At 44.3% G+C, this 72,089-nt stretch overlaps 1 pseudogene across 1 annotated transcript; it reads right to left on the reverse strand.

Annotated features, from left to right (window-relative positions):
* Nucleotides 1-29,254: 29,254 nt before the first annotated feature.
* On the reverse strand, nucleotides 29,255-29,942 carry LOC311104622 (mitochondrial dynamics protein MIEF1-like; annotated as a pseudogene). The gene has a single exon. The product of its transcript is annotated as a mitochondrial dynamics protein MIEF1-like (transcript).
* Between the last annotated feature and the right edge of the window lie 42,147 nt (nucleotides 29,943-72,089).

Raw genomic sequence — 72,089 nt, forward strand, 5'->3', positions numbered from 1 at the left:
ACACCAATTCAGTCTATAACATGCAGGCTCAGTCAGAGGCTCCTCTCAGTTCACACAGACACAGATGAGAGTGTTCTAAAAATCCTATTATATTGCATAAAACATCCATTCGATGCATAAACAGTATTAAACATAATCTTGTAATTTTTCTACTATAACAGCCTGAATTTAAAATGGATTAAATTGAGATTTGTTGTCACTGGCCTACAAACAATACCCCATTATGTCAAAGTGGAATGATGTTTTCTTTTAGAAGATTTTACAAATTAATTAAAAATGATGAGCTGAAATGTCTTGAGTCAATAGGTATTCAACCCATTTGCTATGGCAAGCCTAAATAAGTAAACATGTGCTTAACAAGTCACAATAAGTTGCATGGACTCACTCTGTGTGCAATAATAGTGTTTAACATAATTTTTGAACGACAGTTATCTGTAAGGTCCCTCAGTCGAGCAGTGAATTTCAAACCCAGATTCAACCACAAAGAGCAGGGAGGTTTTCCAATGCTGTACAAAGGGCACCTATTGGTAGATGGGTTAAAAAAAAGCAGACATTGAATATCCCTTTGAGCACGGTGAAGTTATTGATTACACTTTGGCTAGTGTATCAATACACCCAGTCACTACAAAGATACAGGCCTCCTTCCTAACTCAGTTGCCGGAGAGGAAGGAAACTGCTCAGTGATTTCACCATGAGGCCAATGGTGACTTGAAAACAGTTAGAGTTTAATTGCTGTGATAGGAGAAAACTGGATGGATCAACATTATAGTTACTCCACAATACTAACCTAATTGACAGAGTGAAAGAAGGAAGGTTGTACATAATTTTTATTTTTTTTAAACATGCATCCTGTTTGCAACAATGCACTAAAGTAATACTGCAAAGAATGTGGCAAAGCAATTCACTTTTTGTCCAGAATACAAACTGTTATGTTTGGGGCAAACCCAATACAACACATTACTGAGTACCACTCTCCATATTTTCAAGCATAGAGGTGGCTGCATCATGTTATGGGTATGCTTGTAATTGTTAAGGAATGGGGAGTTTTTCAGGATAAAAATGGAATGGAGCTAAGCACAGGCACAATCCTAGAGTCGTTCAATCTGCTTTCCACCAGACACTGGGAAATGAATTCACCTTTCAGCTGGACATTAACCTAAAACACATGGCCGAATCTACACTGGAGTTGCTTACCAAGAAGACAGTGAATGTTCCTGAGTGGTCGAGTTACAGTTTTTACTTAAATATGCTATGGCAAGACCTGAAAATGGTTGTCTAGCAATGATCGGCAACCAATTTGACAGAGCTTCAAGAAAGTAATAATGGGCAAATGTTGAACAATCCAGGTGTGGAAAGCTCTTAGAGACTTACCCAGAAAGACTCACAGCTGTAATCGCTTCCAAAGGTGATTATATTTCTTCCACTTTGACATTGCAGAGTATTTTGTGTAGATCATTGAAAAGAAAAGACAATTAAATCAATTTTAATCCTACTTTGTAACAACAAAATGTGGAAAAAGTCAAGTGGTGTGAATACATTCTGAAGGCGCTGTATGATGGTAGGGAGATTTTAATTTAATACAGGACTATAATACAGCACTCTTTTCTTTGAGTGACAGAAAGGCTGTGTTTAGACAGGTAGCCCAATTCTGCTATTTCTTTCACTATTTGGTCTTTTGACCAGTCAGATGAGCGTCCTTTTTATCCACGCCAAACTTGATGCAAAACCACGCCCATGGGTAACCTAGCAACATTCAAAGCCGCGCTGATTGGTCAGAGTTCAGACGTTCCCTGTGATGCAGTAAATGAGCATGAGAGAGGACAAACGCTAGAAAGGGAATTCCCGTGAACGTGGAGTTGAGTTCTCCATGCCACGAACTGCGGGAGATAAGCAGTTTCGCGGCCTCGTTTGAAAAGAGCTAAACGAAAGGCAAGCAACAAGTTACTCTGTAGATAGCTAACATTACATGATTTTCAGTAATAGTGAATCAATGGAGCTTGCTTTGCCCATTCAGCTAGAGCTAGATATGCAGCATCTATTTTAGTTGCCAACTAGTGCAAATGTTTTTTATTTTTTATTTGATTTATTTCACCTTTATTTAACCAGGTAAACCATTTGAGAACAAGTTCTCATTTACAACTGCAACCTGGCCAAGATAAAGCAAAGCAGTGCGATAAAAACTGTCACGATTCTCTAAAGCAGAACCCAGAAGCAGACCAGGACAAGGTGAGTAGAACGAAGGTGAGTGTTTATTTACAGATTCAAATGTGGAAGCAGAATAATCCAGGAGACGGAGCGGGCAGCAGAGGTGAGTTGGTGGGAGTGAATAGGCAGATCCAATGGTGTCACAGAAGCCACCGACGACCAGGCAGGGGTGGGGTGAATGTTCCGGGAGAATGACTAGACAGAGTAAACAGAGGTGAGTACACGGCAAGCAAAAAGTACAGAACAACAAAACTAACTCTAGTAAACTTGAGGCTGATACGCTGACACAACATACTGTTCATGGCTAACGATCCGGCAGGGAATGGATGTCAGGTCAGAGCTTATGTAGTGGAGAGGTGATGATCAGGACCAGGTGTGCAGATAGCTGATGAGATGCAGGTGTGGGTAATCGAGAGATCTCCCGCCTAGCCTCGTCGCCCGGCAACCAGACAGGGAGCGTTCAGGAACCTCAGGAAACAGACTCCAAGACAGAAAACAGGCAACTCAGGCAGAAACAGACTCAGGAAGCGGGATTCATGACAAAAACCAACAACAACACAGAGTTACATATGGGATAAACAAAATGTATAGTCCAAAACACAATAGAACATCTATATACAGTGTGTGCAAATGTAGTAAGTTATGGAGGTAAGGCAATAAATAGGCCATAGTGCAAAATAATTACAATTTAGTATTAACACTGGAGTGATAGATGTGCAAAAGATGATGTGCAAATAAAGATAGTGGGGTGCAAATGAGCAAAATAAATAACAATATGGGGATGAGGTAGTTGGGTGGCCTAATTACAGATGGGCTGTGTACAGGTGCAGTGATCGGTGCGCTGCTCTGACAACTGATGCTTCAAGTTAGTGAGGGAGATAAGAGTCTCCAGTTTCAGAGATTTTTGCAGTTCGTTCCAGTCATTGGCAGCAGAGAACTGGAAGGAATTGCGGCCAAAGGAGGTGTTGGCTTTGGGGATGACCAGTGAGATATACCTGCTGGAGCGCATACTACGGGTGGGTGTTGCTACGGTGACCAATGTGCTAAGATAAGGCAAGGATTTGCCTAGCAGTGATTTATAGATGACCTGGAGCCAGTGGGTTTGGCGACGAATATGTAGTGAGTGCCAGCCAACGAGAGCATACAGGTCACAATGGAGGGTAGTATATGGGGCTTTGGTGACAAAACGGATGGCACTGTGATAGACTACATCCAATTTGAGTGTTGGAGGCTTTTTTGTACATGACATCGCTGAGGTCAAGGATCGGTATGATAGTCAGTTTTACGAGGGCATGTTTGGCAGCATGAGTGAAGGAGGCTTTGTTGCGAAATAGGAAGCCGATTCTAGATTTAACTTTGGATTGGAGATGCTTAATGTGAGTCTGGAAGGAGAGTTTACGGTCTAACCAGACACCTAGGTATTTGTAGTTGTCCACATATTCTAAGTCAGACCCGCCGAGAGTAGTGATTCTAGTCGGGCGGGCTGGGTGCAAGCAGGGTTCAATTGAAGAGCATACATTTAGTTTTACTAGCGTTTAAGAGCAGTTGGAGGCTACAGAAGGAGTGTTGTATGGCATTGAAGCTCGTTTGGAGGTTTGTTAACACAGTGTCCAATGAAGAGCCAGATGTATACAAAATGGTGTCGTCTGCGTAGAGGTGGATCTGAGAGTCACCAGCAGCTGATATACACAGAGAATAGAGTCGGCCCGAGAATTGAACCCTGTGGCACCCCCATAGAGACTGCCAGAAGTCCAGACAACAGGCCCTCCGATTTGACACATTGAACTCTATCTGAGAAGTAGTTGGTGAATCAGGCGAGGCAGTCATTTGTGAAACCAAGGCTTTTTAGTCTGCCAATAAGAACTAAGAATAAGAATAAGAAGGACCCATGCCAAATCTTTTCAGTCTCCTGAGGGGGAATAGGCTTTGTCGTGCCCTCTTCACGACTGTCTTGGTGTGTTTGGACCATGATAGTTTGTTGGTGACGTGGACACCAAGGAACTTGAAGCTCTCAACCTGCTCCACTACAGTCCCATCGATGAGAATGGGGGCGTGCTCGGCCCTTCTTTTCCTTTAGTCCACAATCATCTCCTTTGTCTTGATCACATTGAGGGAGAGGTTGTTATCCTGGCACCACTCAGCAAGGTCTCTGACCTCTTCCTTATAGGCTGTCTCATCATTGTCGGTGATCAGGCCTACGACTGTTGTTTCATTGGCAAACTTAATGATGGTCTTGGAGTCATGCCTGGCCATGCAGTCATGGGTGAATAGGGAGGACAGGAGGGGACTAAGCATGCACCCCTGAGGGGCCCCTGTGTTGAGGATCAGCGTGGCAGATGTGTTGTTACCTACCCTTACTACCTGGGGGTGCCCCGTCAGGAAGTCCAGGATCCAGTTGCAGAGGGAGGTGTTTAGTCCCAGGTTCCTTAGCTTAGTGATGAGCTTTGTGGGCACTATGGTGTTGAACGCTGAGCTGTAGTCAATTAATAGCACTCTCACGTAGGTGTTTCTTTTGTCCAGGTGGGAAAGGGCTGTGTGGAGTTCAATAGAGATTGCATCATCTGTGGATCTGTTGAGCGGTATGCAAATTGGAGTGGGTCTAGGGTTTCTGGGATAATGGTGTTGATGTGAGCCATGACCAGCCTTTCAAAGCACTTCATGGTTACAGACGTGAGTGCTACGGGTCTGTAGTTATTTAGACAGGTTACCTTAGTGTTCTTGGGCACAGTGACTATGGTATTCTGCTTGAAACATGTTGGTATTACAGACTCAGTCAGGGACAGGTTGAAAATGTCAGTGAATACACTTGCCAGTTGGTCAGCGCATGCTCGGAGTACATGTCCTGGTAATCCGTCTTCCCCTGCGGCCTTGTAAATGTAGATCTGTTTAAAGGTCTTACTCACATCGGCTATGGAGAGCGTGATCACACAGTCGTCCGGAACAGCTGATGCTCTCAATCATGCTTCAGTGTTGCTTGCCTCGAAGCGAGCATTGAAGTAATTTAGTTTGTTTGGTAGGTTTGTGTCACTGGACAGCACGCGGCTGTGCTTCCCTTTCCAGTCTGCAATAGTTTGCAAGCCCTGCCACATCCAACGAGCATCGGAGCCGGTGTATTACGATTAAATCTTAGTCCTGTATTGACGCTTTGCTTGTTTGATGGTTCGTCGGAGGGCATAGCGGGATTTCTTATAAGTGTCCGGGTTAGAGTCCTGCTCCTTGAAAGCGGCAGCTCTACCCTTTAGCTCAGTGCAGATGTTGCCTGTAATTAATAATAATATAATAATATGCCATTTAGCAGACGCTTTTATCCAAAGCGACTTACAGTCATGTGCGCATACATTTTTACGTATGGGTGGTCCCGGGGATCGAACCCACTACCCTGGCGTTACAAGCGCCACGCTCTACCAATTGAGCTACAGTTGGTTGGGGTATGTACGTACGGTCACTGTGGGGATGATGTCATCGATGCACTTATTGATGAAGCCAGTGACTGATGTGGTGTACACCTCAATGCCATCGGAAGAATCCCGGAACACTGTTTTTTCCCCCTCTGGTTGCACATTTAACATGGTGGTAGAAATGAGGTAAAATGGATTTAAGTTTCCCTGCATTAAAGTCCTCGGCCACTAGGAGCGCTGCCTCTGGATGAACGTTTTCCTGTTTGCTTATGGCCTTATACAGCTCATTGAGTGTGGTCTTAGTGCCAGCATTGGTTTGTGGTGGCAAATAGACAGCTACGAAAAATATAGATGCAAACTGTCTTGGTAAATAGTGTGGTCTACAGCTTATCATGAGATACTCTACCTCAGGCGAGCAAAACCTCGAGACTTCCTTAATATTAGATTTTGTGCACCAGCTGTTTTTAACAAATATACACAGACCGCCATGCCTTATATTGTAATTTGACTCACAGACAAATCTTTGTTTGATGTGATCTAATGATGATATTTTAAAGCAACAGTTCAGCTCTAAACATTTTTCTTAAACTGAGAGGTTATTAAATGCCTGTTGTATTAGATTACAGAATGGAAATAAACTGTTAGAACACGATTCTCAGAATTCTGTTGTACATTCACAATTACTCCTGTATTTGAATCACTTCCAAAAAAAGAGGGGCGGCAGGTAGCTTAGTGGGTAAGAGCGTTGTGCCAGTAACCGAAAGGTCGCTGGTTCTAATCCCCGAGCAGACTAGGTGAAAAATCTGTTGATGTGTCCTTAAGCAAGGCACTTAACCCTAATTGCTCCTGTAAGTCACTCTGGATAAGAGCGTCTGCTAAGTAAATAATAATTATTATCTTACCGGAGTCCGTTGTTCTATCTTGCCGATGCAGCGTAAACCCTGCTAGCTGTATGTTATCCATGTCGACGTTCAGCCACGACTCGGTGAAACATAAGATGATATTACAGTTTTTAATGTCCCGTTGGTAGGATATTCGTGATCATAGCTCGTCAATTTTGTTATCTAATGATTTTACTTTGGCTAATAGGACTGATGGAAGAGGCAGATTACCCACTCGCCATCGGATCCTTACAAGGCACCCCGACCTACGTCCCCGATATCTCCGTCTCTTTCTCCTGCGAATGGCAGGGATTTGGGCCTTGTCTGGTGAAGTAAATCCTTCGCGTCTGACTCGTTGAAGACAAAATCTTCGTCCAGTACGAGGTGAGTAATCACTGTCCTGATATCCAGAAGTTATTTTTGGTCATAAGAGACTGTGGCAGAAACATTATGTACAAAATAAGTTACAAATAAGGCGAAAAAACACACATAATAGCACAATTGGTTAGGAGCCCGTTAAATGGCAGCCATCTCCTCCAGTGCCATTATCCAACTACGTAGTTTAACGCATCTTCATATCCAAATTCTGGAAAATTCTGGAAAATGCAATGTTTTGTTTTGGTAGGGATTCCATCTCTAGCGTTCTACCTTCTCACGCACCTTTACCTTGTCACAGGGAACAACCAAACTCTGACCAATCAGCGCTGCTTTGAATGTTGCTAGGTTTCTCGTGGGCGGGGTTTTGCACCATGTTTGGCATAGATAAAAAAGGACGCATCAGATCAGTTCTGAAAATAATATCAGAATTGGGCTTTCTGTGTAAATGCAGCCATATTACAACAAAAAAAACTGAATCGTAAGGAACCCATTTTACCCTATACTAAAGCCTTAGGCTGTGTTTACACAGGCATCCCAATTTTGATATTTTGCCATATTATTTACAAAAGATCTGATCTGATTGGTCAAAAGACCAATTAGTGGCAGAGTATCAGAATAAGGCTGTCTGTGTAACTGCGGTCTTATTAGTAGTCTAGTTAAAAGTTTCAAAACACATCTCACCATTCACATCACTTCTTCTGCTGTACTGCACCGCGTTCGTAATTGACTCCAGGATCTCAAGATGGGCGGACCCGGTCTCTAGGTGCATACTAAAAATAGATCCTTCTTATTGGACTCTCTCCCAGGGATGCCGTTTTCTCCATGCATTATGCATGTATGCTAATGTTTGACATGGATTAGCTGAAATGCCACCCGTGGTTTGTCTTTCAATGAAGTATACGACCAGAAGAAGCAGCGATAATTTAGGAAACGTATTGGTTGATAGACCATTTTAGAATGCATGCAGAGTCAGTTATGCATTTTAGTGTATGTGATGACTGTTGCATGTAGAGAAAGTAATTGATTGAGTTGATATGGATTTATTGGGATAGCGCTTTAACTGAAATGTACGTTTTGAGAAAATATAAGGGCTGGTGGAAGATATCGCAGGTCCTTACAAGCTCTCTCCTCTTCTATCCTATCATCTCTCCCTTCTGATAAATCCTTCTCCCTCCTGTCTCCTGACTCTGCCTCCTCGACGCTACTCTCCCCCCTTTCCTTTGACTCTCACTGTCCCCTTTTCTCCCGGCTCGACCCTCCCCTCCCGCTTCGTGCCTGAGTGACTCACTGCAAGCTGAGCGAAAATGGAGGAAAATGAAACTTCTGGAGGACCTATCATCTTTCCACTCCCTCCACTCTACCTTCTCTTCATCTGTATCCACTGCTAAAGACGCATTCTATCACTCTAAATTTCAAGCTTCTGCCTCCAACCCTGGGAAACTCTTTTCCACCTTCTTCTCCCTCCTTAATCCTCCACCTCCCCCCCCTCCCTTCTCCCTCTCTGCCACTTTGAAAAAGGTTGACAACATCCGCTCTTCATTTAAAATCAAATCAAATTGTATTTGTCACATACACGTGTTTAGCAGATGTTATAGCAGGTGTAGCAAAATGCTTGTGCTTCTAGCTCCGACAGTGCAGTAATATCTAACAAGTAATATCCAACAATTTCACAACACATACCTAAAACACACAAAACTAGTAAGGAATGGAATTTAAGAAAATATACATATATGGACAAGCAATGACAGAGCGGCATGGACTAAGATACAGTAGAATATTATAGAATAGAATGCAGTATATACATGAGTAGTGCAAGATATGTAAACATTATTAAAGTGACTGTAAACATTATGAAAGTGACTAGTGTTCCATTTCTTAAAGTGGCCAGTGATTTCAATAGGCAGCAGCAGCCTCTAATGTGCTAGTGGTGGCTTTTTAACAGTCTGATGGCCTTGAGATAGAAGCTGTTTTTCATTCTCTCAGTCCCAGCATTGATGCACCTGTACTGACCTCGCCTTCTGGATGATAGCGGGGTGAACAGGCAGTGGCTCGGGTGGTTGATGTCCTTGATGATCTTTTTGGCCTTCCTGTGATATCGGGTGCTGTATGTGTCTTGGAGGGCGGGTAGTGTGCCCCCGATAATATGTTCGGCAGAACGCACCACCCTCTGGAGAGGCCTGCGGTTGAGGGCGGTGCAATCTTCTGAGTCCACTGGTCACCCTCACACAGAACTTCCCTACGCATTGATCTTTTTCTCCCCTCTCTCTCCAGATGAAATCCTGCAACTAGTGATATCCAGCTGCCTGACAACCTGCCAGCTTGACACCATCTTTTCCTCCCTTCTCCAGACTAGGATAACCTATACTCACTTCCCTCATCAACTCATCCCTGAACACTGGCCGTGTCCCCTCTGACTTCAAGATGGCCAGTCGCTCCCCTCTTCAAGAAACGAACACTCGACCACTCTGACGTAAAAAACAACAGACCTGTATCCCTTCTTCATTTTCTTTACAAAACACTTGAGCGTGCTGTCTAAGACCAACTCTCTCGTTATCTCTCTCAGAACGATCTTCTTGACCCTAACCAGTCAGGCCTCAAGACGGCTCACTCAATTGAGACTGCTCTGCTGTGTCACAGAGGCTCCCCTCTCTGCCAAAACTGACTCTCTCTCCTCTGTTGTCATCCTCCTAGATCTTTCCGCTGCCTTCTACACCGTGAACCATCAGATACTCCTCTCCACCCTCTTAGGGCAGGGCGTCTCAGGCTCTGCACACTCCTGGACTGCATCCTACCTGGCTGGTCGCTCATACCAGGTGATGTGGAGAGGATCTGTGTCTGCACCACATGCTCTCACTACTGGTGTCACCCAGTTCTCGGTTGTAGGCCTTCTCCTCTTTTCTCTACTAACCAAGTCACTCGGCTCTGTCATATCTTCACATAGTCTCTCCTATCATTCAACACATCAATACCACTCACAAAGACAATTAGTGATGCAGTCAATCTCTCATATACTTTGAGGCAGGAGAGATTGACATGCATGTTATTGATATTAGCCCTCCGTGTACATTTAAGTGCCAGCATGCTGCTCTGTTCTGGGCCAACTGTAATTTGCCTATGTCCTTCTTTGTGACACTTGACCATATAACTGGGCAATAGTCCAGGTGTGATAAAACTAGGCCCTGTAGGAATTGTTTTATGAATGTAAATGTAAAGGCCCATGATTTTCTGCCAATAAAAAGTAGTTAGCAACACTCTTGTCATTGCTCCTGTCAACCATATGACATGAACGTTAACTGGGTTATTGTGTAAAGTAAGACTTTGCAATGAAAGCTATTTGTAAAGACCGTTTTTAAAATACCTCCTGTTTTATCAATCGCTAATATCACAGGAACTGACTTACATGTACAGTGCATTCGGAAAGTATTCAGACACCTTCCTTTTTCCACATTTTGTTACGATACAGCCTTATTCTAAAATTGATTAAATTATTTTTTTCCCCTTATCAATCTACACACAATACCCCATAATGACATAGGTTTTTAGACATTTTTGCAAGTATTTACATAAGTATTCAGACCATTTGCTATGAGACTCAAAATTGAGCTCAGGTGCATCCTGTTTCCGTTGATCATCCTTGAAATGTTTGTACAACTTGATTGGAGTCCACCTGTGGTAAATTAAATTGATTGGACATGATTTGGAAAGGCACACACCTGTCTGTATAAGGTCCCACAGTTGACAGTGCATGTTAGAGCAAAAACCAAGCCATGAGGTCGAAGGAATTGTCCTTAGAGCTCCGAGACAGGATTGTGTTGAGGCACAGATCTGGGGAAGGGTATCAAAAAATGTATGCAGCATTGAAGGTCCCCAACAACACAGTGGCCTCCCTAATTCTTAAATGGAAGACGTTTGGAACCACCAAGACTCTTCCTAGAGCTGGCCACCCGGCCAAACTTTGCAATCAGGGAGAAGGGCCTTGGTCAGGGAGGTGACCAAGAACCCGATGGTCACTCTGACAGAGCTCCAGATTCCTCTGTGGGGATGGGAGAACCTTCCAGAAGGACAACCACTCCTCATTAAAAGGCACATGAACGCCCGCTTGGAGTTTGCCAAAAGGCACCTAAAGACTCTCAGACCAAGAGAAACAAGATTCTCTGGTCTGATGAAACCAAGATTGACCTCTTTGTCCTGAATGCCAAGCATCACGTCTGGAGGAAACCTGGCACCATCTCTACGGTGAAGCATGGTGGTGGCAGCAACATACTGTGGGGATGTTTTTCAACGGCAGGGACTGGGAGACTAGATCAAGGGAACGATGAATGGAGCAAAGTACAGAGAGATCCTTGATAAAAGCCTGCTCCAAAGTGCTCAGGAACTCAGACTGGGGTGAAGTTTCACCTTCCAATAGGACAACGACACTAAGCACACAGCCAAGACAACACAGGAGTGGCTTCGGTACAAATCTCTGAATGTCCTTGAGTGGCCCAGCCAGAGCCCGGACTTGAACCTGACTGAACATCTCTGGAGAAACCTAAAAATAACTGGCAAGCGACGCTCCCCATCCAACCTGACAGAGCTTGAGAGGATCTGCAGAGAAGAATGGGAGAAACTCCCCAAATTTCTCTGCACAGCTTTGCATTTTGCCGCCGACTCTAATCTATCTTCTACTGTAGAGCAAGAGTTTACATTTTATGTCTTCTGTCACATAACCAAATCACAACGCACTACACCCCACTGCAACCTCTATCTCATGGTAGATGACGTGCATCTCAATCCAGGGGCTTTCAGTGACGGGGCCAGGTTCAATGGGAAGCCATTCGTTATCTTAGCTTCCCATGACTTGGGGGTGACCATAATAGCATGATAGCAACCTGCAACTCAATAACCTTAGAGTGGAGTCAGTTGATAGTGCCTGAGGGAGACGGATGAACTAGACCCCCTGCTATGGAATAATCCCTCTCATGCCAGACTGTATTTCCCTCTACACAAAGCCATTCAGAAACACAGGATATTTTCGCATGGGCTTCTTGACTCCCACACTGCACAAGAACAGATAAGGTTTGCGTCCCAAATGGTAGGCTATTCCCTATGGGCCCTGGTTAAAAGTAGTACACTACATAGGGAGTGGTTGCTATGGTGACACCCTGACATCTGCCAATCATCGTATAGAGGCTGGTGAAAACTGGGGTCTCAATCTTTCCCCTGAAACAGACCCGAGGGGGCAGCGAGTAGAGGGTTTAGGAAGGTTGACTGACAGCTACATGGGATGTGAGTGAAAGACACTAACAGGGGTACAGGCAGAAGGAAAAACCTCTTACGAAGATGTCTTTCTGTCTGTTTCTTACTAACCCTAGGAAGTGTTTTGATTCTGTCTATCAGGTAACACAGTCATTGTTCTGTCCATTGTTTGGAAACTATTTTGAGCTGTATATGTGGCAAATGATGGAGCTTGTGTCCTTTTTGTCCTATAGGTAGTTCATTGATTATTTTCTACAGCATGTGTGTGCACGTGTGTGTGTCACAGCCTCACAGGTGTGACTAATTGCCTCATTGACTAAACAAAGCAATTTGATTGGATATTGGAATGATTGATTTTACACTTGGCATGTATTAATGCACGTTCACGTCGTGTTGGAAACTCTGACATTTCTGACTTGCTAACGTAGTCGGATCCCGTGTATCCCCACCAGAATCAACCAATAGGAAGCGCTACGCAAATGCATGCGTTCATTTAAACTCTGAGGTCCCGAGTTTCTGACATGACGTGAACACGGCGTTAAACCCAGTTTTTTCTGTTGAGGTGTGGCAACCCGCAGGAAGTGAATGCAGTCCCGAGACATGATGGATCTTTTGTGCAGCATTTTGGTGAGAGCACATGGCTACTGAGGATTGTGAGATTAAGAGCCAATTCATGCTTGATCCGAAAATGTGGTCGGAGACTCCGTAATTGAGCTCCATACCGCATCGCTGTGCGTCTCTGAAATTCTTTAACAATGTGGAGGGCTCCGTATAGCTCTGCATTGACATGATTCGTTGATGGTAGGTGAAGTTGGGAGGAGGTACTGTATAAACACCAACTCACTTCATTGACAACTTCCTTCACAACAGCTCTGCGCTGCTCCGCGAAGCGCAAAAAGTATGTTTGCTCTGACTTCTGCAGGGGCCGCATTGCAGTAAATGCTGTATGGCCAATGCAGAAGTTGGACTGACAATGCAGCGCCTTTAACTTAAAGAAAATGGACACCTGCCTCCTGGGCTGCACCACTTCCTGTGCTTTTCGTTTATTTTCTTCGTAATGGTATGTTTTGGTATGTTTTTAATCTTGCATGGTTTTTAAACAAACTTATTTGATACAACGTAAAATAATGGAGAATGGTCTGATTCTTGAGTGCAGTTATGGAAAAAACATGCCTTAACTCCCTAGAGCCGATGTCCGCTCCCCCAGCATAAATCTAATTAGCATAATTTTAAAAGCCCCATAAAAATAAGTCAGTTTAAACTACAGATATCTATTTTTTTCGGGGGCGGTGTGCGTCTCAATCCACCGCATCCGCCGATGTCGCACTTCCGCATCTGTTGTGAAAGGTGACAAAGCTAGAGCGGTGTTTGTCAGGCCATGAGACATCCCGAAAATAGGTGTTCTCACAAAATTGTCTGCAGCGTGCAAACGGTTTGCCCACTGGCCTCACAAGACTTGTCTGAAAGCTGAAAAATAAAATGGAAGCATAAATGGAGATTGTTTAGTGCCAGAAATAAGGGGTTAAATACATCTTTCTTATATCTCTCAGATCCTTGGTATGACCTTCTTAAAACAATTCCATGTAGCTTAGTAGAACCCTTCCCCCGGCTTAGACTGTAATGGGTTAAATAAATTTTTCAACTGGTCCACTGTTGTCTGCCTCTACTTCACGCTACCTGCTCAACCCAGATCCTAAGAACCTGTCATCAGCGAGGCCATTCATTTTGAATGTACTATATACACCCACACACATGTTTATGTCTGTGCATACCTTTTTGAGTATGAGCGTGTGTGTCTGACAGCCAGGTCATCCAGACTCCCAGCCAGCTGCTGCTATTAGCCTTTGGCTGGGTTTTTGTTGGGGGGGGGGAGCTGTGATCGAGTCTAGAGGATGTGTATGTGGGTGTGTGATGAAGTCCCCATTGTAAACGCAGTGGCCAGCGAGAGGTGCAGTATTAGAGCTGGCTAGAGTGGCCTAGACATAAACACAAGGGTAATTGCTGCTCCCCCATTGCCCCAAATGACAGCTAATATCACAGCAGAAGGAGGCTGGTGAACCATTACCTGGCTGGAGCACAAGGGCATTTTTCAAGCCTTTTTCAATGGCCGATGAGCTCCAATTTGGCTGCAAAATGGTTCCTCATATACCCTGGCCACCCAATTTATTCGTCCCTGTTTGATCGAAAGGTGCAGTCTCTACATAACCGATTGTCCTTGAGAATTATATACATATTTTGGGATTTGCTGGACAATCGGCGAAGGGGTTGTTGGATTGACCTGGGGCTGTTGCATGTATGGATGTGCACGTAAGCTTGATAATTGAGAAGCTTTAATGACTCAACCTAACCTCAAGGTCATATGATATGCGTAATTTGCATTTATGGACAAAATTAGCCAAACCTATTAGTGGTTGTGTAATTTCAATCACTGTAATCAATTTATATAATAGCAGTAGGATGAATCACAGTTCACATTTCGCATAAGGGGCTAACCGTTCGTATAATCTACGGTTGTATATTTTGAACATTCATTCATGTACAGGGGTTGGAACCGGTTCACAGAACAGAACCTGAACATAACATTTTCAAGGAACAGAGCCAGAACCTGGAACGAAAGTGATCCATACTGTTCGGGAACAAAACCGTTCTTTTTAAAAGCATGGGAACCGGTTAATAATGTTATTTTATTCGTTCCAGGCATTTTTTTGGGTCCCACAACAAAACGTAACAAGGCGCCTACGCAAAGCCCTCACTCTGTCACTAATAAATATATTCCAGTGTCTGCCTGCAAGCTGAAAATCTTTGCCTGTTTGTGTTTAGGCTACCTGCCCATCCCCCCTCTGAAGCATAGGGTACTGTGCTGATGTTACAAGCTTGATTCAGAAGATAGGGAGAGATATTTTTTTATTAGCTAGAGAAGAATGGATTAACTTTTTCAATGATAGTTAAGGATACTATATGGCTAGTTATCACGTTTCATGTTGGATAAAAAAGTAACACGTGTTTTTAATTCTGGTGCCGCTCAGCACACAAGCTTGTTAGCTAGCTAGCTAGTTCAAGCTTGTTAGCTAGCTAGCTCTAAGGACATTCAAAGCTCCTCCATAGACTCTGCTCCTCCTAGGTATAATTCTGTGGACCAAATTCATATAATGCATGTCATAACAAGATGCCCAGGACTTCAAGCCTCCTCCTCTCTCGCTCTCTCCCCACTCGCAAAATTTCTGTTGCGTATTGCGCCATAGGCTACACTTTTCTGTCCATCACACATGTAAGCAACTAGCTTGCCTGCTCTAAACACACTGATTGGTGAAGTCATTTAATGAGCTTAATGTAAAAAGCTGTGGATCACACAGGTTAAAAAATGAACAATATAAACCAGTACTTATTTTTGGTTCGAACCAGTTCAGAACTTTATTTTGCTGGTCGGAACAGTGGAACGAAACCAAACAAATTTCTGTTCAGAATGAATTGATTTTAAAATAATTTTGGTTACAACCCCTTCTCATGCATGCTTTCTTGGATGAAAGCATACTTTCTGATATTTAGAAAAATGCTGTGGGTTTGAGATGGCTCTCGAAAACCCTTCTTCTCCCTATGCAGGGTTTTCAGCAGTTACAGTTTCTCACCATAGCCTCTGTGAACTACAATTCCGAGGCTTTGTTTTAATGTTTAGAAATGTCAATGATCTTTTTCAAACCGGTTTTCGGGTATCTATCATATCAGAGAGAAATTATCTTTAAAATAAAAAAGATACACTTACTGTACCGGTTTTACACAGATCCACAAGCTGTGTGTGCTTCCAGCTGATGAACTACACTTCCTTCCCAGTTATGCTTACACACCGGTCTTCGGAGAACGCTAGATAGCACAGATGGCCGTCAGTCTTTCCTAAACAAGCGATGTAATATGGAGATATGGTCGTGTGGGAGCACTAACCCTAACCCTATAAAGGTGTGTAGTCATTTACCCTTTGTTGGGATGAAAGATACTTTCCTTGTGTTTCCAAAAAAAGAAATGCCTGTTAATGTTTAGAATAAAGTCAGGGCTCTTAACAAAATGCCCTCCATCAGAAACGACTAAGGTCAATAGCAGTGGCGGTCAGTGCCGTTTAAGTTGAGGGAGGATGATTATTTCTGCCTTATTTCTATAACAGCATATTGGATGACTGTCATTCATATTCCATTTACCCAGTTCAATGTAACATCGATAGTTTTCGACTACTACATGATACTCACATGTTCCCTATTCCCTATTCCCTAGCCTATGAATGAATGTTTACAACATAGGTGCACACAGGTCGAAAGAAAGATATGTCGTGACAGACAGTGACACATTCAATACCGCCTTGCACACTCTTGCCTGCATCTAGCTGATCTATGGTGTAATCAATAGATAAACCGTTACAACAAGAGTTTCTATTGGACAAATTCAGGTATGATTATATGATTATTATGTTTGCTTCCGTTTTAAGAAATGTTTTTCAACAGAATTGGCGGAATGAATACACCCCTGATTACACGCAAACAGTTCACTTTCAGAGCCACATAGAAACAGTTCATTGTATTCCTTCTCGCATCTACGCGTTCTCCTCCTCTCACCTTTTCCCTTCGCTTGTGGACTTCAATGCACAACACATCAGCTGTCTGTGACCAGGCGAAAAAACCTTTCCAAGCCAAACCTTCATATCATAACTGCTACACACAGCTTACATCGTTGTCACCATATTAGCTAAACTAACATCATAGTCAACAGAGCTAATAGAACTAATTAGTAAACCCGCTACAGTCATGCAGTACAGTGTAGTAAGCAGTTTAGCAGTTACAGCGGCGGGCCCCGGTGGCAATAAATTAGTCAAACCAAAAGCTTACCTTGACTTGGAATTGTTGGATAGTCAGAGCCAGCTAGCTAACCTAGCATCCCTCTGTTTGAGCCATGTGTTTGAGTAGGCTAAACTAGTTGGCTGCATTTGCTAGCTTAGTAAGTGAAAGTGAAAAAAAGAAGAGGAAATATAGCTAACTCTCTCTCTCTCTCTTGCTCCTCCTTCATTGTTGAAGAAATTAATTTGTTCTAAATTGTTCAACTATTGTCTTTCTCTCTCTTTGAGTCAACTACTCACAACATTTTATGCACTGTGCTAGCTAGCTGTAGCTTATGCTTTCAGTTCTAGATTCATTCTCTAATCGTTTGATTGGGTGGACAATGTCTCAGTTCATGCTGCAAGAGCTCTGATAGGTTGGAGGATGTCCTCCGGAAGTTTTCATAATTACTGTGTAAGTCTATGGAAGGTGGTGAGAACCATGAGCCTCCTAGGTTTTGTATTGAAGTCAATGTACCCAGAGGAGGACGGAAGCTTGTTGTCCTCCAGCTACACCATGGTGCTACCCTACAGAGTGTTGTTGCGGCTACTGTAGACCTTCAATGCGTGTTTTAACCCTCCCGTTGTCCTAGGGTCAAAATGACCCGCCACTGTGTTGAACCAACTTTATTTAATTTTTGTATTTTTGGGATCATTTGTGAGAAGGAGGCAGTGAGACTTTAAAGAAAGTATCACTGCCTCCTTCTCACAAATGATCCAAAAAATATAAAAATTAAATAAAGTTGGTTCAACAGAGTGGCGGGTCATTTTGACCCTAGGACAACGGGAGGGTTAATCAATTATTTGGTGACGTGAATAGATTTTGTAGTTTTATCTAAAAAGGATAACTTTTAAATGTTTCAGTATTTTTATTTTTATGAAATCTACTGAACAGGATGGTCCTCCCCTTCCTCCTCTGAGGAGCCTCCACTGGTCAATAGGCACTAAAGCAGTTAGCGTCTATGAATGGGGTAGATTTGAGAGTGCAACCTATTGTTGATTTCTGACGATTCACATTCAAATGACATTGCAGATAATCCTTTACTAAAAATGTGTGAGGAGAAATGTATATTATGCACTGACATAGGGAAATCCAAGGATTATGGATCAGCGAAAGTGCACCTTCAAACTTAAAGGAAAGGGAACAATTATGTGAATTATGTGATTAAACACCTGTAGGTAGCATGACATATTAATTGACGACTATATGTGACAATTCCGTTGCTTATCAGTGTAATACTCATAAGAAATCCACTTTAAAATAAATTATGAATTTAGTTGATCCCTAAATTGGTAATATGAGTGGTCATGTACAGTGGGGAAAAAAAGTATTTAGTCAGCCACCAATTGTGCAAGTTCTCCCACTTAAAAAGATGAGAGAGGCCTGTAATTTTCATCATAGGTACACGTCAACAATGACAGACAAAATGAGAAGAAAAAAATCCAGAAAATCACATTGTATGATTTTTAATGAATTTATTTGCAAATTATGGTGGAAAATAAGTATTTGGTCACTTACAAACAAGCAAGATTTCTGGCTCTCACAGACCTGTAACTTCTTCTTTATGAGGCTCCTCTGTCCTCCACTCGTTACCTGTATTAATGGCACCTGTTTGAACTTGTTATCAGTATAAAAGACACCTGTCCACAACCTCAAACAGTCACACTCCAAACTCCACTATGGCCAAGACCAAAGAGCTGTCAAAGGACACCATAAACTAAATTGTAGACCTGCACCAGGCTGGGAAGACTGAATCTGCAATAGGTAAGCAGCTTGGTTTGAAGAAATCAACTGTGGAAGCAATTATTAGGAAATGGAAGACATACAAGACCACTGATAATCTCCCTCGATCTGGGGCTCCACGCAAGATCTCACCCCGTGGGGTCAAAATGATCACAAGAACGGTGAGCAAAAATCCCAGAACCACACGGGGGGACCTAGTGAATGGCCTGCAGAGAGCTGGGACCAAAGTAACAAAGCCTACCATCAGTAACACACTACGCAGCCAGGGACTCAAATCCTGCAGTGCCAGACGTGTCCCCCTGCTTAAGCCAGTACATGTCCAGGCCCGTCTGAAGTTTGCTAGAGTGGATTTGGATGATCCAGAAGAGGATTGGGAGAATGTCATATGGTCAGATGAAACCAAAATATAACTTTTTGGTAAAAACTCAACTCGTCGTGTTTGGAGGACAAAGAATGCTGAGTTGCATCCAAAGAACACCATACCTACTGTGAAGCATGGGGGTGGAAACATCATGCTTTGGGGCTGTTTTTCTGCAAAGGGACCAGGATGACTGATCCGTGTAAAGGAAAGAATGAATGGGGCCATGTATCGTGAGATTTTGAGTGAAAACCTACTTCCATCAGCAAGGGCATTGAAGATGAAACGTGGCTGGGTCTTTCAGCATGACAATGATCCCAAACACACCGCCCGGGCAATGAAGGAGTGGCTTCGTAAGAAGCATTTCAAAGTCCTGGAGTGGCCTAGCCAGTCTCCAGTTCTCAACCCCATAGAAAATCTTTGGAGGGGGTTGAAAGTCCGTGTTGCCCAGCTACAGCCCCAAAACATCACTGCTCTAGAGGAGATCTGCATGGAGGAATGGGCCAAAATACCAGCAACAGTGTGTGAAAACCTTGTGAAGACTTACAGAAAACGTTTGACCTGTGTCATTGCCAACAAAGGGTATATAACAAAGTATTGAGAAACTTTTGTTATTGACCAAATACTTATTTTCCACCATAATTTGCAAATAAATTCATAAAGAATCCTACAATGTGATTTTCTGGATTTTTTTCTTCTCATTTTGTCTGTCATAGTTGACGTTTACCTATGATGAAAATTACAGGCCTCTCTCATCTTTTTAAGTGGGAGAACTTGCACAATTGCTGGCTGACTAAATACTTTTCCCCCCCACTGTAGATAGTGAGGCTGTGAGATGAGAGGACTGCGTTCAAATCTGGCAGTTTGACAGTTACTGTATGTCAAGCTCATACCCAGCCTTAATTTAATAATAATAATAATAATAATAATAATAATAATGTATATTTTTTTTATAGTGCTTTTCATTACATTCTCAAAGTGCTTTAAGCAAAAAAAAAAAAAAAAAATGCAACAAATAGTTCAATAGATGGACAATCATGGCAGGCTGGGTAGTGTTCGTTCATGGCTTGAGCAGTCAGCTTTACTATGTGATGGCAAATAGATAATCCTTCTTCGTAAACTCTCGTAAAAAAGGGGGAGCAGCAGCTCTCACAGTAGGTAGGTGTCGATCAATTGATCATCCATCCATTCATCCATCCTAGATATACAGTAGAAAAACCTATGCCTTGTCAAGTGCACTTATGTGTAACACCACTGTCAAATCAAATGTTATTGGTTGCGTACACATATTTTGCAGATGTTATTGCAGGTGCATCGAAATGCTTATGTTTCTAAATCCCCCAAAATTAAAAGTTAATGGAAGTTGAGAGCGTTCCCGGCTGGTACCTTGTGACAACGCTCTCTCTCGGTGCATGGCAAGCCAGCCACATGGTGCTGGAGGGAAACTGGAGGCGAGGTAGACAGTGTTGGATCATCAAAGGGAGCAGAAGGGAGCAGAGAGCTCCGTATCAAACGGCTTAGCAGAGACAGACAGAATATGAAGAGGGATAGAGAGAGAGAGGAGGGTGTGAGGGAGGTTATTTGGGTGGCACAGAGAGCGAGAACCATGAGTGACAAGACCTCACTAATAACTAATCACAAGAAAGTTTTGGGTTGCGATTTCAGTTGGTCTCAACCTTGGTGATCAACACTTTAGAAATGCTGTCAGCCAAGATGCTGGGTGAAATCTTGCAAGGTGACATAAGAGAAACAGTCATGAGAGAATGACAGATCTGTGGACACACATGGCATGGTGTTGACATGTGCTGATTGCTGGGATTATGGATTGGCTGGGAAGGAACCATTCAGGGTCGCAATCAATAGGCATGAAAGGGAAGGAAACATTCCGAAGCGGAGTGAATCAGGGAGGTCCTATCTGAACTCTTCCAATAAGAAACACTCATTTTCGATTTTCTGTAGCAAAATGTTTTGCTACATTTTGCCACATCCTGTTGTGGGAACAGTGGCAGCTTTTATGTGATTGCAAAACATGCCTCACTCATGCGGTTTGAGGAAAATGACTTCATGCTGTTTGTCAAATGGGGCATTACATTGCTTGGTTATGTTTCAAATGTCATCTACAGCAACAGAGAACAGCACTGTTCAATGAATTGCCTGTGTGGGAAAATGCAGTAATTTACTGTATATAATATCACCCCATATATTGATATTTCAAAACACAATTTTCATATAATTTCTGACTTTATGTAAGCCTAACTCACCCATTGGACATGCAGATGCTGCGAAAGTGCTCATCTGAGTCCATTCCGATGCTATTTCCTACTGGAATTAAAAGTATCCTCATTTTGCACTGTCAGCATTAACCTCTTACCTGTGGGGCAGATCCAATTCTTTCAGAGCCCAGAACACCTTGTTAGCAACTTTAGCATTGTGCAGACCCTGCAACAAATGTTGCCCACACGCCAGCTGTCTGCTAATCCTCGAAAATCACCTCAAGCATGTTCTGACACTCGCTCCCATATCCAGCCTTCCATGAGCCAAAAAGGAGAGAGAACATGAGGTGTAGTACCTCAGAAGACCAGGTGGGGGCACTCTTGTATTTATTGCATCTCTTCCCATGTAGGCAATGAGGGAGATAAGTTATGAAGTGTCTTTCGAGAGGCTTAATTGAAAGATGCTGGCAAAGCGGTGTGTGTGGACAGACTTGGTCAAAGGTTTCACTGTATGCTCTGCTCACATACTTACCAGGGAGCTACCAGGGAGCTGTTTCTGTCAGCGTGCAGCTGGGTCCAACGGAGAACCAGAGATTGCTCCCATGGAGCTATGGGGGCAGCATCTGTGTTTCTCTCCTACCACAAACAGATGAAAAGGACAGGTAGACCAAGAACTGGGGTTGCCACTGCTCCCTGTCCTTGGCCTTTTCAGAATCACACACAAAGGTGCCATTCACTTTTAATCCAGCAGCATCTTCCTTCTGTGAACTGGTTACAAAGAGAAACAGGAAAGGCCAAAGAAAGTGTGCTTCTTGTCTGGGTTGGCTATCTCTGAGTAAAACGGTTAGTGTTTCCCAAACTCAGTCCAAGGGACACCAAAGGGTGCATGTTTTGGTTTTTGCCCTAGCACTACACAGCTGATTCAAATAATCAACTCATCATTAAGCGTAGTGCTAGGGCAAAAACCAAAACGTGCACCCCTTGGGGTCCGCAGGACCGAGTTTGGGAAACACTGGGTTAGTGTTAAACCTTTAGATCTGTCTGGCGAGGTCTTTTTGAGGCTAAAAGGCAGCTCTTTAAATCCACTTTAAAAGTATATGGTAAATGTATCTCCCCCTTTATCAGTTTATCACGTCTTTAAAAAGCAGTTCTGTAAGAGCTGTGTAAGGTCATTATGCAATCATAAGGCAATCCATTTCTCATCCATTGCTACAGAGAGAAACCTGTCAGAGGGGAAATCATATGGTTCATTGAACAAAAGTATATGGATAACCGAGATTTGATTGTAAGCTACACAGTTTGGGCTTTTTAATTAACCCTATTTATATGTAGGTCATGCTGTATAACCAATTCCTATGGTTGTTGTCATGCCATATATGTTCTAAGACTGTACAAACAGAAATGGGACCAGGCTACACTCTTAGAAAAAAAGGTTATCTAGAGGCTAAAAGGGTTCTTTGGCGGTCCCCATAGGAGAACCCTTTGAATAATCATTTTTGGTTCCAGGTAGAACCCTTTTAGGTTCCATGTAGAACCCTTTCCACAGAGGGTTCTACATGTAACACGAAAGGGTTCTACCTGGAACCAAAAAGGGTTCTTCTATGGGGACTGCCAAAGAACCCTTTCGGAACCCTTTTTTCTAAGAGTGTAGGTAGAGTGTGCTACTCTACGAAGAAGCCTCTTGTATTGCTTTGGGATGTCTTACTTGTTTCATAGAAAATCTTCAATGCAGTTGAACAACATTTAAATTCTGCAATAAAATATTAATCAAGGCAGCGCCTCATGTGGCGAGATTCTTGGAAGTCTTGACTCATGGTGCGATTGGATATGTCCAGTTTATCTCTTTTCTTTCAAGTTTCGAGTTCCATCTGACACATTTGCAGCATGAGCCCATGTAAAATAAATCATGACATCCCTACTTATTTGGCATTCTACATTGCTCGCTGACACAAACGTTGAGATGATATGATTCCTTGACAATAGCTTCCCTGTCACATGTACTATATTGTTGAGCCTCTAGTCACAATGTGCATTAGAGATGGGATGCGATTGACTAATGCCATATTTCCACTTGATGCATATGTACTTGATGCACATGTGTTTCGCAAGGCTGCAGAATGGTTTGATCATTTTCGCCCTGTTCGACCAAAACTAATAATTACAACAGATGAAAGTTATTCTCCTATCGACCTACTGGTTTCATAGGCTGGCAGAGCTACCAACAGACTGGCGCGCACAAGGGAGCATTACAACAATTTATCTATTTTGTTTCTATTCTTCTGTCACTCATCTCTAGCAACATCAATAAATTGAGTACTGATTTCAAATCACTAGCTCGCCCTGCATGATGGCATGTTAAATTACGCAAAGAACAGTTCTGTGCATATTAATTTTGCATGCCATTCTGTTGGCTGGTTACGTGAAAACTAGCCAACAGGGTGCACTACCCAAGTGTAGTAATGATGAATTTTCCCAGTGTTATTCTTACCTGAGAGAAATTTGCAATCGTTCAGCCGGTATCCTCTCCTCTCTAACTACACAATAGTCATCATAGTTTGGCCTCTATAGGGTGCCACCCCCGCTATGGAAACTTCTACGAACTTCCGTTTGTACCACCACATGGTAATGCCACTCACAAGTTGAAAATACTGACCGCATGCGGTAAACAGAACGCACTGCAGCCTAGTGCAGCATGCCAAATGTAATGTTGCGGACTACTCCATTGAAAATGAATGACTTCCGCCGGAACGCAAAGAGTTTGACGCATCTGGTGGACAGGTAGCTTAAGGCATCTTGATAACACAATGGAAATCACTACTTGAGTTCAAATTAGATTTGTGTGTGTGGGTAGATAATAATGTACGTCAAACAGTGCTGTGTTATACGCTGCTGTGTTTGTTATATGTTTGCTTTCATTAAGACATGTCCTTGGTTTTTCTCCTATTCATACGGTCAAAGATCATATTTTAATTTTGAATGCTCTGCATGTGCATACAACTGACAAAGTTACATTGTGATGTGTGATCATGTAAGTGTTCTCATTCATTCCCATTTCAATAGAAAACCATACTTGAAAACCATGGTCATTTACGCATTCAGATGATAGTCAACTTGTGATTATGGGCATTCAGAGTCTTATGGTCGCCAATGACACCAATGGAATATTTCTGTCACGTGTGTATCTCAAGTCATGCTTAAACCAATCTAGCATATCAAGCTAGATAATCGGCAATATGTCAGATTCATTGACAACAACACGGCCACATTTCCCCCCTATTTGGAACCTGTGGTGGTGTTCACTGCATAGGCTCCTAATCTATTCATATATAGCCCATTGTCACTTCACGGGAGAGAAAAAAGACAGTGGAAAAGCATGTATGTCTTAATGCACTTTGAAAGCCTTTACATCTGCAACATAACTGTGGTGCCCTGTATATACTGTATAGACCTGAGCATAATCTATGAATGTCAAGTAGCTGTGAATGTGTAAACGCCTTGTGACTAAACTTTGTAAACATGCTTACCTAAATGGCAGGTATTTGTATGCATTATGGATCACCAAGGCAGCAGCTACTCTTCCTGGGGTCCAGCAAAATTAAGGCAGTTATACAATTTTAAAAACATTACAATACATTCACAACAGATTTCACAACACATTAAGTGTGTGCCCTCAGGCCCCTACTCTACTGCCACATATAAAAAAGTAATAATCCATGTGTACGTGTGTGTATAGTGCGTATGTTATTGTATGTTTGTCTGCATGTGTCTGTGCCTATGTTTGTGTTGCTTCACAGTCCCCGCTGTTCCATAAGGTGTATTTTTATCTGTTTTTTAAATCTAATTTTACTGCTTGCATGAGTTACTTGATGTGGAATAGAGTTCCTTGTAGTCATGGCTCTATGTAGTACTGTGCACCTCCCATTGTCTGTTCTTGTGGCATGTCTTGTGGGGTATGCATGGGTGTCCGAGCTGTGTGCCAGTAGTTCAAATCGACAGCTGGGTGCATTCAAGTAGTGATGAAGTCAATCTCTCCTCCACTTGGAGTCAGGAGAGATTGACATGCATATTATTAATGTTAGCTCTCTGTGTAAATCTAAGGGCCAGCCGTGCTGCCATGTTCTGGGCCAATTACAATTTTCCTAAGTCCTTCTTTTGGCACCTGACCACACGACTGAACAGTAGTCCAGGTGCGACAAAACTAGGGCATGCAGGACCTGCCTAGTTGATAATGCTGTTAAGAAGGAAGAGCAGCACTTTATTATGGACAGACTTCTCCCCATCTTAGCTACTGTTGTATCAATATGTTTTGACCATGACAGTTTACAATCCAGGGTTACTCCAATAAGTTTAGTCAGCTCAACTTGTTCAATTTCCACATTATTCATTACAATATTTAGTTGAGGTTTAGGGTTTAGTGAATGATTTGTCCCAAATACAATGCTTTTAGTTTTTGAAATATTTAGGTCTAATTTATTCATTGCCACCTGTTCTGAAACTAACTGCAGCTCTTTAAGTCATTTCAGTCTCTGTAGTAGCTGACGTGTATAGTGTTGAGTCATCTGCATACACAGTGTAGTTCAGTTGGTAGAGCATGGCGCTTGCAACGCCAGGGTTGTGGGTCATAATAATAATAATGTATTCACTCACTAACTGTAAGTCGCTCTGGATAAGAGCGTCTGCTAAATGACAAAAAAAAGCCAGTGTGTCTATGTGTGCGGATGACTCAACACATGCCGTTCGTAAAGATTGAAAAAATTAAGGGGCCTAGACAGCTGCCCTGGGGAATTCCTGATTTTTCCAGCAGCAGACTATGATCGATAATGTCAAAAGCCGCACTAAAGTCTAACAAAACAGCCCCCACAATATCTCAGCCAATCATCAGTCATTTGTGTAAGTGCTGTGCTTGTTGAATGTCCTCCCCTATAAGCGTGCTGAATGTCTGTTGTCAATTTGTTTACTATAAAATAGCATTGTATTTGGTCAAAACACAATTTTTTCCAAGAGTTTACTAAGGGTTGGTATCAGGTTGATTGGTTGATTATTTGAGCTAGTAAAGGGGGCTTTGCTATTCTTAGGTAGGGCAATGACTTATGCTTCAAATCAAATCAAATGTATTGGTCACATATACATGGTTATCAGATGCTTGTGCTTATAGTTCCGACAGTGCAGCATTATCTAGCAAGGAATATCTAACAGTTCTACAACAAAAACCTAATACACACAAATCTAAGTAAAGGAATGGAATAAGAATATATAAATATATGGATGAGCAATGTCATTATCATTATCAGAGTGGCATAGTCTAAGATTTACATTTTTACATTTACATTTTAGTCATTTACCAGACGCTCTTATCCAAAGCGTCTTACAGTTAGTGAGTGCATACATTTTCATACTGGTCATACATGTGTAGATGATATATCTCTGTTACATACAGTCTGTCTGTCTGTCTGTCTACTGGTCTTTCAGTCTGTCTACCAGTCAGTCTGTCTACCGGTCAGGATGTCTACCGGTCTGTCAGTCTGTCTACCGGTCTGTCAGTCTGTCTACTGGTCTGTCAGTCTGTCTACCAGTCTGTCAGTCTGTCTACCGGTCTGTCAGTCTGTCAGTCTGTCTACCGGTCTGTCAGCCCCAGGTGTATATGAAGGAGCTATATGACTCAGTGTGTGTCCCAAATGGCACTACTTTTGACCAGGCCCACAGCATCAAATTCCCTATGTGGGGCACTACTCCTGACCAGGCCCACAGCATCATATTCCCTATGTGGGCCCACAGTGGTCTAAAGTAGTGCACTATATAGGGAATATGATGCCATTTGGGACGGAGCCCAGTAGATCTGGTACTATGAAGTACCTACATGCCAGTACACTGTTATACATATCCATATTATTATATCTGAACAATATGTCCAGGTCTCAGTAGAGCGGTATATGGAATAACTCATACATAGAAGTCAGTGTGGTCTGTATTCTATAATCTCATACAGGTCCTCTTCTTCTGTGACATGTACACCAGGTTAGGGTATATATACAGTGCCGATTTTGCAGGTTTTCCTACTTACAAAGCATGTAGAGGTCTGTAATTTTTATCATAGGTACACTTCAACTGTGAGAGACGGAATCTAAAACAAAAATCTAGAAAATCACATTGTATGATTTTTAAGTATTTGATCACCTACCAGCCAGTAAGAATTCCGGCTCTCACAGACCTTTTAGTTTTTCTTTAAGAAGCCCTCCTGTTCTCCACTCATTACCTGTATTAACTGCACCTGTTTGAACTCGTTGCCTGTATAAAAGACACCTGTCCACACACTCAATCAAACAGACTCCAACCTCTCCACAATGGCGAAGACCAGAGAGCTGTGTAAGGACATCAGGGATACAATTGTAGACCTGCACAAGGCTGGGATGGGCTGCAGGACAATAGGCAAGCAGCTTGGTGAGAAGGCAACAACTGTTGGCGCAATTATTAGAAAATGGAAGAAGTTCAAGATGACGGTCAATCCCCCTCGGTCTGGGGCTCCATGCAAGATCTCACCTCGTGGGGCATCAATGATCATGAGGAAGGTGAGGTATCAGCCCAGAACACGGCAGGACCTGGTCAATGACCCGAAGAGAGCTGGGACCAGAGTCTCAAAGAAAACCATTAGTAACACACTACACCGTCATGGATTAAAAAATCTGCAGCGCACGCAAGGTCCCCCTGCTCAAGCCAGCGCATGTCCAGGCCCGTCTGAAGTTTGCCAATGACCATCTGGATGATCCAGAGGAGGAATGGGAGAAGGTCATGTGGTCTGATGAGACATAAATAGAGCTTTTTGGTCTAAACTCCACTCGCCGTGTTTGGAGGAAGAAGAAGGATGAGTACAACCCCAAGAACACCATCCCAACCATGAAGCATGGAGGTGGAAACATCATTCTTTGGGGATGCTTTTCTGCAAAGGGGACAGGACGACTGCACAGTATTGAGGGGAGGATGGATGGGGCCATGTATCGCGAGTTCTTGGCCAACAACCTCCTTCCCTCATTAAGAGCATTGAAGATGGGTCGTGGCTGGGTCTTCCAGCATGACAACGACCCGAAACACACAGCCAGGGCAACTAAGGAGTGGCTCCGTAAGAAGCATCTCAAGGTCCTGGAGTGGCCTAGCCAGTCTCCAGACCTGAACCCAATAGAACATCTTTGGAGGGAGCTGAAAGTCTGTATTGCCCAGCGACAGCCCCGAAACCTGAAGGCGCAGTGGTCTAAGGCACTGCATCGCAGTGCTAACTGTGCCACTAGATCCTGGTTCGAATCCAGGCTCTGTCGCAGCCGGCCGCGACCGGGAGACTCATGGGCGGCGCACAAAATTGGCCCAGCGTCGTCCAGGGTAGGGGAGGGAATGGCCGGCAGGGATGTAGCTCAGTTGATAGAGCATGGCGTTTGCAACGCCAGGGTTGTGGGTTCGATTCCCACGGGGGACCAGTATAAAAAAAAAAAAAATGTATTCACTAACTGTAAGTCGCTCTGGATAAGAGCGTCTGCTAAATGACTAAAATGTAAATGTAAATGTAAGGATCTGGAGAAGGTCTGTATGGAGGAGTGGGCCAAAATCCCTGCTGCAGTGTGTGCAAACCTGGTCAAGACCTACAGGAAACGTATGATCTCTGTAATTGCAAACAAAGGTTTCTGTACCAAATATTAAGTTCTGCTTTTCTGATGTATCAAATACTTATGTCATGCAATAAAATGCAAATTAATTACTTAAAAATCATACAATGTGATTTTCTGGATTTTCTTTAGATTCCGTATCTCACAGTTGAAGTGTACCTATGATAAAAATTACAGACCTCTACATGCTTTGTAAGTAGGAAAACCTGCAAAATCGGCAGTGTATCAAATACTTGTTCTCCCCACTGTGTATATATATATATATATATATATATATATATATATATATATATATATATATATATATATATATACATATATACATATATATATTTCTATATTAGCAGAATCTCAGGTTCAGAGACAGCGCAGTACAACATAAACCCCATCTGATCGATCTCCTCCTCCGTCACTCCATTCAACATATTAGCACTGGGCTTGAAGTAGCTGGTTAACACCCCCTGCTCCAGATAGCCTATCAGCTCCCACACGCACTGCTGGAACCGCCCACTCAGACAACCCTCCGACTAATCCACGTCCTTGTCACTGAGGTGGAGGATGAGGTTGGCCAGTGGTGCAGCGGTGAGGGGTCGCAGGGCGGGACAGTGTCGATAGACGGCTTTGAGGGTTTTGAGGATGGTGCGTCGGACCCCCTGGTCAGCTGAGTCAAGTTTCAGTTCATCCCCCCGAGGACAGGCCAGACCAGACAGTCAAGAGTAGAGGAGAGAGACGGCCAGTTCATGGTTTCCATTCCAGCCTTACTGAGCATGCTCACCATCGCCTGGCAGGATAGATACCCTCCTACTAGGAACCTGTCCCAGTAGCTGTGTCCTCTAGGGAAGAACTCCAGGTTGACCCGTCGGACCATCCAGTGTAAGGGTGTGTTAGGAGGGTCTCCTCCCCAGGGATCAGTCTCCATAGACTGGGTTCTAGCTGGAGGGGAACCAACAGGCATGCATGGTCCGCACTCACCACCTGTAGGTCGTGAGATGCAATAGATAGTATAGAATACAGTATATACATATGAGATGGGTAATGCAAGATATGAAAACATTAAAGTGGCATTGTTAAAGTGACTAGTGTTCCATTTATTAAAGTGGCCAGTGATTTTCAAGTCTGTATGTAGGCAGCAGCATCTCTGTGCTAGTGATGGTTGTTTAACAGTCTGATGGCCTTGAGATAGAAGCAGTTTTTCAGTCTCTCGGTCCCAGCTTTGATGCACCTGTACTGTCCTCACCTTCTGGATGATAGCGTGGTGAACAGGCAGTGGCTCGGGTGGTAGTTGTCCTTGATTATCTTTTTGGCCTTCCTGTGACATCGGGTGCTGTAGGTGTCCTGAAGGGCAGGTAGTTTGCACCCAATGATGTGTAGTGCAGACCACACCACCCTCTGGAGAGCCCTGCAGTTGTGGGCTGTGCAGTTGCCATACCAGGCGGTGATACAGCCTGACAGGATGCTCTCAATTGTGCATCTGTAAAAGTTTGAGGGTTTTAGGTGACAGGCAACATTTATTCTGCCTCCTGAGGTTGAAGAGACACTGTTGCACCTACTTCACCACACTGTCTGTGTGAGTGGACCATTTCAGTTTGTCAGTGATATGTACGCCGAGGAACTTTCAACGTACTCGACTGCTGTCCCGTCGATGTGGATAAGGGGGTACTCCCTCTGCTCTTTCCTGAAGTCCACGATCATCTCCTTAGTTTTTTTGACATTGAGTGAGAGGTTATTTTCCTGACACCACGCTGCGAGAGCCCTCACCTCCTCTGAGAGACCTCACCTGCTTCACTCCAGGCCTGCGGGCACACACTTTCTAGTAGGCTTAAATTAAAGATATGACAAATAGGAGTGGCAATAACGTCAGCTATTATCGTCAGTAATCTTCCATCCACGTTGACAGACCCCTGTGGCTTGTCATTGTTGATAGACTACAATATTTTTTAAATCTCTTCCACACTCACTTTACGGAATTCAAAATTACAATGCTTGTCTTTCATAATCTGGTCAGATATACTCGGATTTGTGATGAATGAGTCATCTGATTCAATGAATGATGGATCGGAGTTTGCCTTTTTGCCCAAAATTTCATTTAAGGTGCTCCAAAGATTTATGTCATTTATCTTTGTTTCATAGTATAGTTACTTTTTATTCAGTTTAGCCACACAATTTCTCAATTTGCAGTACATTTGCCAAGCGCTTGTGCAGCTAGACTTATTTGCCATTTCCTTTGCCTCATTCCTCTCAACCAAACCATTTTTCACAGGAATTTAACAGTTATACAGTCATTTTATTAATGTGTGCATGCTTATTAGTAACTGGGATAAGCAATTTCATAAAATGTGTCAAGTGCAGCGTCTGTTTGCTTCTCATTACACACCACGGAACAACACATATTCTTTACATCAACAACATAGGAATCACTACAAAACTTATTGTATGACCTCTTATACACTATATTAGGCCCAGCATTTGGAATTTTTGGTTTTCCTAGATATGGCTGCTATACTGTGATCACTACATCCGGTGGATTCGGATACTGCTTTCAAGCTAATTTCTGCAGCATTAGTAAAGATGTGATCAATACATGTTGATGATTTCATTCCTGTGCTGTTTGTAACTACCCTGGTAGGTTGACTGATAACCTGAACCAGGTTGCAGGCACTAATTACAGTGCCTTGCAAAAGTATTCATCCCCCTTGGTGTTTTTCCCATTTTGTTGCATTACAACCTGTAATTTAAATTGATTTTTATTTGGATTTCATGTAATGGACATACACAAAATAGTCCAAATTGGTGAAGTGAAATGAAAAAAATAACTTGTTTCAGAAAATTCTAAAAAATAAATAACGGAAAAGTGGTGCGTGCATATGTATTCACCCCCTTTGCTATGAAGCCCCTAAATAAGATCTGGTGCAAACAATTACCTTCAGAAGTCACATAATTAGTTAAATAAAGTTCACCTGTGTGCAATCTAAGTGTCACATGATCTGTCACATGATCTCAGTATATATACACACCTGTTCTGAAAGGCCCCAGAGTCTGCAACAAGGGGCACCACCAAGCAGGCGGCACCATGAAGACCAAGGAGCTCTCCAAACCGGTCAGGGACAAAGTTGTGGAGAAGTACAGATCAGGGTTGGGTTATAAAAAAATATCAGAAACTTCGAACATCCCACGGAGCACCATTAAATCCATTATTTAAAAAATTGAAAGAATAAAGCACCACAACAAACCTGCCAAGAGAGGGCTGCCCACCAAAACTCACGGACCAGGCAAGGAGGGCATTAATCAGAGAGGCAACAAAGAGACCAAAGATAACCCTGAAGGAGCTGCAAAGCTCCACAGCGGAGATTGGAGTATCTGTCCATAGGACCACTTTAAGCCGTACACTCCAAAGAGCTGGGCTTTACGGAAGAGTGGCCAGAAAAAAGCCATTGCTTAAAGAAAAAAATAAGCAAACACGTTTGGTGTTCGCCAAAATGCATGTGGGAGACTCCCCAAACATATGGAAGAAGGTACTCTGGTCAGATGAGACTAAAATTTAGCTTTTTGGCCATCAAGGAAAACGCTATGTCTGGCACAAACCCAACACCTCTAATCACCCCGAGAACACCAGTGAAGCATGGTGGTGGCAGCTTCATGCTGTGGGGATGTTTTTCATCGGAAGGGATTAGGAAACTTGTCAGAATTGAAGGAATGATGGATGGCGCTAAATACATGGAAATTCTTGAGGGAAACCTGTTTCAGTCTTCCAGAGATTTAAGACTGGGACGGAGGTTCACATTCCAGCAGGACAATAACCCTAAGCATACTGCTAAAGCAACACTTGAATGGTTTAAGGGGAAACATTTAAATGTCTTGGAATGGCCTAGTCAAAGCCCAGGCCTCAATCCAATTGAGAATCTGTGGTATGACTTAAAGATTGCTGTACACCAGCGGAACCCATCCAACTTGAGGGAGCTGGAGCAGTTTTGACTTGAAGAATGGGCAAAAATCCCAGTGGCTAGATGTGCTAAGCTTATAGAGACATACCCCAAGAGACTTGCAGCTGTAATTGCTGGAAAAGGTGGCTCTACAAAGTATTGGGGGGGGGGGGGGGGGGGGGTTGGTGAATAGTTATGCACGCTCATGTTTTCTGTTTTTTTGTCTTATTTTTTGTTTGTTTCACAATAAACAATATTTTGCATCTTTAAAGTGGTAGGCATGTTGTGTAAATCAAATGATACAAACCCCCCCAAAATCAATTTTAATTCCAGGTTGTAAGGCAACAAAATAGGAAAAATGACAAGGGGGGTGAATACTTTCGCAAGCCACTGTACAGTTTGAAAATATACCTCTCTGTTGATATCACATTCAGTACCAGTGAAAAGTTTGGACACACCTACTCATTCAAGGGTTTTCTTTATTTTTACTATTCTCTACATTGTAGAATAATAGTGAAGACATCAAAACAATGAAATAACACATTTGGAATCATGTAGTAACCAAAAAATTGTTAAACAAATAGCCACCCTTTGCCTTGATGACAGCTTTAAACACTCTTGGCATTCTCTCAACCAGCTTCACCTGGAATGCTTTTCCAACAGTCTTGAAGGAGTTCCCACATATGTTGAGCACTTGTTGGCTGCTTTTCATTCACTCTGCCCTCCGACTCATCCCAAACCATCTCAATTGGGTTGAGGTCGGTGGATTGTGGAGGCCAGGTCATCTAATGCAGCACTCCATCACTCTCCTTCTTGGTAAAATAGGCCTTACACAGCCTGGATGTGTGTTGGGTCATTGTCCTGTTGAAAAACAAATGATAGTCCCAGGAAGCCCAAACCAGATGGGATGGCGTATTGCAGAATGCTGTGGTAGCCATGCTGGATAAGTGTGCCTTGAATTCTAAATAAATCACAGACAGTGTCAACAGCAAAGCACCCTCACACCCTAACACCTCCTCCTCCATAATTTACGATGGGAACATGGTGGTTGGAACCAAAATTCTACAATTTGGACTCCAGACCAAAGGACAAATTTCCACCGGTCTAATGTTCATTGCTCGTGTTTCTTGGCCCAAGCAGGTCTCTTATTCTTATTGGTGCCCTGATTCACATAGTCCTCTCTGAACAGTTGATGTTGAGATGTCTGTGACTTGAACTCTGTGAAGCATTTATTTGGGCTGCAATTTCTGAGGCTGGTAACTCTAATGAAATTATTCTCTGCAGCAGAGGTAACGCTGGGTCTTCCATTCCTGTGGCGGTACTCATGAGAGCCAGTTTCATCATAGCGCTTGATGGTTTTTGCGACTGCACTTGAAGAAACTTTAAAAGTTCTTGAAATGTTCCGTATTGACTGACCTACATGTTTTAAAGTAATGATGGACTGTCATTTTGCGTTGCTTATTTGAGCTGTTCTTGCCATAATATGGACTTGGTCTTTTACCAAATAGGGCTATCTTCTGTATCCCCACCCCCACTACCTTGTAACAACTCAAAAGCATTAAGCAGGAAAGAAATTCCACAAATTAACTTTTAAGAAGGCACACCTGCTAATTGAAATGCATTCCAGATGATTACCTCATGAAGCTGGTTGAGAGAATGCCAAGAGTGTGCAAAGCTGTCATCAAGGCAAAGGGTGGCTATTTGAAGAATCTCAAATATAAAATATATTTTGATATATTTAACACTTTATTGGTTTCTACATGATTCCATATGTGTTATTTCATAGTTTTGATGTCTTCACTATTATTGTACAATGTAAAAAATAGTACAAATTAAGAAAAACCCTTGAATGAGTAGGTGTGTCCAAACTTTTGACTGGTAGTTTATATTATCAAGCATTTCACACGTTATCCAGATACTGACTGTTAACAATTGGTGGTCTACAGCAACTTCCCACTAGAATTGGCTTTAGGTGAGGAAGATGACCCTGTAGCCAGTGGTGGAAAAAGTACCCAATTGTCATACTTGAGTAAAAGTAAAGATACCTTAATAGACAATTACTCAAGTAAAAGTGAAAATCACCCAGTAAAATACTACTTGAGTAAAAGTCTAGAAGTATTTGATTTTAAATATACTTAAGTATCAAAACTACATGCAAATGCTAAAATATACTTATCAAAAGTAAAAGTGAAAGTATACATAATTTCAAATGCCTTAAATTAAGCAAACTAGACAGCATCATTTTCTTTCTTTTTCAAAATTGATGGATAGCCAGGGGCATGCTCCAACACTCAGACATCATTTACCAATGAAGCATGTGTTTAGTGAGTCTGCCAGATCAGGGGCAGTAGGGATGACCAGGAATGTTCTCTTGATAAGTGTGTGAATTAGGCAATTATCCTGTCCTGCTAAGCATTCAAAATGTCATGAGTACTTTTGGGTTTCAGGGAAAATCTATGGAGTAAAATGAACATAATTTTCTTTAGGTATGTAGTGAAGTAAAAGTAAATGTTGTCAACAATATAAATAGTAAAGTAAAGTACAGATACCCAAAATAACTACTTAAGTAGTACTTTCAAGTATTTTTACTTAAGTACTTAACACCACTGCCTGTAGCCATATTACTTCAACAGTATTTAACATGTGATCCTCTCTAAGCTTTACAGGAATGTGGTTCTGAATATAAATGGCACACCTTTGGCATTTCTGTCTTTTCTGTAGATCTTATAACCATGTATTGCTACCACTGTATCATCAAAGGTTTTATCTAAGTGAGTTTCAGAGATTGTCAGAATATAAATGTCATCTGTTTACTAGACAATTATTGATTTCATGAACCTTGTTTCTTAAGCTACATATGTTAACGTTGGCTATTTTTAGCACTTTTCTGGGATGCTTGATTGCTTTTATTTCTTTACTGGAAAGCAGAGGTAGACATGCTCATGTTATTTATGTTAGTGCAGGGTGAGCTGCACACAGTGGACTTCCTGCTAGGGCACACCACCTCAGTGCTAACAGTATAACTCTGGTTCATAGGCACATGATTACTGTATACAATAGCTTTAGGATCAGCAGAGGCATTCAGGGCAGTAAGAGGGACATAAATTAGGTTACTTACATTGTGTCTTCCATCGCCCTTGGGATAATGTACATTTGCTGAAGCATTATGACAACTCAGAAACACAATGGTAGGGATTAAATGAGCTGGGCTTGGGTCACTGATAAGTCATTGTCTCAACGCAGCCTTATAATGCTGTGAACGGATCCATCTTATAATACAAGCTTTGTTTCCAGAAGGTATCAAGATTATCAATAAATGTTACACCCACAGAGCTGCAATAGTCTCGGAGCTAGTTATGGAGGGCAAAAAGTCTGCAGGTCAGTGGGATATGCGATGAGTAGTGTGTGTGTGTGTGTGTGTGGGAGTGTCTATCTCTCTCTGTAGTTATGTGTGTGTGAACAATGTGTGTTCATTTCTAACAATCTTCAATCCTCACTTTGACCACTATTCTCTCATCCTCTCTGTCATCTTTGAAGCTCCTGAAGAGTGTCCATCAGCAAAATGCTGTGTCAACCCCAGACCACACAACAGCCCAAGCTTGGTCATGGTGCAGCATCTTCAGTTTCTCTCTCGTCCCTCAGGCCAGTCCAGGAATCAGCCCAGACTAGTGAGGATAATCCCTGTTGTGTTCATCAGAGAGGCTATCCCTCTGCACAGTGCACCACAACACTTCCACACATCGACTGTATGGCTGGAAAACAGAGTTTTCCTGACTCTGTACGGCGTCGACTTATCTTGCCATTCGACTCGAGGCCTTTTCCTGTTACACTTACTCAGAAATAAATCGAAAGGGACGGGCTTCCTACAAGGACTGAAACGGGATGAAACCGTGAACATTAGTGGGTGATTCCAGCGTTGTGGACATTAGATTTACATGCAAAATTACAACTTTAATGTATCACAGTATGGACAAACAAAATATAAATGAAACATTTGATGTGTGTGTGTGTCTATAGTACCCCTTGGGGGGAGTGTATACCCAAAAAAGCAGACTTCTAAATATTGGCATGTTGAAGAAATAAAGCTAATAAGTGTTATGGAGGTTTCATGAAATGGACTCACTTTTTGGGGAGAACATATTAGCAAAAGTCTGTGAGTTTGCAAGTCTGACTTATAAAAAACAACAACCTTTGTGCTAAATATCAATGGCGAGGAGAGCAGGGTCAAAGAGGGTACTGGCCTTGTCCGAATAACCATAATTGTGTCCTAAAAAGTAGGCCGTTAGAGTATATACTAAACAATAAATAATAGTATGTGACGTTTCGAAAATCGAGTATACTTTAAACGCTCGGATGTCATGCTGGGTCATAATGTTCCCCAATGCTGGAAGGGGGGCCTGAGTGAAAAGGTTTGGGAACCCCTTGGCTGGGCTAGGCTACCTGTTTAATTATTTAATTAATGTATCAAGCCTTAGCAGTCATTCTGATCTCATTCCCAATGATCAGTGCTTTAGTTTATTATGTTACTGTCCAGTGGTTCTGAATTTGCGATGCACCCGACAGTCCACATTTTTCTGTGCAATAGCCTTTTGATTTGAACATTTGAAAAGTTTTGGTGTGTGCACTTTGGTTTCACTAATAAATCTGTTGAAATAGAACCAAATGGGATAGATGGGCTATATGGTCTATTACGTTATAAGTTGAATGTGATAGTCTGCCTATAACTCCATTCCTATTTTATTCAGTTTAGAGAAATTAATCAAATTGGAAATTTATTATTATCCATCTGGTTAATACGATGCATATCTGTCTGGACTTTTATCTAATGGTACATCACGGCAACATTATGGCAGCATCAACTTCTTATCTTGGTTTAACATGAAAATGACATTGCTCGATTGAAAATGACTTCTAACATCGAAATACCAATACTGTGATCACAAATCGTTATAAATGTGTAACGTTATAATGTTGTATGATGTCAATTCTTGCACTTATAGACACAAAATAGTACACTGCAGAAAGATAATTGTTGTCTCGTTCCTGCGGTTATTATTATTTTTAAAGGAGCGTGTTTGTGACTTGTTCACTGGGGAGGCATGGTCCCCTCAGGAGCCAACAGGTTCAGAAAACACTTTACTTCCCATCCTCTCTCCAAGCCAGCCAATCATTTGGCCATCAAGGCATCCCTCCATGCCAACAGTGAATTCTCCTGGAAGACTGTCTCCATGACAGAAAATAAATATCATGCAATACAACAAACACTTTTATGTTATCTATTTCTGCCATCAAAGGTTAAATTCCATCAATTGACAAAATAGATGCCTGCGTTTGTGCAACATATATAAAACACATTTTCTCTCAAGTGACCTTTTGTTTTCCTCTGATGTACTTACAAAAAAACTGTGTGTCGACAGAGGAAAGGTGCACTACACTTTAAAACCTAAAATTGAGGTCAAGAGTGAGCCAAGAGAGAAAGTGTTCATCAAGGAATACAGCATATTCTATCCCTTATGTAAATCCTTAGATAATCACCATAGGAGAGAACTACCAATTATGTTTGGGCACAAGCACTGATCACACATTCAATTGGAGGTGTTCCAGCTCTCACGGTTGTAATGGAAGATAATGCCAGAGTGCAGATGTTTTCTAAATGAATCTCATTCACTAAATCTAGAGCTAAACAGCATCATTCAGGCCTATAGGAATGTGGCCATAATAGCCAGGGTTTGTATGTGTTTTTATTTTATTTATTAGGATCCCAATTAGCTAACACCATTGGCGACAGCTAGTCTTACTGGGGTCTGATACATAACAAAAAAATACATTACAGACAAAATACTTTACAATTTACAAAAATTTAAAAACATTAATATTTAGTGTGTGTGTGTGTGTGTGCTTCTTTCAGTTACACATACGTCAGTACATACACACAACAAGTAGGTCACATGGAGGAAAGGCGTTGTGCCGTGAGATGTTGCTTTATTTGTTTTTGGAAACCAGGTTTGCTGTTAACTTGCACCATATGAGATGGAAAGGAGTTCCATGCACTCATGGCTCTGTATAATACTGTACGTTTCCTTGAATTAGTTCTGGACCTGGGGACTGTGAAAAGATCCCTGGTGACATGTCTTGTGGGGTAAGTGTGTGTGTCAGTGCTGTGTGTAAGTAGACTATGCAAACAAAATTGAATTTCCAACACATTAATGTTTCTTATAAAAACAAGAAGTGACGCAGTCATTCTTTCCTCAACTTAGCCAAGAGAGACTGGAATGCATATTATTAATTTTAGCCCTCTGATTACATTGAAGAGCAAGACGTGCCGCTCTGTTCAGGATCAGCTGCAGCTTAACTAGGTCTTTCTTTGCAGTACTTGACCATATGACTGGACAATAATCAAGATAAGATCAAACTAGAGCCTGCAGGACTTGCTTTGTGGAGTGTGGTGTCAAAAAAGCAGAGCATCTCTTTATTACAGACAGACCTCTCCCCATTTTTACAACCATTGAATCTATATGTTTTGACCATGACAGTTTACAATCTAAGGTAACACCAACTAATTTAGTCTCCTGAACGTCTTCAACAGCCACACCATTCATTAGCAGATTCAGCTGAGGTCTAGAATTTAAGGAATGATTTGTACAAAATACAATACTCTAAGTTTCCGTGGTGTTCAGGACCAGTTTATCACTTGCTACCCATTCCAAAACAGACTGCAACTCTTTGTTAAGGGTTTCAGTGACCTACAGTAACTATCTGTGGTTTCTGATGCGTACACGGTTGAATCCGCAGCATACACAGACACACATGCTTTGTTTAATGCCAGTAGCAGGTCATTGGTAAAGAGTAGAGGGCCTAGAGGAAAGGTGACATTCTCTGCTGTCAGGTAGTCATATAATCATGAGCATTACATTTACATTTTAGTCATTTAGCAGACGCTCTTATCCAGAGCAACTTACAGTTAGTGAGTGCATATATTTTTCATACTGGCCCCCCGTGGGAAACGAACCCACAACCCTGGCGTTGCAAGCGCCTTGCTCTACCAACTGAGCTACAGGGGACCTCCGTGGTTCATTGCCCATTGACCCTTTGTACTCTCATCTAGGGGTTAAGGAGGAACTGATAAGTACTCCGTCTTTTGTATCTATTCCTTCAGAGTTGAGCACAAAAAACACCCAGAAAACACTCAGAATTGTTTATTCCCAATGCATCTCACAATGGATCGCAAATTCTTCTCTTTTGACTCAACCTGAATCATTGGTCTCTGAAGAATTAAGACTCAAGGCTAGATTGATGTTGTAATTGCAATGGTGCAACATTTGTAAAGCCAAGAACATGAAACACTATTTAATTACACTGAATTGTAAGATTGTATTACATTAATTTACCTCAGGGCCGTGCACAGACCTGCTTAACTAAGTCCCTTTCATCTTTGGTTCTATCTTGCTTAGCCCACAATGTGTGATGAGTGAGTGTGCTTCAGCAGAAAATGAAGGCTGTTAAAGCAAATAATGGAGAATTTGTCTACAGAAGCAGTAGAAAAGTATGAATTATTCCAATCATACTTTTCAACTGCTTCTGTAGTCAAATTCTCCATTATTTGTTTTAACAAAGCGTAGGCTTTCCTATTGGTCTGTTTGAATTAATTGTATGAGTTTTATGATTGGTTGCAGAAGTACCACAGGAGAATGTACCGCTGAATGGAAAGAAGGAGGAAAGCCTTTCTGTATTATTGCTGTTTGATGAAGAAGTTATCCTGACCTATGTAAATCTGGGATACATGCGATGTGTGGTGCAAGCTTATGTACAAAAGCCACTTCAATGTCATAATGTAAAGAGTTTGGCCACGTGTCAAGTGTTTGCAAACTGAATATCATTATTGAAGAGTCTGAGGATGCACAGTGTTGCAATTGTGAGGGAGGTCAAAGTAGGAAGGATCAGGGCTGTCGAGAAGGTCTCCTATGCAGAGGCAGTGCAAATTGTTGCAGCAGTGTAAGAATATTCTAAGATAAATACACAACGCAGAAGCATAGTAAGATGATCAGAACCTGATAAGCTTCTATGTTGTACACCGCAATCATCATATTAGGGATATCTAGGTGGAATGTCCACTTTTTCCTGATAATCGGGACATGCTTACTTAGGGAAATCTAAGTGAAATATCATTTTCTATTGAAACCAGGACATGTTAACTTTCACTTTTTACCCTCCGTTACAGGTTATGAGAATCTACCGTCTGAAGCTGCATCAATATCCCTTGACCCAAGGCCTGTACCTGAAACAATACAAGATCACTGGTGAAGTGTTCATTAGAGATGTCCTTATCAACCAATGGAAGGGAAGAAGAATTCCTCACTACCGGCAGGCTGTCAGAAGATACTCTCTAATAGTTATTTATTTGGGACTGATACCGGTGTGGAACAGCTGGTCACTCTTAAAGGAGTCTGTAAATGAATACCTTGCCAATAGGACGATTGATTTATAGATGGCCTGGAGCCAGTGGGTTTGACGACGAACATGTAGTGAGGACCAGCCAACAAGAGCGTACAGGTCACAGTGGTGGGTAGTGTATGGGGCTTTGGAGACAAAACGGATGGCACTGTGATAGACTACATCCAATTTGCTGAGTAGAGTGTTGGAGGCTATTTTGTAAATGACATCGCCGAAGTCAAGGATCGGTAGGATAGTCAGTTTTACGAGGGCATGTTTGGCAGCATGAGTGAAGGAGGCTTTGTTGCGAAATAGGAAGCCGATTCTAGATTTAACTTTTGATTGGAGATTCTTTATGTGAGTCTGGAAGTTGAGTTTACAGTCTAACCAGACACCTAGGTATTTGTAGTTGTCCACATACTCTAGGTCAGACCCGTTGAGAGTGGTGATTCTAGTCGGGTGGGCGGGTGCCAGCAGCGTTCGATTGAAAAGCATGCATTTAGTTTTACTAGTGTTTAAGAGCAGTTGGAGGCTACTGAAGGATTGTTGTATGGCATTGAAGCTCGTTTGGAGGTTTGTTAACACAGTGTCCAATGAAGGGCCAGATGTATACAAAATGGTGTCGTCTGCGTAGAGGTGGATCTGAGAGTCACCAGCAGCAAGAGCGACATCATTGATATACACGGAGAAAAGTGTCGGCCCAAGAATTGAACCCTGTGGCACCCCCATAGAGACTGCCATAGGTCCAGACAACAGGCCCTCCGATTTGACACACTGAACTCTATCTGAGAAGTAGTTGGTGAACCAGGCGAGGCAGTCATTTGAGAAACCAAGGCTATTTAGTCTGCCAATAAGAATGCGGTGGTTGACAGAGTCGAAAGCCTTGGCCAGGTCGATGAAGACGGCTGCACAGTACTTTCTATTATCAATCGCGGTTATAATATCGTTTAGGACCTTGAGCGTGGCTGAAGTGCACCCGTGACCAGCTCGGAAACCGGATTGCATAGCGGAGAAGGTACGGTGGTATTCGAAATGGTCGATGATCTGTTTGTTAACTTGGCTTTCGAATACTTTCGAAAGGCAGGGCAGGATGGATATAGGTCTGTAGCAGTTTGGATCTAGAGTGTCACCCCCTTTGAAGAGGGGGATGACCGCGGCAGCTTTCCAATCTCTGGGGATCTCAGTAATAGGGGTTGCGACAATTTCGGCGGCTAGTTTTAGAAAGAAAGGGTCCAGATTGTCTAGCCCAGCTGATTTGTAGGGGTCCAGATTTTGCAGCGCTTTCAAAACATCAGCTGTCTGAATTTGTGTGAAGGAGAAGCGGGGGGGGGGGGGCATGGGCAAGTTGCAGCAGAGGGTGCAGAGTTGGTGGCCGGGTTAGTGGTAGCCAGATGGAAAGCATGGCCAGCTGTAGCAAAATGCTTGTTGAAATTCTCGATTATTGTAGATTTATCGGTGGTGAGTAATGCAAGATATGTAAACATTATTAAAGTGACTAGTGTTCCATTTATTAAAGTGGCCAGTGATTTCAATAGGCAGCAGCAGCCTCTAATGTGCTAGTGATGGCTATTTAACAGTCTGATGGCCTTGAGATTGAAGCTGTTTTTCATTCTCTCGGTCCCAGCTTTCATGCACCTGTACTGACCTTGCCTTCTGGATGATAGCGGGGTGAACAGGCAGTGGCTCGGGTGGTTTATGTCCTTGATGATCTTTTTGGCCTTCCTGTGACATCGGGTGCTGTAGGTGTCCTGGAGGGCGGGTAGTTTGCCCCCGGTAATGCGTTTGGCAGACTGCACCACCCTCTGGAGAGCCCTGCTGTTGCGGGAAGTGCAGTTGCCGTACCAGGCAGTGATACAGCCCAACAGGATGCTCTTAATCCTTTGATTGGGTGGACAACATGTCAGTTTATGCTGCAAGAGCTCTGATAGGTTGGAGGATGTCCTCTGGAAGTTGTCATAATTACTGTGTAAGTCTATTGAAAAAGTAAATGTACCCAGAGGAGGACGGAAATTAGCTCTACTAATAACACAATGGTGCTATTGAGGCTACTGTAGACCTTCATTGCAAAAAAGTGTGTTTTAATCAATTATTTGGTGATGTGAACATATTTAGTATAGTTTTATCTAAAAAGGATAACTTTTTAAATGTTTCATTATTTTTATTGTTATGAAATTCACTTTGGAGGTTGGTCCTCCCCTTCCTCTTATGATGAGCCTCCACTGATGCAGTCTCTGTGTTAAGGTATTAGCTGTAAATATCCTGAGTACACTTGTGTTTGTCTGTGTGGCCTTGAAGACAGTGAGATAATTCTTGTTTTGTATCTATTGTCTATTGCTACATTTAAGGGCTTCCCTATTTATTGCATGTGCACTTTAGTCTGCTAAGACATTTTGATATTTTATCCTTATTGAATACTGTGAGAGCTTTGCTGTGCTTTCCACTAGAATCTGGTTTGCTGTGTTTTCCACCTGTTTGCTGTTCTGACTAAGATACTTGAACATTGCATGTAACCACTAAATTATCATACTAAAGACTGAGATGCACTGTAACTTGCCATTTTGGTGCGATTCCAAGCACACCCAGTACAGCCCTGTTAGTACATTTTAACCAGATCTTTGTAATAAAACTATATTTTTGACATCCCTGTGTTGTGTGCATTCCATTCTGGTACCCAGTTCAGGTCTCTTGACCCTTTCCTATCCTAGTACCTGTAATATTAACAGCACATACTTTGCTTGAAAGGTCAACTTTTTTTGTGAATTTGTTTGGTGTTTGTTAATATTAGTGCACAATACCAGCCATGTGTTCTGAGTTCCCCTTTGCTTTTCAATCCATGTTATCTATTAAAAACAAACTACATTTTAAGTGAAGCAGGCATTGGTCTGAAGCTGAAAAAGAATGAAATTCACATGAGCTGTGGTGCTCATGTGAATTTCATTCTTTTTCAGCTTCAGACCAATGCCTACTTCACTTAAAATGTAGTTTGTTTTTATTAGATAACATGGATGCCTATTCTATCCATGCTCTACCAAGGTTTTCCAGCACACAGCATTGACCTACTACAGTAGGTATTGTACTTCAAACTTTGTATGCAGGTTGCTTGAAGAGGAAACATTCAATGTGCCAGTGGATGAGAGGGCACATTAGACGTGGCTTCAGTTCATGTCAGGAGAGAGTTGACAATGGTAGTGGAGTGGTCATCACCTCTTAATCAGGGAACAGGAGGGGACTTAGCTGTAAATACAAATAGCAGATACATTCCATTACAGCTGCGCCATCGTAGGTTTGAACAACAAGTTTTTCCATGAAGTTAAACTCAGACATCTCAAAATTCACAAAGTGAAACAGACCGCGCATCTCGCCCACTTGACACATCAAAGTAGCCCAGGAAACGTTCCTGAATAAAGCCCTGATCATCCACATACCTGACGATAACTGACAACTGCAAGCAGACTGGTGGCACCATAGGTCCCAGAGTGGTGGGGCAGTGTTTACCCCCTGGGGCCTGGAGTATATCCTTATCTGTTAACCTAACCAGGGAAGCTCTAGACCCTATAAGGTAAAAGTGGTTGTCCCACTGGCTATCATAAGTTGAATGCACCAATTTGTAAGTTGCTCTGGATAAGAGCGTCTGCTAAATGACGTAAATGTAAATGTATGACAGTGATTCATCAGTTGTAAAAAGGTTTTATAAAAACTGAAAACCCTGTCAAACTGGAGCAACCTTATACTTGTTCATATTCATTTTATTTAGACTAGATTAGGAGGGGGATTTATTCTACCCAGACACAGAGACAACAACTGCTATACAATAGAACTCACAGGGCTGAGCTTGCTTTATGAATGTTTGCATCATGCAGGCCTATGCAACTGTAGGCCTTATAAAAAATTAACTCATATCTGTCGTCACTATTATGTTGATTGATTCATTCCAGTTAATAATTTTGGATTTAAAAAGTATAGGCAGCCTAGCCAGCTCAATTTTGAATATAAACCAAATTTGTTCACATTCACATTTTCTCCTGACACACAAATTGACTTTAAATATATAAAGTTACCAATTAGTTTATCCTGACCAAATGGACAACGCACATACGCTGTATGCAGCTGCACTTATTAGTAGCCTACAGTTGATCAGACTGAAAGATAGTATTGTTTTCATCCCATACAGCATGTCAGATCTCTAATGTTTAGGTGTGGCCTAGGTTGCTGCAACATTTATGTAATGAGTTTTTGCTTGTGTCTGTCCGGAGTGATTTTGTGTTATCATCTTTGCTAAATAAATACCGGCGGAAAGTGGAAAGCCTACTTGAGCGCGCGAAAAAATGCGCTGCATCAACCTCTCTCTTTAATCTAACTTTTAATGGATGATACGATGGAAGCTATCAAATCATTCTGAATTGATTTCGACGTCCCAGAAAAGACAGTTGAAAGTTCCATATGTCCATCAAGTAAAGCATCGTAATGTGCAATTACCGCTGCAAGCTCCTTGTAGTTGCCCTTGTTAGTGGAACCTTCCCTCTTGTCGTGTCCTCTAAAAGCCTATTCTTGCATGCCAAAAACGCAGTGGTGTTGATAAGCCGCTTGAGAACATACCTGTTTCTTCTTACTTTCTCATTGTGTTGCACAGTTTGAATACGCAGTCCTTCATCATGATTGATGTGGCTTTTTCCCAGAAGCTTAAATCTGATGTGGGCATTTATATGCTTCCTGCTTTTGTTTTGTTTTGCAGTTTAGCTGAATGATGGATGTTCTTCAGGCCAATTTACAACCCCTCTCCTAAAAGCAGGCAAGGCCAGCAATACAGGCGGCTTGATGAAAGGCATTGAACGCCCTCACCTTTTCATCCTTCTTCATGAAACTGATCTCAGGCAGAGGTCGACCCTCAGTTTTAATTCGCACCTTTTCCGTGTACCCCAGAGAATGAAAGGGGTTCTTCAACAAAAAGTCAACAAAATTGTTGGTAGTGTTGGCAGCAAAAACGGCACACTCAAGCTGGTAGCTAGCTAGCTAGCTACTGCTACTTACTACTTAAGTTAGCAAGGCAAATTGAAATAAATTGTACTAACTGGGCACAAATATAAAGTTCTAAAGCCAAGAGAACAATATATATTCTACCTCTTACGGCTCCTGTAATTTGAAGAAACTAATTTGATTGGAATAATATCCAAAAAATGCTCAACTATCACTTTTCAATCTCTATCCAATAATGTCACCAACTCACCAAGCTTCTCAACATATAATGCTCTGCGGCAAAACCACAATACAACACACTAGGTTCATTCTCTGATCCTAATCCTATGATTGGATGGACAACATGTCAGTTCATACTGCAAAAGCTTTGATTGGTTGGAGGTCGTCCTCCGGAAGTGGTCATAATTACCATGTAGGTCTATGGAAGGGGGTAAGGCCTACGATTCTCCTAGGATTTGTATTGAAGTCAATGTACCCAGAGGAGAATGTCTCCCAAGTGGACATTCTCTCTTTTTTCCCCTGACCCATCTGTTTATCTCCTCATTTGAATTCCATGCTGTCACAGTCACTAGCCCATTCAAGCTTAACATCCTTGTCATTTATCGCCCTCCAGGTTCCCTTGGAGAGTTCATCAATGAGCTTGACGCCTTGATTAGTTCCTTTCCTGAGGATGGCTCACCCCTCACAGTTCTGGGTGACTTCAACCTCCCTACGTCTAACTTTGACTCATTTCTCTCTGCCTCCTTCTTTCCACTCCTTTCCTCTTTTGACCTCACCCTCTCACCGCCCCCCCCCCTACTCACAAGGCAGGCAATACGCTTGACCTCATCTTTACTAGATGCTGTTATTCTACTAATCTCACTGCAACTCCCCTCCATGTCTCTGACCACTACTTTGAATCCTTTTCTCTCTCGCTCTCCAACACTACTCACACTACCCCTACTCAGATGGTAATGCGCCGTCGCAACCTTCGCTCTCTCTCTCCCGCTACTCTCTCCTCTTCCATCCTATCATCTCTTCCCTCTGCTCAATCCTTCTCCCTCCAATCTCCTGATTCTGCCTCCTCAATCCTCCTCTCCTCCCTTTCTGCATCCTTTTGACTCTCTATGTCCCCTATCCTCCCGGCCGGCTCGGTCCTCCCCTCCTGCTCCGTGGCTTGACGACTCATTGCGAGCTCAAAGAACAGGGCTCCGGGCAGCCGAGCGGAAATGGAAGAAAACTAGAATCCCTGCGGACGTGGCATCTTTTCACTCCCTCCTCTCTACATTTTCTTCATCTGTTTCTGCTGCTAAAGCCACTTTCTACCACTTTATATTCCAAACATCTGCCTCTAACCCTAGGAAGCTCTTTGCCACCTTCTCCTCCCTGCTGAATCATCCTCCCCCTCCCCTCCCTCCTCCCTCTCTCTGGATGACTTCGTCAACCATTTTGAAAAGAAGGTTGACGACATCCGATCCTCGTTTGTTAAGTCAAATGACACTGCTGGTCCTGCTCACACTGCCCTACCCTATGCTTTGACTTCTTTCTCCCCTCTCTCTCCAGATGAAATCTTGCGACTTGTGACGGCTGGCCGCCCAACAACCTGCCCGCTTGACCCTATCCCCTCCTCTCTTCTCCAGACCATCTCCGGTGACCTTCTCCCTTACCTCACCTCGCTCATCAACTCATCCTTGACCGCTGGCTATGTCCCTTCCGTCTTCAAGAGAGCGAGAGTTGCACCCCTTCTCAAAAAAACAACACTCAATCCCTCTGATGTCAACAACTACAGACCAGTATCCCTTCATTCTTTTCTCTCCAAAACTCTTGAGCGTGCCGTCTTTAGCCAACTCTCTTGCTATCTCTCTCAGAATGACCTTCTTGATCCAAACCAGTCAGGTTTCAAGACTGGTCATTCAACTGAGACTGCTCTTCTCTGTGTCACGGAGGTTCTCCGCACTGCTAAAGCTAACTCTCTCTCCTCTGCTCTTGTCCTTCTAGACCTGTCTGCTGCCTTTGATTCTGTGAACCATCAGATCCTCCTCTCCACCCTCTCTGAGTTGGGCATCTCCGGCGCTGCTCACTCTTGGATTGCGTCCTACCTGACCGGTCGCTCCTACCAAGTGGGGTGGCGAGAATCTGTCTCCGCACCACGTGCTCTCACCACTGGTGTCCCCCAGGGCTCAGTTATAGGCCCTCTCCTATTCTCGCTATACACCAAGTCACTTGGCTCTGTCATATCCTCACATGGCCTCTCCTATCATTGCTACGCAGACAACACACAACTAATCTTCTCCTTTCCCCCTTCTGATAACCAGGTGGCGAATCGCATCTCTGCATGTCTGGCAGACATATCAGTGTGTATGACGGATCACCACCTCAAGCTGAACCTCGGCAAGACGGAGCTGCTCTTCCTCCCGGGGAAGGACAGATTGTAGAGTGGTTATCCCACTGGCTATAGGGTGAATGCACCAATTTGTAAGTCGCTCTAGATAAGAGCGTCTGCTAAATGACGTAAATGTAAATGTAAATGTATATGAGGATAGAAGCTAGCTGTCCTCCTGCTACACCATGGTGCTACCCCAGAGAGTGCTATTGAAGTTACTATAGACCTTCATTGCAAAACAGTGTGTTTTAATCAGTTATTTGGTGACACATATAGTTTAGTTTTATCTAAAAAGGATAACTTATTTTAGTGTTTCACTATTTAAAAAAAAGGACATTTCACTGAGGAGGCTGGTCCTCCCCTTCCTCCTCTGAGGAGCCTCCACTGCATAGAAGCAGTGTTCTGCTAATTTAACAATATGCACCTTCAGGGACGGCCTGTTCAATAGGGCGATATGGGCGACGCACTGCCAAACGGGAAAAGGAAGGGATTTTTTTTCTAATCAATTATATCACGGCAACAGTAGTTATCAGTGTTGTAATCTGATCTGACTGCCACTAAATGTCAAATCAGGCTAAAGTCGTGCTTCAAATGGCCCCGCCCGTTTTTTGGGGCGATTTCAGTCAAGTTGAAAATCGCCCAGAAGTCTCTCATAGCCTGTCATGTAAAATCTATTTTTTTCAAATTTCAAAGCTTTCAATACAATCTCTATGGGCTTCTGTGGGCTTGCACTTACGCGCTTTCGTCATACGTGACGTAACCATGAACGTAACTAAGAAAATAGCGGCTAGCAGCGTCTCTGTTGCGACCTGCAGTGTGGCGTTATTTTATGTTTTTAATTTGTACACTTAGTTTACAAACATTCTGCCAACCATGGATTTCCAGTGGTGGGTTTTGGACTGATCTTGTTGATCGTGTACATACCCGCTACGAACTGACTAAATAATGAAAACGCTGCTGGCAGCGGAATCCAATACAGCTGGGAGACTTGGCTGGATGACAGAGTCCCGGAGAAGTGGAGCCGGCCGGCTTCACCCTGGTCAGAGCGGACCGCGATCTGACAGTCACAGATCGATCCTGGTAAGAGAGCGACTCTGTACCCCGACATTGAACTGCTTTCTGTGTCACTGCGACCTTACTATCTGCCCCGTGAGTTCCCCCAATTGTTTGTTACCGTTGTGTACTGTTGATAATCACAAGTTTACTGGAGAACTGAGACCAAGTAGAGACTTTGGACAGGGTGGATATGGTATAATAAAGGCAGTTTATTCAGAGGTAAAGATATCTGGAATCGCGTGCACGGACTCGTTCGTCAAACTCTTAGGGAGCTATCTGAAGAGAGCCCCGAAAACATTGTGCAGACATTTTATACAATAAATGATGTGGGTTGAATCTAGTAGTTCTGATCTTCTGATTGGTCCTGATGAGTTGGGCGAGGTCCCCTCCACTGTTGCATTGGCTCTGAGTCGGGTTCTCTGTCTTCAAATGTTCAGCCTAAAGAGAGGGGATTTTTGTGTGTGTGTGTGTGTGTGTTTAACAGTGATGATGTGTGTGTGTGTGTGTGTTATCAGTGATGATGTGTGTGTGTGTGTGTGTGTGTGTGTGTGTGTGTGTCCTCAGAGCAAGAACTCGTGAGTTGGAAGAACTGAGAGACCTATGGCGTGGGTGTTGTCCTTGGCCACCTGCTGACAAGGCTGACAAGATAGGACTGTTATAGGATAGGAACAGCATTGATTGAAAACAAACGCCCAACACAAAATGGGTCATGCACAAGATTTTAGTCAGACCAAGCTATAACATTATATATTTACTACGACAGTACATTCAACCAAAAGCTAATATAACAAAGGCATCAGAGATTATTTATAATCTGTCACAGAAACTGGAATCCATCTCCCCAGATCAGTCAATAAATGCTTCTGGTATTGACTTATATGCTGCCCCTGTCTTCATGTTGTTGCTGGACATATCTTTTTTTAAATGTGTGTAGGTCACCTAAATCATCAGAAAAATTGCCCCTCCTGAGAATTTTTTCAGGAGCCGCCACTGTGCACCTTTCATTGTTATTCCCAGCGGATACAGATAGTGTGACTATTGGGATTGTGTCTGGTGGTAATGGGGCTACCTTGGTACCGTGTCAGAGTGGTCATACCTTCCTGTGTGGTGTCCCATTTTGAACAGGAGTTCCCTGATCCTGGTGCAGAATACACACAGTTTATCCCTCCCCATATTGACTGATAACATTCAATTCAATAATAAAAAAAGACAATACAAGTAAATGTTGTGTCTAGTAAAAACGTTAATGCCAGGACCAGGACTCTCTCTATTCAGAGACATCAGTACCAAGCCCATTTGTCAGTCTGGATTTCATTGCATCATCTTGCAAATCTCTGTGTGCTGGCTCCATACATGTTTCTGCGAACACATACAGTGCCTTGCAAAAGTATTCATCTCACTTGCCGTTTTTCCTATTTTGCTGCATTACAACCTGTAATTTAAATGGATTTTTATTTGCATTTCATGTAATGGACATACACAAAATAGTCCAAATTGGTGAAGTGAAATGATAAAAATAACTTGCACCATTAAATCCATTATAAAAAAATGGAAAGACTGTGATACCACAACAAACCTGCCAACAGAGGGCCGCCCACCAAAACTCACGGACCAGGCAAGGAGGGCATTAATCAACAAAGATACCAAAGATCACCATGAAGGAGCTGCAAAGCTCCACAGTGGAGATTGGAATATCTGTCCATAGGACCACTTTTGTCACGGATGCCGCCAAGGCTGCTCCTCCTCCTTGCTCGGGCATGCTTCAGCGTTCGTCGTCCCCGGAGTACTAGCTACTACCGCTTGATGTTTTCGATGTTTGTTTTGTCATGTCTAGTTGGTACACCTGTTTCGTATTCTGTATTGATTATGTCACCTATAAATTCCCCTGTTTTATGTTTGCCTTTGTATGTTATTGTCCGCTTGTCTTTGATGTATTGGTTCGGTATCTTGGCTTATCGTGTTGATTACACACTCCGCGTATTTGTTCGCCTCTTGTGTTTGGAGGCCGTTTATTTTGTGCGTATTAAGTTTGCTAGTAAAGTCGTCTTGACTTATCCTCTGTGTCCTGCGCTTGACTTCACCACCGCATCCACATCAGCATTATTGACAGAATAACATACCACCCATGGAGTCAGCAGGTGCAGCGGCGGTGACCGAGTCACTGGAGGATCGGGTCAGCAGCCAGGACGCCATGATCCAGCGACTCGGCTCCGCCATGCAAGACGTGATGGACACCCTGCGCCGATGGGAAAGAGGAGGCTTGCCCACACCTCCTCCTACCTTACCACCACCATCGGCCAGCCCCATCATACCAGCTCCGGAGTCCAATGGGATTCGGCTCTCGCTCCCGAGGGCATATGATGGCACCGCAGCCGGGTGTCAGGGGTTCCTACTTCAAGTGGAACTCTACCTGGCAACCATACACCCGGCGCCCTCGGGATACGAGAGCGTTTCAGCCCTCATCTCTCTGTCTATCCGGCAAGGCTTTGTAGTGGGCCAATGCCGAATGGAGGGGAATAGACGCCGCCACCATCAGCTACACGGAGTTCTCCCGCCGCTTCAGGGCTGTTTTCGATCATCCCCCAGAGGCTAAAGCGGCGGGGGAGCGTCTGTTCCACCTCCGACAGGGGAAGAGGAGCGCACAGGAGTTCGCCCTGGACTTCTGGACTCTAGCGGCGGATGCGGGGTGGAATGAGAGGGCCCTCATCGACCACTATCGGTGCAGCCTGCGAGAGGACGTTCGACGAGAGTTGGCCTGCAGGGACACCAATCTAACCTTTGATCAGTTGGTGGACATGTCAATCCGTCTGGATAGCCTGCTGGCTACCCGCGGACGTCCGGAGTTGGGGCCGTCCATTCCATCCCCCATCACCTCCGAGCCGAGCCCTATGGAGCTCGGGGGTGCTGGCGCTAGAGAGAGGAGGAGAGAGATCAGGAGGGAGGCCGTCCCCTGCACCAACTGTGGCCGTAGAGGACACACTGCGGTTCGGTGCTGGGGAGGGCCTCCAGGGGATCGAGGCAACAGGTCACGCACTGGGGAGTCATTCCAGGTGAGTAGGCGCCCAACTCACCCAGAGCTCTCTGTTGTTCACCTGTGTATACCAGTAGTCTTCCCCCAGGTTGCATCTCATTCCCAGCATAAGGCGCTAGTCGATTCAGGCGCAGTTGGGAATTTTATTGATCGTAATGTTTGTGTTCAGTTAGGGATTTCCCTCCTAGCAGTAGATGTGCCTTTTCCTATTCATGCCCTAGATAGCCGTCCGTTGGGATCTGGGTTGATTAGGGAGGTCACTAAAGGCCCTCTCCACTAAAGATGAAGGCGCAGGGGGGGTCATGAGGAGATCATTCAGTTATATCTGATCGACTCTCCTGCGAATCCCGTGGTGCTGGGGCTTCCTTGGTTAATCGCCCATGAACCCACCATTTCGTGGCAACAGAGGGCTCTCAAGGAGTGGTCTGACCAGTGTGTTGGGCGATGTCTAGGTGTTTCCGTAGGGGGCGACCACGGTGGAAAGTCCGAACCAATTGCCCGCACTGCACATTCCTCCTGAGTATGATGATTTGGCACTCGTGTTCAGCAAGACTAGGGTGACGCGATTGCCACCTCATAGACAGGGGGATTGTGCGATAGACCTCCAGGCAGGTGCTGCACTTCCGCGTAGTCATGTGTATCCTCTGTCTCAAGAGGAGACGGCGGCTATGGAGACATACATAGCCGAGTCTCTGAGACAGGGATACATATGGCCCTCCACTTCTCCTGCGTCCTCGAGTTTCTTTTTTGTGAAGAAGAAGGATGGAGGGTTGCGCCCGTGTATTGATTACCGTAGTCTCAATCAGATCACTGTTAAATACAGTTATCCACTCCCTCTGATTGCGAGTATGACGGAATCATTACACGGAGCGCGTTTCTTCACAAAACTGGATCTCAGGAGCGCCTACAACTTGGTGCGCATTAGGGAGGGAGATGAATGGAAGACAGCATTTAGTACCACCTCGGGTCACTATGAGTATCTCGTCATGCCATACGGGTTAATGAATGCTCCTTCAGTCTTCCAATCCTTTGTGGACGAGATCTTCCGGGATTTGCATGGGCAGGGTGTAGTGGTGTATATTGACGACATACTAGTTTACTCTTCTACACGAGCCGAGCATGTAGCCCTGGTGCGTCGAGTGTTGGGTAGGCTGTTGGAGCATGACTTGTATGTCAAGGCAGAGAAATGTCTGTTTTTCCAGGAGTCCATCTCCTTCCTGGGCCATCGATTGTCCGCGTCAGGGGTGGAGATGGAGATTGACCGCATTTCAGCTGTGCGTAATTGGCAGACTCCAACCACGGTTAAGGAAGTGCAATGGTTTTTGGGTTTTGCCAATTACTACCGGAGGTTTATCCGGGGTTTTGGACAGGTAGCAGCTCCCATCACCTCCCTGCTGAAGGGGGGCCCGGTGCGTTTGCATTGGTCGGCTGAGGCGGACAGGGTGTTTGGAAAACTGAAGGACCTGTTCACCTCGGCTCCGGTGCTGGCGCATCCGGATCCCGCTTTAGCGTTCCAGGTGGAGGTGGACGCGTCAGAGGCCGGTATTGGGGCTGTACTGTCTCAATGCTCAGGCACGCCCCCTAAACTCCGGCCCTGCACTTTTTACTCTAAGAAGCTCAGCCCGGCGGAACGTAATTATGACGTGGGGGACAGGGAGCTGCTAGCCGTGGTTCAAGCCCTAAAGGTGTGGAGGCATTGGCTTGAGGGGGCTCAACACCCTTTTCTCATTCTGACTGACCATCGTAACCTGGAGTACATCCGGGCAGCTAGGAGACTGAACCCTCATCAGGCTAGGTGGACCATGTTTCTGGCCCGGTTTGTTTTTAAGCTCACTTACATCCCAGGGTCCCAGAACGGTAAGGCAGACGCCCTGTCCCGGCGATATGACACAGAGGAGAGGTCCATTGAGCCCACTCCCATACTGCCGGAGTCTTGTCTGGTGGCACCGGTGGTGTGGGAGGTCGATGCGGAAATCGAGCGGGCGTTACGCACCGACCCTACTCCTCCAGATTGTCCAGTGGGGCGGATGTACGTTCCGCTCGAGATTCGTGATCGTCTCATATATTGGGCTCATACGTCACCCTCCTCTGGACACCCTGGTATTGGCCGGACAGTGCACTGCCTTAGTGAAAAGTACTGGTGGCCAACATTGGCTAAGGACGTGAGGGTTTATGTCTCCTCCTGCTCGGTGTTTGCTCAGTGTAAGGCGCCTAGACACCTGCCCAGGGGGAAGTTACAACCCCTACCCGTTCCACAACGGCCGTGGTCTCACTTCTCGGTAGACTTTGTCACGGACCTTCTCCCCTCCCAGGGGAATACCACTATTCTGGTCGTTGTGGATCGGTTCTCTAAAGCCTGTCGTCTCATCCCAATGCCGGGTCTCCCTACTGCCCTACAGACTGCTGAGGCTTTGTTTACCCACGTCTTCCGGCACTACGGGGTACCCGAGGATATAGTGTCTGATCGGGGTCCCCAATTCACCTCTAGAGTCTGGAGGGCGTTCATGGAACGCTTGGGGGTCTCGGTTAGCCTTACCTCGGGTTTCCACCCTGAGAGTAATGGGCAGGTGGAGAGAGTGAACCAGGATGTGGGTAGGTTTCTGAGATCTTATTGCCAGGACCGGCAGGAGGATTGGTCGGGGTATATCCCCTGGGCAGAGATTGCCCAGAACTCTCTTCGCCATTCCTCTACTAATCTGACCCCTTTCCAGTGTGTGTTGGGGTATCAGCCGGTTCTGGCACCATGGCATCAGAGCCAGATCGAGGCTCCTGCGGTGGATGAGTGGTTTCGGCGCTCGGAGGAGACATGGAACGCTGCGCATGTACATCTGCAGCCGGCTATCCGTAGGCAGAAGGCGAGCGCCGATCTCCACCGCAGTGAGGGTCCAGTGTACGCACCTGGAGATCGAGTCTGGCTCTCGACTCGAAACCTGCCCCTTCGCCTGCCCTGCCGGAAGCTGGGTCGGCGGTTTGTGGGGCCATTTAAAGTCCTGAGGAGATTGAATGAGGTATGTTACAGGTTACAACTGCCTAATGATCATAACATTAACCCCTCCTTCCATGTGTCTCTCCTCAGGCCGGTGGTAGCTGGTCCACTCCAGGACAGTGATATACGGGAGACTCCTCCGCCCCCACTGGACATCGAGGGGGCTCCGGCGTACTCAGTCCGGTCCATCGTGGATTCGAGACGTCGGATGGGGGATCTGCAGTATCTCGTGGAGTGGGAGGGGTACGGTCCGGAGGAACGGTGCTGGGTGCCTAGGAGGGACATTTTAGATCCCTCCCTCCTGACGGAGTTCTACCGGAGTCATCCCACGCTCCCTGCTCCGCGTCCTCCTGGCCGTCCCCGAGGCCGGGGTCGGCGCACGGCTGGGTCCGCGCGTCAAGGTGGGGTACTGTCATGGATGCCGCCGAGGCTGCTCCTCCTCCTTGCTCGGGCAGGCTTCGGCGTTTGTCGTCCCCGGAGTACTAGCTACTACCGCTTGATGTTTTCGATGTTTGTTTTGTCATGTCTAGTTGGTACACCTGTTTCGTATTCTGTATTGATTATGTAACCTATAAGTTCCCCTGTTTTATGTTTGCCTTTGTATGTTATTGTCTGCTTGTCTTTGATGTATTGGTTCGGTATCTTGGCTTATCGTGTTGATTATGCACTCCGCGTATTTGTTCGCCTCTTGTGTTTGGAGGCCGTTTATTTTGTGCGTATTAAGTTTGCTAGTAAAGTCGTCTTGACTTATCCTCTGTGTCCTGCGCTTGACTTCACCACCGCATCCACATCAGCATTATTGACAACTTTAAGCCGTACACTCCACAGAGCTGGGCTTCATGGAAGAGTGGCCAGAAAAAAGCCATTGCTTAAATAAAAAAATAAGCAAACACGTTTGGTGTTCGCCAAAAGGCATGTGGGAGACTCCCCAAACATATGGAAGAAGGTACTCTGGTCAGATGAGACTAAAATTGAGTTTTTTGGCCATCAATGAAAACGCTATGTCTGGTGCAAACCCAACACCTCTCATCACCCCGAGAACAACATCCCCACAGTAAAGCATGGTGGTGGCAGCATCATGCTGTGGGGATGTTTTTCATCGGCAGGGACTGGGAAACTGGTCAGAATTGAAGGAATAATTGATTGCGCTAAATACAGGGAAATTCTTGAGGGAAACCTGTTTCAGTCTTCCAGAGATTTGAGACTGGGATGGAGGTTCACCTTCCAGCAGGACAATGACTGTTATGAGGTTTTCATAGTGTTATGTGAACCAGGTTAAAGTTAGTAGATAAGTGGCTTGGTGCCACAGAGTCTGCATTCCATTATGTCATGGGAGATTACTGATGTTTATCGTAGAATGATTGATGGATATGATATACTGACTTGGGTACAGGGGAATAACATCAGAGAAGGGAGTGCCCACTGATGGTTACCAGATGTGGTTGAAGAAACGTATAACAGAGGGTATATAAATGAGAGGGTTTCTTTGTTCAGTAGTTTGAAATGGCAAGAGGCAAAGCACTGTCTGTTTGTTATGCGAACCATGGTACCTATTAAATATTTATATGAACTCCCCAGCTAAGTGTTAAATATCTTCTTGCATCATGAATTACTTGATACCCGAGAAACTCATCATAACAGATTGGTGTCTAAACGAACAGGATGTAGTTTACAGCCGAACTAACAAGTAAGCAGACTTTCATTTTTTTGATTATGTCAAATTCTGCTTATCTGTGGTGAAGCTGAGCTGTAACGAACTTTTAAAATTCAATATTTTAGAGGGGGACAATGAGTTGTATTGAGTTATTTAGTGAGATGTAAGGAGAATATCAAATTGGACAATGACATGGTGCAATGATTCCAAATAGGATGTTTTCGAAGTAATGAGTAAAGGCAACAGAGGACAAATGAGTGGGCACAGGTAACCCTTGATGTCAAGTATATCATAAAGAGAGTGGGTGTTATTCCCTTAATGTAAAAGTACATGATAAAAGAGAATGAACGCAGGTTACCCTTGATGTAAAGTACATCATAAAGAGATTGGGTGTTATTCCCGTAGTGTGTAAGTGTGACAGGGTTGGTTATGTTTCCACTTGCCTCTAAAGAAATGTGTATTTAATGTTCAAGCATTCTTATTGGTTGGTTCAACTCTGATGACAATAAGGCGTGTTGTGATTGGCCCCGCTTGCAGCTAGGGGGAGATCGCGAACGTCAGGTCTTCCCAGTATGAAAATGTGATGCAAGAGGTAGGTCATGTTCTGAATACTGTTTTATATTTTACAATGTGTACAAGGTTGCTGTACGTTACTGATTTATACATGTGTGGGTATATGGTACCTGTCACGATCGTCCAATGAGGGAGACCAAAGCGCAGCGCGTTGAGCGAACATGACTTTATTAACTTAAAGTACTCAATGCCAAAACAACAAACAATGACGATACGTGAAGTCCACAGTGACAAAGACTGAATACGGAACAAAAACCCACAACCCCAAGGTGAAAACAGACAGTATAAATATGGCTCCCAATCAGAGACAACGAGCCAACAGCTGACACTCGTTACCTCTGATTGGGAGTCACTCCTTCAAACAAAGAAATACAACCCAACAGAAATACCAACATAGAAATACACCCAATGAATGAACACACCCTGGCTCAACATACAGAGTCCCAGAGCCAGAGCGTGACAGTACCCCCCCCTAAAGGCGCGGACTGCGACCGCGCCTCAATACGGGCTAAACAATGGAGGGCTGGGCGGGCATACCTCCTCGGCGGTGGCTCTGGCTCCGGCCTTGATCCCCACCTCCTCTCCAACCCCCCAAAGTACCCCTGGTCCTGTCTAGCCCCGCTGGCCGGAGCCGGACTGACGCCACGCGCCCCTGGCTTGGTGCGTGGAGGACGAACGGGCCTTACCAGGCTGACGACGCGCACCACTGCCTTGGCGCGGGGAGCAGGAATGGGCCGGACCGGGCTGACGAAGCGCACCCCTGACTTGGTGCGGAGAGCGGGACCGGGCCGGACAGTGCTGACGAAACGCACCACAGACTTGGTGCGGGGAGCAGGAACGGGCCGGACAGGGCTGACGACACGCACCACAGACTTGGTGCGGGGAGCAGGAACGGGCCGGACAGGGCTGACGAAACGCACCCCAGACTTGGTGAGGAGAGCAGGAACGGGTCGTGCCGGACTGACGACGCACACCACTGGCTTGGTGCGGGAAGCTTGGATGGGCCGGACTGGGCTGGCGATGCGCACCACAGACTTGGTGCGGAGCGCAGGAACGGGCCGGGCTGGGCTGGCGACGCACACCGTAGGCTTGGTGCGGAGAGCAGGCACGGGCCGTGCCGGACTGATGACGCACACCACTGGCTTGGTGCGGGGAGCTTGGATGGGCCGGACTGGGCTGGCGACGCACCCCGTAGGCTTGGTGCGTGGAGCAGGGACAGGCCGGGCTGGGCTGGCGACGCACACCGTAGGCTTTGTGCGTGGAGCAGGAACAGGCCGGGCTGGGCTGGCGACGCACACCGTAGGCTTTGTGCGTGGAACAGGAACAGGCCGGGCTGGGCTGGCGACGCACCCCGTAGGCTTTGTGCGTGGAGCAGGAACAGGCCGGGCCGGGCTATGGAGACGGATAGGAGACCTGGAGTGAAGAGCTGCCACAACCCGTCCTGGCTGAATACCTACCTTCACACACTCTGTGTGAGGCATCAGCACAGGACGTACAGGGCTGTGTACCCGTACTGGCATAACAGCACGCGACACTGGCGCAGGATATCCGGGACCGAGGAGAAGCACTGGAGGCCGCGAGCGCTGATCCGGCACACTCCGTCCTGGCTGCATGCCCACCTTCGCACAACACGTGCGGGGTGCTCGCACAGGACGTACAGGACTGTGCCGGACCACTCGTGGCACAGTACGCAGCTCCGCATACCTCGGAACCTGCCCAGTCTCATGCTGCCATGCCTGAGTACGGGGAGTTGGCTCTGCTCTCCATCCAGGCTCCGCCAACCTGCCTTCTGGCCCCCAAAACCCGGTGGCCTCCTCTCCTAATCTCCCAATCCGCCCTGTGGCAGCCTCCTGCTGCCCAGTCGCCCATGCCGTGTGCCCCCCCCTAAAAAATTATTGGGGGTGCCTCTCGCCTCTCCGACCACGGCCCGGTTGACGCCGCTTCTCCACTCCTGCCTGGGTCTCCCCCTTCATCGCCTTCCGGTACCGGACGGCCTCCTCCTCGGTAATCTGCCCCCAAGAGAGGAGGACATCTACCAGCGTCACCTCCTGCGTGTGTTCCTGGACACACTGCTTGGTCTTTGTATGGTGGGTTTTTCTGTCACGATCGTCCAATGAGGGAGACCAAAGCGCAGCGCGTTGAGTGAACATGACTTTATTAACTTAAAGTACTCAATGCCAAAACAACAAACAATGACGATACGTGAAGTCCACAGTGACAAAGACTGAATACGGAACAAAAACCCACAACCCCAAGGTGAAAACAGACAGTATAAATATGGCTCCCAATCAGAGACAACGAGCCAACAGCTGACACTCGTTACCTCTGATTGGGAGTCACTCCTTCAAACAAAGAAATACAACCCAACAGAAATACCAACATAGAAATACACCCAATGAATGAACACACCCTGGCTCAACATACAGAGTCCCAGAGCCAGAGCGTGACAGTACCCCCCCCTAAAGGCGCGGACTGCGACCGCGCCTCAATACGGGCTAAACAATGGAGGGCTGGGCGGGCATACCTCCTCGGCGGTGGCTCTGGCTCCGGCCTTGATCCCCACCTCCTCTCCAACCCCCCAAAGTACCCCTGGTCCTGTCTAGCCCCGCTGGCCGGAGCCGGACTGACGCCACGCGCCCCTGGCTTGGTGCGTGGAGGACGAACGGGCCTTACCAGGCTGACGACGCGCACCACTGCCTTGGCGCGGGGAGCAGGAATGGGCCGGACCGGGCTGACGAAGCGCACCCCTGACTTGGTGCGGAGAGCGGGACCGGGCCGGACAGTGCTGACGAAACGCACCACAGACTTGGTGCGGGGAGCAGGAACGGGCCGGACAGGGCTGACGACACGCACCACAGACTTGGTGCGGGGAGCAGGAACGGGCCGGACAGGGCTGACGAAACGCACCCCAGACTTGGTGCGGAGAGCAGGAACGGGTCGTGCCGGACTGACGACGCACACCACTGGCTTGGTGCGGGAAGCTTGGATGGGCCGGACTGGGCTGGCGATGCGCACCACAGACTTGGTGCGGAGCGCAGGAACGGGCCGGGCTGGGCTGGCGACGCACACCGTAGGCTTGGTGCTGAGAGCAGGCACGGGCCGTGCCGGACTGATGACGCACACCACTGGCTTGGTGCGGGGAGCTTGGATGGGCCGGACTGGGCTGGCGACGCACCCCGTAGGCTTGGTGCGTGGAGCAGGGACAGGCCGGGCTGGGCTGGCGACGCACACCGTAGGCTTTGTGCGTGGAGCAGGAACAGGCCGGGCTGGGCTGGCGACGCACACCGTAGGCTTTGTGCGTGGAACAGGAACAGGCCGGGCTGGGCTGGCGACGCACCCCGTAGGTTTTGTGCGTGGAGCAGGAACAGGCCGGGCCGGGCTATGGAGACGGATAGGAGACCTGGAGTGAAGAGCTGCCACAACCCGTCCTGGCTGAATACCTACCTTCACACACTCTGTGTGAGGCATCAGCACAGGACGTACAGGGCTGTGTACCCGTACTGGCATAACAGCACGCGACACTGGCCCAGGATATCCGGGACCGAGGAGAAGCACTGGAGGCCGCGAGCGCTGATCCGGCACACTCCGTCCTGGCTGCATGCCCACCTTCGCACAACACGTGCGGGGTGCTCGCACAGGACGTACAGGACTGTGCCGGACCACTCGTGGCACAGTACGCAGCTCCGCATACCTCGGAACCTGCCCAGTCTCATGCTGCCATGCCTGAGTACGGGGAGTTGGCTCTGCTCTCCATCCAGGCTCCGCCAACCTGCCTTCTGGCCCCCAAAACCCGGTGGCCTCCTCTCCTAATCTCCCAATCCGCCCTGTGGCAGCCTCCTGCTGCCCAGTCGCCCATGCCGTGTGCCCCCCCCTAAAAAATTCTTGGGGGTGCCTCTCGCCTCTCCGACCACGGCCCGGTTGACGCCGCTTCTCCACTCCTGCCTGGGTCTCCCCCTTCATCGCCTTCCGGTACCGGACGGCCTCCTCCTTGGTAATCTGCCCCCAAGAGAGGAGGACATCTACCAGCGTCACCTCCTGCGTGTGTTCCTGGACACACTGCTTGGTCTTTGTATGGTGGGTTTTTCTGTCACGATCGTCCAATGAGGGAGACCAAAGCGCAGCGCGTTGAGTGAACATGACTTTATTAACTTAAAGTACTCAATGCCAAAACAACAAACAATGACGATACGTGAAGTCCACAGTGACAAAGACTGAATACGGAACAAAAACCCACAACCCCAAGGTGAAAACAGACAGTATAAATATGGCTCCCAATCAGAGACAACGAGCCAACAGCTGACACTCGTTACCTCTGATTGGGAGTCACTCCTTCAAACAAAGAAATACAACCCAACAGAAATACCAACATAGAAATACACCCAATGAATGAACACACCCTGGCTCAACATACAGAGTCCCAGAGCCAGAGCGTGACAGTACCCCCCCCTAAAGGCGCGGACTGCGACCGCGCCTCAATACGGGCTAAACAATGGAGGGCTGGGCGGGCATACCTCCTCGGCGGTGGCTCTGGCTCCGGCCTTGATCCCCACCTCCTCTCCAACCCCCCAAAGTACCCCTGGTCCTGTCTAGCCCCGCTGGCCGGAGCCGGACTGACGCCACGCGCCCCTGGCTTGGTGCGTGGAGGACGAACGGGCCTTACCAGGCTGACGACGCGCACCACTGCCTTGGCGCGGGGAGCAGGAATGGGCCGGACCGGGCTGACGAAGCGCACCCCTGACTTGGTGCGGCGAGCGGGACCGGGCCGGACAGTGCTGACGAAACGCACCACAGACTTGGTGCGGGGAGCAGGAACGGGCCGGACAGGGCTGACGACACGCACCACAGACTTGGTGCGGGGAGCAGGAACGGGCCGGACAGGGCTGACGAAACGCACCCCAGACTTGGTGCGGAGAGCAGGAACGGGTCGTGCCGGACTGACGACGCACACCACTGGCTTGGTGCGGGAAGCTTGGATGGGCCGGACTGGGCTGGCGATGCGCACCACAGACTTGGTGCGGAGCGCAGGAACGGGCCGGGCTGGGCTGGCGACGCACACCGTAGGCTTGGTGCGGAGAGCAGGCACGGGCCGTGCCGGACTGATGACGCACACCACTGGCTTGGTGCGGGGAGCTTGGATGGGCCGGACTGGGCTGGCGACGCACCCCGTAGGCTTGGTGCGTGGAGCAGGGACAGGCCGGGCTGGGCTGGCGACGCACACCGTAGGCTTTGTGCGTGGAGCAGGAACAGGCCGGGCTGGGCTGGCGACGCACACCGTAGGCTTTGTGCGTGGAACAGGAACAGGCCGGGCTGGGCTGGCGACGCACCCCGTAGGCTTTGTGCGTGGAGCAGGAACAGGCCGGGCCGGGCTATGGAGACGGATAGGAGACCTGGAGTGAAGAGCTGCCACAACCCGTCCTGGCTGAATACCTACCTTCACACACTCTGTGTGAGGCATCAGCACAGGACGTACAGGGCTGTGTACCCGTACTGGCATAACAGCACGCGACACTGGCGCAGGATATCCGGGACCGAGGAGAAGCACTGGAGGCCGCGAGCGCTGATCCGGCACACTCCGTCCTGGCTGCATGCCCACCTTCGCACAACACGTGCGGGGTGCTCGCACAGGACGTACAGGACTGTGCCGGACCACTCGTGGCACAGTACGTAGCTCCGCATACCTCGGAACCTGCCCAGTCTCATGCTGCCATGCCTGAGTACGGGGAGTTGGCTCTGCTCTCCATCCAGGCTCCGCCAACCTGCCTTCTGGCCCCCAAAACCCGGTGGCCTCCTCTCCTAATCTCCCAATCCGCCCTGTGGCAGCCTCCTGCTGCCCAGTCGCCCATGCCGTGTGCCCCCCCCTAAAAAATTATTGGGGGTGCCTCTCGCCTCTCCGACCACGGCCCGGTTGACGCCGCTTCTCCACTCCTGCCTGGGTCTCCCCCTTCATCGCCTTCCGGTACCGGACGGCCTCCTCCTCGGTAATCTGCCCCCAAGAGAGGAGGACATCTACCAGCGTCACCTCCTGCGTGTGTTCCTGGACACGCTGCTTGGTCTTTGTATGGTGGGTTTTTCTGTCACGATCGTCCAATGAGGGAGACCAAAGCGCAGCGCGTTGAGCGAACATGACTTTATTAACTTAAAGTACTCAATGCCAAAACAACAAACAATGACGATACGTGAAGTCCACAGTGACAAAGACTGAATACGGAACAAAAACCCACAACCCCAAGGTGAAAACAGACAGTATAAATATGGCTCCCAATCAGAGACAACGAGCCAACAGCTGACACTCGTTACCTCTGATTGGGAGTCACTCCTTCAAACAAAGAAATACAACCCAACAGAAATACCAACATAGAAATACACCCAATGAATGAACACACCCTGGCTCAACATACAGAGTCCCAGAGCCAGAGCGTGACAGTACCTGTTAGGGATTGAGGGGCTTTCTGGGATGTGCTTTGGCATATGATTGCTGTAGATACGTGTGTTAGCTAGCATACACCGAAGTAATGGTCACATAAGCCCACTGCTAATACAGTTGCCTTCATGCTACAGATTTTGCAATCGACAACCATCCATATCGTTAAGCTCTGCACAACTAACGTGCTGTTTCCCATTTAACAACATAAATAAATGATGCTCAACTGGGACCACTGGCTGATGTGATTTATTAGGAGAAAACATAACGCAAGGAGAGTACGATATACATCTGTTACATAAGGCATTATAAAAGGAATAGGTTAATGAACTTTGATGTGGTAAATCATCATAAAAAGAAGAAAGAAGTACTCAAAATGGCCAGGAGATGGAGCAGATACAATGTAACATATTGAATCATAGCACCAAAGACAAAATAGGCAAATGACATTTTTATACAGATCAGGATGGGGATTTGATTTAAGTATTTAATTACTAATATTGCATGAACTAATAGCAGTAATGAATGGCCAGCTTAGTAGACCGGTATCTGGAAAAACAGTCAACATTAAGAGTAAAGCAGAGCTTCATTTAACTCGAAGAGAGAGACAGGAAATGACGAAATTATTACAGGCAAATCCGCATTTAGAATACGTCTCTGGTAAAAGTAATAGATGTTAAGTAAATTTGGATTTTTGGAACCATATCTTAATGATTTATCAGCATGGACAGATAATGAGTAAGGTAAAAAAAAAAGTTACAGATAGCACGAAAATATGTCATTGACAATATCGTCGTAAGCAACATGAAATGGGATTTACATTATATGGAAGAGGCGTATAAAGCATGCGATTTAATGAGCGCACGATGGCAAGGAAATATAAGTAATAAGGAGAAAAAGTGTTTGGTTTAACTTGTAGCCTACTTAGAAAGGACAGTTACCTAGATCTGCTGTATTCTACTAATGGCGGATTGGTGGTTTCAGAAGAACTGTGGCTAAGATCTTAGAAACAAACACCAGGAATAATGAAGCAGTGTTGGAAGGAAGCAGAGTATGAAAGATAACATTGACTATAGCAACTTTGGTTGATGTCACACAGAAGTATTACTGACACAATATCGTAACAGATAAACTGAACCAAACATGAAGTTACTACAGCAATTTAGGATTGTTAATGTTGTTAAGTTCGTTTTTAAACCATACGATAGAGGTAAATGCAGAGCGCTGTTTGAAAATGTGTTTTATTTGGTCTACTAGTAAAAAAAATGAAGTTTCAATATTTTTGTCTGTGGGTTTTAAACATTGGGGCTCGCTGAAACATGAGAGAGCTGTAAGGGACATTATAGGTTACGGTTGGTGTACAAGGATCAATGGTTGCTGCGGAGAAGGAAGTCAAAGGGGTTGAATGTTTCCGGTGTGAAAGGGCTAGCTAGTTAGTGGTGCGAACTAGTGGCGTTTAGAGTGGTGACGAAACTTGCTCTGCGACGTGGAATTAGTTGTTTAACTTGCTTTGCAAGGACCGCAGATTTTGTGGAGCGACGGGTAATGGTGTTTTGAGGGTGATTGTTGTCGATGTGTGTAGAGGGTCCATGGTTCAAGCCCAGGTAGGGACGGAAGCAAAACTCTTACATTGATGATGTTGATGTGGATTACTGGTTTAATTGATAAAACTATACGAAAGAGATTGTCTTACCAACCCATAGCGGATAGTATAACATAGTAATTAAAGCTGTGAATAGATATTTTGTTAGTTTTGACCATAACTTCACAATAATTTGTCATATGTTAAAGTACCGTTAGATGGAAAGACAGCGATAGTGAATGATATATATTGTAGAGGGTTTTCTATGTTACAAAGTAAGTAAGTTAATTGGGTGATGAGAAATGTTGAATTGGATTGTTTAAAGAAGGATAAGTAGGTTAATTGGGAGATTTGAAATATTGAATTGGATTGTTTAATAGACTGGTATTAAAATAATTATTTATATTTAGGTGAATTAAAATATGTTATTAGGTAGTAGTGGTTTGTGGATACAATTTACAAATGACATGATTTAGTAAGAGGGTGAAAAAGAGTAGTGACCGTTGGGCTATATTGAGATATAAAGGATGCATTAGGATAATGTGGAGAACATGTCTAGATAGTTGAATATGGAACGTTCTTTGACAATTTTTAATTATTATTATTATATTATATAGTTTGTTTAGACAACGGTGAGTTATGCAGATAGTTATTTAATTATAAAAACAATAATCTGTTTATGGTATGTTGTACAATGGGAGATGGTTTTTACTATTAGGCTGATGGGGTAGTAAAAAATTGTTTGTAAGTTATTAAGTTATTAAACAATAGGTTGTTATTTTAAAACATTAATGCAACAAGTGGAGATGATTACATTACCAAACAAGGGTTATAGGTATATTAGAAGGTGTAGTGAAATTAATGAAACGTGGTATTATCTGCTGTGTTTTGAGTGGACGTTTTTTTTCCAGGATTGATGGAAGTCTCTTACAGTATTATGTTAAGGGAAAGGTAGGAGAAAACATCTCAAACAACATTTTTAATAGATGCATGAGATAAAATATCACGACTTACGCGGAGTAAGTGATTATATTGGCAAATGAATGAAATATGACATTTAGAGGGGTGACAATATAAGGGGAAACAGATATTTCCCATATTGTTGATCAAGTAACGATACTAGGATAATTTGATATGGGATCACAGGGAGCAGATTTAGGGGTTCAATAATCATTTTGAGAATAACAGAGGATGAAGTCTGAAGAGTAATCAATTAAAAATACTCATTATTAACTCAAAGAACTTTGAGTGGTTTTCATATTTTGAGAGATTTTATATCATCTTCTTATGGAGTAGTTATGAGGAATTAGATTGATACAAACGATTATTGATGAGATAGGAAAGTGTATATCTGTATCATGTTTTGTGTGTAATTAGTATCTTTGGATTACTGATTGTAATTGAATGTTAACAAAATGTATAATTTATCTTCCAGGAGAAAGGGGATGTCCTTATCTCATTGGAATGTTTCCCAGAGCTAGGTTGAGAAGTTAGTAAAATTAGGCAGTTTTATTATTAGGTCGTAAAAGGGAGCTACTAAATTAAATAAGGCCTGGCAATTTTTGTTTGTTGTTTTCAATTGGGTTTTTCATATAACCACACACAACCCACCTATTACAAGGTTTATAAATGGTTGTTATTTTGATTTTAGGGGTTTTTAACAGGTCAAAGGTGATACGTCTTAAAGGAGCACACACATGGAGCTTTATTACGTTTTTTTCTTTTCTTTTATGAGTAAGTTTTGGGTAAACACGTGATTTATTTTGAGAAAAAATGTCATGAGGACTTAATATACACTTGGGATAAGTAACATTTATGAAATATTTTGACTGTTGGTAATGATTAGTCTACCATAGAATGGAACACTTCGTTGAAGGATTTCAATGACCTCTGAACTCTGTCCTGACTTTCTAGTGTGAATTGATCGCCCACACTGGAAATCCTAGATGCATGGGATGAGGAACTTAAGGTAGTTTATTTTACCGAGTTGAGGGTAATTTCTAATACTGATAATTCTGAAGAAGTTTATAATTTGGCAATACTCATATATATGACTAGGATCATGTAAAGGAAAGAGTGAGAGCGCTATCCCTGAATGAGGGATACCTGGAGCTAGTCAAGGTGGATATTACTTGAATTACTTTATGGGATACAAGTAAGTTAAGGTATTATCAAATGTTGTCATTTTAATTTCATTTATTATTTTGGTTTAACAAACAATGTCATTGTTTTGTTTTGAACGCATTAATCATGAAGTGAGTCATGTGTACAAAAGGGGGGAAGTACTGATCGCATGAGGAATTTAGGTAAATATGCAAATTATAGTAAGAATATGAGCAGTAGTAAATAATGTGTTATGGGTTAGATTAAATGTTTTAGGTGAAAATGTATTTGTGGTATAAGGCAGGATGTAGAGAGGGCCTGTCTATGAAACTGATGACTGCAGCAAGCTGCAAGAATGTGCACTTCCTAATCTCAAGGCTTCTCCTGACTGATAAGAAGACAGGGTAAAGTTGAATACTGTGTCTCACCTAACAATGTTCTGAAGATTTATTTCAAAGGATGAAGGCTTCTCTGCTATAACTAACAAGAGAATCTGGGCATTTTCTGCGCCTTGGAGACTATGTGGCAGTAAAGGATTACAGAAGTAAGAGCTGGACAGAATCTAGGTGGAGAGGTCAGTAATAGGTGTTGCTGGCTTCCTCGATGGAGGGGAAAGTAGCAGAGACAGATTCCTAGATCTATGTATCCCACTATAAGACTATTCTAACTCAGAGGAGGAAGATGGCATCGCCACTGCGGAGCATTGTTTTTGTGTTTCTGTCTGTGTGTTTTTGCAGTGAATCTCAACTTCCCTATTGGTAAGATGCGAGAAGGACACACTCAACAGAGCGATGTTGATAAATTGAGAAGGACTATGGATGATCAGAGACCATAGTGACGGAAGAAGATTCAGAGATAACAGGACCATACATAGTCACCCAGTCTACACCAACGGAGGTATGGATAGAGGGGAGATCAACCTGGTATCATGTAAACCACTGTAACAGAGTACTACGAGGAACAGACGACCTAGAGATGAGGGAGTTGAGGATGCTGGAGCTGACAAGGATCAGTTGATGGAAGAAGATGTCAAGGAAAATGCTAATGATGGGCTAAGTGTTCGGGCTGATTCCTCGGTGGAGGGACAGACCTACATACCTCCAAGAACTTCAAGATCTTCCAGAATTTCAAGAAGGACCTTACTAGCACACCATTCAGTTATATGTATTTGGAGGGTTTACCTAATATAATTTGGGGAGTATATTAGAAATTGGTATTAGGAATAGTTGTAAAACATAATAATGTGTCATGTAGTTAATGCTTATATGGATTTCTTGTATTAGAAATGAAATCAATTCAACTGTTATGTTTTGTCTTCTAGTGAGGCAAATACAGATGGTGTCTTGATGCATAGCAGGGATAATTTGGCCTAGAACGGTGTGAACCTAAATAAAAGAAACAACCTATGAAGCGGCTGAAAATGAATATCAGAGGCGTTGAATATGTTTCTGTAAAGTACCACTTCTACATGCAACTGGTCTACAACAGCCAATCGAAGCTATCAACAGATTTTATCATGTTTTATCTCAAGGGAGTGGGACAGGAGTCCACCATTGAGTGAGAAGGAAGAAATATATGTTCAGATACAGCATTTCTAATGTTGTGGGCATAATGGTTGGCAAATGGATAAGACACAATGGGGTGTAGAGATGCTGGGGACTCGGATGAGACATTGTAGTTGTGACATTGTCATGGGCAATTCATTTTCAACTATGAAGCTGTCTAAAGAACATAATGGAGAGACGCCAGAAGATTTAAGTGCCGGGAGAAAAAAGGGGTTGCTTAGCTGTGTTAATAAAAAATTGGATTTATCTAAATTTGCTAATTTGGTAGTAGGTATATACACTGCTAAATTAATAATATTAAGAATGCATTGAGAGGATTATCAATATTTATTATCAGAATGAGGAAGGTCATAATAGAATTATGGATAATTATACTGTATGTTAATATAAGTGAATATTATGATAGTTGTAATGGGTGATAAAGTTAAGGGATTTAACTTTAATTGATAAGGACCAATTGAATCAATGAGAATTGTCATTCTAAATTTGGTTGAGTTAAGTCATTTGGTTTTGGGTTATAATGTATAAGATGACTGAGTGATTTAAGTAAATCATTAGTATGTATTAGTATAAATATTTTCAAGATGAAGGATATTGCTTGTACAATTGAGAACTGTCTTATATAGGTATTAGGTTAAAACAGTGATACATTATGGTAATATCTTAGGATACACTTATATGATTTATTTTGAGTAGACATTGTTGAATCATACTGTTTGAAACATGGAAGTTAATGTGAGGATTGTGACTGAAATCATGAATATGTTGATTAATTGGGTTAATGTATTAACATATGAGTCATTATATACATTTGGAGTATTGGGTGGTATTGATATGGATGTTTAGAGTGGTACATATCTATGTTGCTAGGCAAGAACCTAACTGGTTCCTATCATGGAGTTTTGGTATTTGAGAAATAGGAATGTTTATGCTATTTTCATCAGATCGTGGTTGAATTCTTCAATCCTAACTAGTTCAAGGATGTACTGATTTAACAGGGACTGAAAACAGAGTGAATACTGTATATCTATCTCAGGCATATTAGGATAACAAAGTCAGAGTTGAACATGGTACCTTTTAACAATCATGGGTTTTCAAGAAATTGGGTTTGAGATGTTACTCATTAGACTATGCAATTGATAATGACATAGCATTGGATGCTATTATAGTAGATAGAGGGGGAATGTATTTCATTATATAGGGGATACATGCTGTACATGCTGGCCATCAAGATTAGAAAGGTCTTGGGGAAATTGACTAAAGCTATGGGAAATATTAGAGACATGCAGGAAGGCATTAAGAGTAATAATTCTTAATATACAGTGGGGAGAACAAGCAAGTAAGTGTCCTACTTACAAAGCATGTAGAGGTCTGTAATTTTTATCATAGGTACACTTCAACTGTGAGAGACGGAATCTAAAACAAAAATCCAGAAAATCACATTGTATGATTTTTAAATATTTTATTTGCATTTTATTGCATGACATAAGTATTTGATCACCTACCAACCAGTAAGAATTCCGGCTCTCACAGACCTGTTAGTTTTTCTTTAAGAAGCCCTCCTGTTCTCCACTCATTACCTGTATTAACTGCACCTGTTTGAACTCGTTACCTGTATAAAATACACCTGTCCACACACTCAATCAAACAGACTCCAACCTCTCCACAATGGCCAAGACCAGAGAGCTGTGTAAGGATATCAGGGATAAAATTGTAGACCTGCACAAGGCTGGGATGGGCTACAGGACAATAGGCAAGCAGCTTGGTGAGAAATCATACAATGTGATTTTCTGGATTTTTGTTTTAGATTCCGTCTCTCACAGCTGAAGTGTACCTATGATAAAAATTACAGACCTCTACATGCTGTGTAAGTAGGACAATCTGCAAAATCGGCAGTGTATCAAATACTTGTTCTCCCCACTGTATATAATCTTATTCCAGTTTAGAGTCCATTGATAATGTTGATTGAGGAATGGGGAATGTTAAGTTGGAAATGTATAATGTGGATTTTAAGGTTTACAGGATTGAAGATGTGGAAACAAGACTATCTCAGGCGATCAGATAGCGCCCCAAGTGACCAGAGAAAAGCTTGTGGTTCCTCTGAATGAACATGGATGAAGAAGACTGAAGTTATTTTTATTCAGATATATTCATTTGAATATATTGTAATATCCATGTAACTTAGGAAGTGTCATGTAGCTTTGTATTTGTGGGGAAGATGTCATGATGTTAGGAATTTATTTCTATGTACGTTTTTTGGTAGCACAGTTTAGACTCAAATCATATACAGTGGAGAGAACAAGTATTTGATACACTGCCGATTTTGCAGGTTTTTCTACTTACAAAGCATGTAGAGGTTTGTAATTTTTATCATAGGTACACTTCAACTGTGAGAGATGGAATCTAAAACAAAAATCCAGAAAATCACATTGTATGATTTTTAGGTAATTCATTTGCATTTCATTGCATGACATAAGTATTTGATCACCTACCAACCAGTAAGAATTCCGGCT

The sequence above is a fragment of the Coregonus lavaretus genome (assembly GCF_964263955.1).
Source record: "Coregonus lavaretus genome assembly, chromosome: 29".
NCBI classification, from domain to species: domain Eukaryota; kingdom Metazoa; phylum Chordata; class Actinopteri; order Salmoniformes; family Salmonidae; genus Coregonus; species Coregonus lavaretus.